This window comes from Alexandromys fortis, unplaced genomic scaffold (genome assembly GCF_014885135.2).
Source record: "Alexandromys fortis isolate MF-2015 unplaced genomic scaffold, M_Fortis_MF-2015_v1.1 scaffold_65, whole genome shotgun sequence".
NCBI classification, from domain to species: domain Eukaryota; kingdom Metazoa; phylum Chordata; class Mammalia; order Rodentia; family Cricetidae; genus Alexandromys; species Alexandromys fortis.
In genome coordinates, this window is record NW_026067986.1 from 1875172 (window position 1) to 1945799 (window position 70628).

The 70628-nt window shown below is 44.8% G+C and overlaps 3 protein-coding genes across 6 annotated transcripts; 1 reads left to right on the forward strand and 2 right to left on the reverse strand.

Moving 5' to 3' along the window:
• Positions 1–16914: 16914 nt before the first annotated feature.
• Positions 16915–23710, reverse strand: Maip1 (matrix AAA peptidase interacting protein 1). 2 transcript variants are annotated; one of them, XR_007594784.1, is made up of 5 exons: positions 23105–23710; positions 19985–20056; positions 19604–19730; positions 17973–18074; positions 16915–17158 (listed from the first exon to the last, which is right to left on the reverse strand). XR_007594784.1 is itself a non-coding variant. In XM_050159180.1 (5 exons), the coding sequence occupies exons 1-5, from the start codon at positions 23531–23533 to the stop codon at positions 17080–17082; spliced, it is 855 nt and encodes a 284-aa protein (XP_050015137.1). In that variant the 5' UTR covers positions 23534–23710; the 3' UTR covers positions 16915–17079. The 2 variants fall into 2 exon arrangements, 1 of the variants encoding a protein (XP_050015137.1); XM_050159180.1 differs by having other exon boundaries at positions 17973–18120.
• A 6-nt stretch (positions 23711–23716) lies between these two features.
• On the forward strand, positions 23717–39350 carry Tyw5 (tRNA-yW synthesizing protein 5). Of its 3 annotated transcripts, none has more exons than XM_050159176.1 (8): positions 23717–23926; positions 27719–27873; positions 31677–31746; positions 33070–33114; positions 34248–34385; positions 36486–36573; positions 37056–37172; positions 39007–39350. In XM_050159176.1, exons 1-8 carry the CDS (start codon positions 23849–23851, stop codon positions 39261–39263), a joined length of 948 nt encoding a protein of 315 aa, XP_050015133.1. In that variant the 5' UTR covers positions 23717–23848; the 3' UTR covers positions 39264–39350. The 3 variants fall into 3 exon arrangements, with proteins under 3 accessions (XP_050015133.1, XP_050015136.1, XP_050015134.1); XM_050159179.1 differs by having other exon boundaries at positions 27719–27854; positions 31655–31746; XM_050159177.1 differs by having other exon boundaries at positions 23782–23926; positions 27719–27854.
• A 2955-nt stretch (positions 39351–42305) lies between these two features.
• CUNH2orf69 (chromosome unknown C2orf69 homolog) lies at positions 42306–50193 on the reverse strand. Its single transcript, XM_050159181.1, has 2 exons — positions 49718–50193; positions 42306–44882 (listed from the first exon to the last, which is right to left on the reverse strand). The coding sequence occupies exons 1-2, from the start codon at positions 49988–49990 to the stop codon at positions 44058–44060; spliced, it is 1098 nt and encodes a 365-aa protein (XP_050015138.1). The 5' UTR covers positions 49991–50193; the 3' UTR covers positions 42306–44057.
• Positions 50194–70628: the final 20435 nt, after the last annotated feature.

Here is a 70628-nt window from a genome sequence, read left to right on the forward strand (position 1 = left end):
CCTAGTCAGCTCACTCTCCCGAGAAGAGTCCTTTGGAGGCCAAGTCTGAAAAAATGCAGGAAACAGATGAGTTCTTTGTTTTGGAAGGAGGCTGGGCTTGCCCAGTGGGCCTGGCCCCGCCCCTCTGCTGGGGACTGCTGCAGACAGGCTCTCTGAGTGGTTTGGCCGCTACCTCCCTTCTCTTTTTCTTTCCGTCTTGCCTTGGAATGGCTTCCCTGGCTGAGGCTGGTAGACCTCGCTTGGTCGGAGCCGGAGACTAGGTGAAGGACTGCTGCCCCTTCTCTTCCCTGCCTTTGTGCTGTGCCCCCCCAGAGACCCCGGAGTGAGACTGCAGGGCTTCCACGATGACATTTGGACTCAATATGTGATCCCAAGGCTTTCAGTCCCTCCAGCGAAGAGTGATGCAGAGATACAGAACCCGCAAGAGTTTGGTTCCTTCTTAGTCTTAACTCCCTCCAAATTCAATACACAGGCCTCGCCGAGTCGTGCCAGGTCCTCCCTCTACCTACTGACACCAGCTTAGCCCAGTTGTCACAAGGGCCAGTCCACCTCAGTCTTCCTGTTCTCCGAGTTCTCTGCACTAACCGGAAGGGTCTCCAAGGGTTCAGTAAACTGCCGCACTGCTTGGCCCCCACAGGTTTTCTATGGGGTGGAGGTAGGGGCTGTCTATGCCTAAGAGAGGAAACTGTGATTAAGGCAGGAGGGGAAGGGAGATCATATTGGTGATGAAGACTCCAACTTGCTTCGACTAAAACCTGTTTTCATGGCATTAAAAACAACCACATCGCCCTTCCTTTTCTCCACCCTTGGATAATGTCACAGCTTCGCCTCACTAGCTGAGGAATGGCCACGGCAGACCCTTCTAGAAACCGAGCTTCAGGCTTAGGGTCCTTCACTCACTCCAACGCTGTCGTAATATGAAGGTATATAACTTTTAGTTGAGGGGGTCTTCCGTGCCCAAAGAGGAAAATTTAGTGGCAGCTCTGGCTTCTACCTGCTAGATTCCAGGAACACCCAACCTCCAGTTGTGAACAATTAAATGTTGGCCCTGGGAGATGGCTCAGTAGTTAAGAGTATTTGCTGCTCTTACAGAGAACTGGAATTTGCTTCTCAGCACCTGTCCCGGGATTCACAAACACCTGTAACTCTAGTTCCAGGGGGAATCTGACACTCACTTCTGACATCTGTGGGCTCCTACATACATGTGACACACATAAATGCACCCAGACACGTGTACACAAAATTAAAAATAATGTTTTTAAAGAAACGCCATCAAAGATGTCTTCAGAAATTGCCAAAGAGGTCCTGGAGGACAAAGGAACTCTGGTTAGGAACCATAGGTCTAATGGAACGCTAGCATCTTCAGGTGGCTTTCATGATTGGACAGCTTTTAGGAATCTCACGATAAGAAGAAAGTTAGCTTGGTAACAGGGGGCATTTATTTGCTGTAAGGGCCAGCATAGTGTCCCCAAAGGCCCAATATGTCATCAGTCTAGCTTCAACTTCACAAATAGACAAAAGTTCTACGAGATGAAGCCTGGGGATCACCGAAGAGCGCAAAGAGAAGAAGGAGATAAATTAAATATGACCAGATAAAATAATTCGTGCAACACTTGCAGAATTTAAATGCAGGTGACTCCGATCTACAGATGTGAATCAAAAAGCATCAAAGGCTAGCTGAGCAAGGCCGGCTGACATGGTGCTCACCAAGAATGACCGGCTTGTCAGCCAGCCCTGCCAGGAACGTGCGGAAAGAGCTGCACCTCGCAGTGGTCCTAATCGATAAGCAAGGCTGGGTAAGCAGGTGAGAAGCTGTGCACCTGATGGTATCATTGGCCCATGGCGCTGGGCGCGAGCGCTTTATAAATCATCTTGACATCCATCCAAGCTCCAGAAAACCCAAACGGAGGTTTCGGATCTCAGGCCTGGAAGGATGGGACAGGCGCTCAGATAAACAGAGACAGAAGCATGATGCTCCTTTCCCATAAGAAGCAAATGGTGAAAGTGTCCTGCTAATGTAGACCCAGGGGAGGCATCGGAATGGTTAAGCAAATCGGCCCAGGAGAAGTTGGAATGGAAAAATGATTACAGTACAGCGCTCTCCCAAGGAAAACAGGAAGCTGGCTGGAAAGCCTCTCTTGAGCGGACAATCCCATATGGAAGTGGAAACTTGAAAGGACACACAGCGCCGCAAACACTCCGGAGCCACACAACAGCTGCCTGATGCAGAGCAGACTCTGAATGCGCCTTTGAAATTATCAGCGGCAGCAGCTGAACAGGACAGGCGCTGGGAAAGCTCCTACTCCGTAAAAAAAAAAGAAGAGGCTTTCAGAAGAGAGCTGGGAGGCCACGGACTTCATGATTTCAGCAGCAGGGGAACGTGTTTTGAAGCCCTAAACCACAGCTTGAACACAAGAGTCTCTAAGGAAGCTGTGTTTGATTACAAAGGAATCGGCACCATTTTTTTTTTCAGTCGGGGACACCATCCCACAGACCTGTGAGGTTAAACTGCAAAGAAAAACATTAACGGGTGGGAAAGCCAAGCCAAATTATTTAAACACCCTTCTGGAAGGCATTTGACACCGTTCTTCATAAAAGCCCTAATCGGCAAAAATATATTCTGGCATTTACAAGGCGAGCTATTTTAACTACAACAAGAGAAGGAATCCCGCGAACCAGTTCTGAGATAGGCTATGATGCTCCAGTCAATATTCAGGGCATGGCAGGAAGAACAGCTCCGATAAAGGGCATAAATATGGAGACGATGGAGCAGGGAGCAGCCGAGTGATAAAGGGGCCCGGCGGAGATGTATTTTACATTAGCATGGATCTTGCAAAATCAGCAACCGTGCTTGACTTGGTCAGCAAAGAAGGCAGTTTATGAGAGAATTTCATTGAGACGTGAAGAGAGAGAAAAATATTCTAAGAGGATTACCAACGATAATGCAACAGGGCTTGGCTTTGAATGTAAGATCAGGGCCCAGAGATTCCATTCTGGCGAAGAACGAAGGCAACAGAATAGCAAGAAGGTTTTCCATTTGCTGAGGGGGGCTTTGGGGCCCCTGAGGTGGGGCAGGGGGCTGTGGGCAGTACCGAATGAGAAGGGGACAGTGAGCGATGGCCGGCTCTGTGCAGAGAGTAAGCAGAGATCGTCTGTTTTAGAGCATCTTGGACACACATTCAAGAAGCATCGCTCCCCAGGCTGCAGAGAGACACTGTGTTTGATCGCTGTTTGCGCGGGTGCACCCCAGAGGGGGAATTCCTGTAACTGCTCTAAGAAGCAGGAAGCAGCTCATTCCACTGGATCTGGACCTCATAAATTAGGCTTCTTAATGCTCTCTGTGTCTTCTATTTCAAGCCCAAGCCGCTCTTCAAGGCTCAGGACAAATTCCATGGATCTCCTCAGCAGAGTTTTTTTTTCTAGTTTCCCCACGTGGTGTGAACTCTTCCAGAACGTACTGCCTCTCACATTCATTTGGCGCTGTCAACTGTCAGGAAGGGTCCCCAGCTAGATGGTGAACAGTCTCAGAGCAGGGGCAGTGCCCTGTGTATCTTCCTCTGGTTCCTCTCACTGTACATTTCAGTAAGGGACTCAAGACTGAGTGGGGGATTAGCTCATGAAGTTCATGCAAGCATCCTATAATGAACTCATTTTACCGAATTTCCTAGGGGTTGACTTTAAGAGCAAGTCAGGCGACGGGCTATGCTGCCATAACATTGAATGTCTTTTATTGTGCATCTAATATTTATAAGTTATATTAAAAGCCAGGAAAATAAAGAGAGAAGGCGTGGGCCTGGTATCTCGAGGCGTGAAACAGAAATAGATTAAAGAACGAGGGACTATTCTAATAAAGACTTGAAAATGCTTGCAAGTTTTCTTTAAAAATAATAAAAAAGAACATGTAAAGTGTTACTGCCTGGCAACAGACATTACACACACACACATATGTTTTTGTTTGTTTTATGTGCATAAGTGTTTTGCCTGTACATATGTATGTATGTATGTACTATGTATGTGTGCATATGTTACTTGTGTTCTCGGTGCCATTGTAAGTCAGAAGAAGGCACAGACGCCCTGGAACTGGAGTTAAAGATGACTGTGGGTTCCATGTGGGTGCTGGGCTCCAAACCCGAGTCCTCTGCAAAAGCAGCCAATGATCTTCACCTCTGAGTCACCTTGTCAGCCCCAGACACACGTGTGTTAATGTTGTTGCTTAAGTTTCTGAAGGGACCAATACCTAATGTCAGCTCTGATGTGTTGTAGAGAAAGAACTAAGTGACAGGCACAGCAAAAGGGACCTAATGGACACAGGGCGGCATTTGAGAAGGAGGGGCTATCACTGATGGCTTTCAACTTGCCTTGACTTCTGTTATTACATTTCACATAATATATAAGCCATATATAATATAAAAATATAATTTTATATTTGTGTGTATACCAGCCAGGATGCCAGTGAAAAGAGCTAAGCTCGTCCCATTACTTCACCCATGGGAATTTAGTATCAAGAACATTAACTAGGCAATAAAGATTTTTAAAAAGCAAAAGTGGGTCACTGAAGTATCAAGCAGAAACGACAGCAGAAAATAGTGATTGCCTCAGGTCAGGGACAAGGGTGGGCAGGGCTGAACCGAAGGGGCTTGGGAGAGAGTCCGTGTAGTTCTGGTGCACTCCGTCTTTGGGAAGACCCTGCACTCTGGTAGGAGGGGTCTGTGAGCACTGCCAACTGGAATACACTGCCCCTGTGTAGGAACTGGAGGCAGTTTATCCTTCCTCTTCCTTCCCCACCATCTCCTGTGGTACACAGTGCCCCCTGCCACTCCAAGGGAGACAAACAACTGTGTTGCCCTCTCAGTCCCAGACACACAGACATGGTATATTGGTGAACCATCCAGTTAAGCTGTGCTGTAAATGCCACCGATATTGGAGATGACAGAGACAATTCAAGCCAGGTCTGTAGCACACACCAATAATCTCAGCCACCAGGTCACCTGAGGATGGAGAACCACAAGTTCAAGTCTTGCCTGGACTATGTAGTGAGTTTGAAGCTAGCTTGGGCAACTTAGTAAGACTGTCTAGCAAAATAATAACCTAGGGGCTGGGAAAACAGCTCAGTAAAATGTTTTCTTCATAAACATAAAGCCCTGAGTTTAATGCCCAGAACCCCCTTTTTTCAAAATCTGGATGTGGTAACATACTTGAATCTTAGCACTTGTGTGGATCCCTGGGGCTTGCTGGTCAGTCAGCCTCATGTACTACAGGTGTTTCAGGCTGGAAAAAGTGAAAAGGGTGGAGCTTCCTGAGGAAAGATGTAGAGCAAAGAAGGGAACTGGTGTAGTTTTACAGTGAAGGCCCTCAGAGAGATCACCCTCAGGAATGGTGAGGGTGGATTAAAGATGGGTATGAGTGTTATATGTGTTTGAGCATTAGATAGAAACTGGAAAAAATGGAACCAACAGGTTCTTTGGTTTGTTTGCTTTATTTTTTCTCATTTAGGAAAAACCTGCTGCCTCTTGTTTGGGGAAAGTAGCTCTCTGGCTATAGCCACATCCAATTACAACTCTTTGTATTAAATTTGGAGAAAGAAAACACATTTTTCATTGCTCTGCTTTCTCTCATTTTTATTGTATTTTCTGTTTGACTGAAATGTTCAGTCTGGAAGAAGCCTTTAAAATGAACTAATATTATCATGGTAGAAGCTCGGGGACTTGCTAGAGGAAACCCACCTGGTGAGACCTGAGCAGCCATCTGAACTGGCATGAGCTTTATGTAACGCGACAGTATCAGGGATGTCACAATCATCGCTGATCTTGTCTCAGAAATCCTGCTCTTTCCAATGAAAACCCCGCTGTCAGTTTGAAGCAGGTAATGTTTGACAAGCCTGGGATAGGGACATGAGTAGACTGCCAGCCCCTCAGACGTGTGACCTGACATCATTGACTCCATGACACTCTTACCTTAGCAAGTCACAGGCCAGCCATCCAGCACGGGGACATAATTTGAAATTGGCCATAGTGGGGGATCTCTGAGACTCAAACACTAGGGGAGAGGGTGTGTGGTGTGAAAAGGACTGACCTGAGCCACAGGGAGTGGAATAGTTTCATAAGGACAACGTTTTGTTTTTATTAGAAATGTCCCTATGAATAAAGGCAGTTATGCACCAGAACAAAGCAGTATCCTCTGCCCTTCCTGAGCAATGCCTACGTCAGCATGTTGTAGAGCCACTCTGGCTTATGAAAATGTTCCTGATATGCTCCGCTGGGAAAGAGGAGGCTGTCTCTGAAGATGAGACGTCTGCCACTCATTGGCACAGCTGTGGATCCTTGCAGCAGCCTGAATAGGCATGGCAGTGAGGGGAGAAAGGGAGGGCAGTCCCGGCATGTAGTAGGAGATGGGTGAAGCTCCCTTTTTCAATCTTCCCTTCCTCAGGTGAGCAGCAGGTCCATTGGGAATTCCTTACTCCCCTTGACAGCCCAGCTACTGTGGGTTGTGTTGAATGACCCTTCACGCTTGAATATAAATCAGTTTGGTCAGCATACACAGTCGTCAGCTAACCAGATCCAACACCGAGGGGCAGTGGAAGGTATTAGGGTTACTCAAGTCCCAGCACTCTAAGCACTCAGCCCATCTGCTTAGGTTCCTTTGCTCTGGAATAATCCTCTTGTACACTGTAAAGATTTGTCACTTGAATTGGTTTAATAAAACGCTGATTGGCCAGTAGCCAGGCAGGCAGTACAGGCAGGGCAACCAGACTAGAATGATGGAAAGAAGGGCAGAGTCAGGAGTTGCTAGCCAGATGCAGAGGGAGCCGAAGATTAAACATGCCATGCTAATAAATGTGGCAGAGTATAAATAAGGAATATGGGTTAACTTAAAAATGTAAGAGCTAGTTAGTAATAAGCCTGAGCTATTGGCTGAGCATTTATAAATATAAATAATATCAAGTCTCTGTGTGGTGATTTGGGAAGTGGCTGTGAGTATTTGGGAACGGGGGGGGGGTGGGAGAGAATCATCTGATTACATTTCTTCACTTGGCAAGGAATGATGGCCATCTTATTGGCTGTCATTTCCCTGTGTGCATCTCATTGTGTTGGTTTTCCCCCCTAGGCCATGAAAAAGTACCACAGATTAGGGGCTCAAAATATCAGGAACGTTTCCCTCTATGGTTTGGGGGCCTGGGAGTCCGAAATCATCACATAGTAGGCCACGTTTCCTCAGAATCCCCTGCCTCTTCCAGCTTGTGGTGACCCCAAGCCTTCTCAGGACACACAGCCTCACGTCAGGGTCTACCACATCTTCACACGGTAGCCTTCTCGCTGTGTCTTCCCTTCTCAAAAGAACACCAGCCACTGGACTCAGGACTCACCCTAATTCAGATGCTCTCCTTTTTTTATTTTTTAAATATTTATTTATTTATTATGTATACAATATTCTGTCTGTGTGTGTGTCTGCAGACCAGAAGAGGGCACCAGACCTCATCACAGATGGTTGTGAGCCACCATGTAGTTGCTGGGAATTGAACTCAGGACCTTTGGAAGAGCAGGCAATGCTCTTAACCACTGAGCCATCTCTCCAGCCCCTCTCCCTTTTTTTTAAAATGTGATACATATGCAAAGACCCCCAAAAGATCAAATTCTCAGGTTAAAGGTGGATGCAGATTTGGCAGGTGCTCCCATCACACAATGGCTGGTTGAGAGGACACGTGGGAAGGGACAGTTAGAGACACGCCATGCAGGACTTGCTCCTCATCAGTCTTTAATAAATAAGAGAGGATCTTACTGCTTTTGTTTCTTTGCTGGTGTAGGTGCTGCTAGTGTCTTTTTAGGGAATGGGGGTGCAGTGATTTGAATGGGAATGTGCTCCATAATCTCAGGCATTTGAATATTTAATCCCTAGTTGGTGGCACTGTTTGGGGAGGTTTAGGAGGTGTGGCCTTCCTCCAGGAAGTATGCATCACTTTGGGTGGGCTTTGAAAGTCCCCCCCCCCCCCGGGACCAGAGTAGCAGGTGCCACTTTGATGAACAAATATATAACAGAGAGATGGGAAAGACAGAGCTTATGATGATAGAGAGATGAGAGATAGAGAGGGGTGGAACTGGAGATGTGGCCATGAGGAACAAGCTTGTTAAAGGAGCCTGCCCTGCCCCCTGGAGCCATGTTGATGTCAGAGGGCCATACTGATCTGAGTGGCCAGTGTTGACACCTAGGGCCATGCCTGGGTCTGTGGCTCTCCTATGGCCAGGATCTGTGTTGATGACTGTGACCTGCGTTGCTACCAAGGTCAAGTGGTTGTCCATGGTCTGGGCTGTCACCAGAAGCCATGTTTATGTCCACGGGTGTGTTTCGCTTGTTCCGCCCCTCACTGGCCTCGTGGTTTGGACATGGAAGAGTTAGTTCCACCCTGCATCAGCTGCAGCACGGGGGAGGATGGGCCATGCACCTCACCTGAGCAGCACAGTAGAGCTGGGCCAGGTGGCTTGGGCACTGGAAAGCCAGCCCTAAGGGCGCAAGAGTGTGAGAGCTGGCCCTACCTCAGCAGTGTTGGAGAGATGGGGTGTAGGTGCAGGAGAGTTGGTGGTCTGACCAACTCAGCCACTGCCCAGGCCCAAGTCCAGGGCTTCGAGTTGGCCCACCCCAACATGTACCCCATCTGCAAACTGCTGGAGTGTATGAGGGACAGGTCCCCTGCAACCATAGCCACAGGATCTCCATGACACAGGGCACCAACAGGATATTCAGGAAGAGTCCCGCTGTGGACCCCGTATTGATGGTGAAGTGGAAGCCAGAGGCCTTGGTTCAGACCAAATGACTCATTGCAATGAACGTTTGCAAGTAAGGCTGTTCCGGCAAAAGGTGATGCTAAGCGACATAGCAAGACTCATAGCTGCTTCTGTAGCACAAGTTTTTGATTGTTTGTTTTTATTTTCTTTGAGCGGGGGTGGGGGTGAGATGAGTGGAATTAGAGTCATGATAGGAAATTCACAAGGAATCAATAAAAAGAAATTTTTTTTAAAGTTACTCACACAAAGAAAGAAAAAGAGAGAGGGGGCAGAGAGGAAGGGAGGGAGGAAGGAATGGTAAGCTAGCCTCATGCAGATTTCTCATTCCCTCCAAGTGCTTATGGCTGCAGCTCCAGATGCGAGGTCTCAGCTTCCTGCTCCTCTGGCCATGCCTGCGGCTTACTACATGACCCCCCTTTGCCATTTGGGACTCTTAGGCCCCTGGAACTCTGAGCCAAAACAAACTCTTTCCCTTAAGTTGCCTTGGTCGGGTCTTTAGCACAGCAAAAAAGAGTTGGAGCTTTCGTTGAGGGTGGAAGGGTAAGGCTGGGGACCAGCAGGGACAGAGACAGCGGGAAGACCTGGCTGAGAACACGGTTCAGAAAGGGAGAATCACAAAGAGTTGGGGAACATTCCTCCAGCGGACTTGTTTGGTTCCTGCAGTCTCCATGACAACACTCAGGCTAAAGTGTTAGGAAAATGGACCCTGCACCTGGCCCCAGACTGGGTCTGCCCAATTAGTGTGGTTTCCCTTACTCGGGAGAAAGGAAACAGGAAGACAGAGAAAAAAAAGTGTGTTGAAGCTCCTTTTTCTTCCTCTCCTCTTAAACCTAGTCCGGAATTTCTTAAAGGAGGAGGGAAGCCGATTCCAGAAGCAACACTTTCAGTGTGCCCAGGGCTTCTTGCTGGACAGGAAGTTGTTCTCAGCGACTTTAGGAGATTCCTGAGTCGTGGCAATAAATCTAGAACACGAAAATGTGAAAACAGCTGTGAGCGCTGGGCCTCTTCCTTCCCCAGGCCAGGAAGGCCTAGATGCTGGAGCTTTAGTTAGTAATGTGATGTGAATACAGCCAATGCTCGCCCTGAGGTACACTGTGCTCTTCCAGCATCGTGGCTAACAGTGTTGATACAGGGATGACCACATGGGTGGGGAAAGGCAGGATGGGAGCAACCCTCCCAAGGTCCTTTCGCCCGAGACAGTCGGGGCAGCCTTAGGTAGCCGAATGCTCTCGCTCCTGTTCGTAAATTTTGCATCTGTTGACAGTGCGGTGAGGTCCATAGACTTCTACTCATAGAAACGCTTCCAATTAAATACACTGAAAATGAAATAAAACAGTTTGTAACGGTTCAAAGTGAGCCGAGGATCTCAAAAGGTTGTTCTTAAAATGTCGAAACGGAACCAACAGATCTGTGATACGGACCTACACGTCCTTCTTTTACCAGTGCGCTAAACAGCAAGAGCCAGCCGCAGGTTCTGCGGCCACAGCAGTTTTAAAACAACCACAAACACGCGTGGTCTCTCTAGCTGTCCATAGTGGGACCTGCAAGCATCCCGCTTGCCTTGTGACGTGCGACCTTCATAATGAAATCAAACTCTCAATTTCAACTGGTGGGGAATGAAAATCAATACGGGGCTTTCCCCCATTCGAGTACGCAGAATTCTGTCCACGGAGATCTGTGGCCCGCCCCAGTTTCAAAGCTGCCCCGTGGTAAACTTCACAGGCCACCAGGTTTTGGTGGGGTTCTGCCAGGTAGAGGAGCGCCAACCGTTAGGTTAGCCAAGGCTGCCCCCTGCTGGCCAAAATACTCAGGCTGCTCTCTCAATTGGCTGTGTTAGAAAACAATGAATCAGGCTACGAATTCCCACCAAGAAATGGAGCGGGAGGCGTCTTGTCAACCCGGCCCCATGACATCCAATCAGTACAGATTTTAAAGGCCCCTTTGGCTTAACGGGAAAGTGCTGATGGCCGGTACTGTTGGCCATTAGCAAGGTGAGCCAAGATGCCAGCACAGCGGGCTGTTTCTGAGGAGGCCGCCCCCGCCTCGGCTCTGAACCCTAACAGTGAAGTACAGATTGCTTGAAGGTTAGATTTCCCAACGGACCTGTCTGACCAAGGTCTTTAGGATCTGCTTTCAGTGCTCGGGGCTTTGGAGCCACGTGGAGAGGAAGGAAGACGAATTCAAAACGAGCCGCGTGCCAGAAACCAGCTAAGTATTTTCACCTGTGCCGCGGTGTTTAACCCCGATCCAGTCCTGCTTGTTACTGTTATAACGAGGGCCGAGAGCGCTAGCCAAGGCTTAGACAGGAAAGTGGGCGCGATCACTCCGAGTGGCCGCATGGGTTGGGGAGCCTGGCTGTTTCCCGGTCTCTGTACTAGCAAGCAGGCAAATACTCTCCCAGCGGTGCCCCCTCCCGTTAGCACTGTGCCCCACAGCCCGTGGCCTGGTTTGAAGCCCAGACTTTACCAATGGCACAAACCTAGACAAGTTTATAGATCACTTGATGCCCCCCCCCCCATTTTCCCATCTGTAAAACGAAGATAACAAGGACTCCTCGGTAAGGGTTGTTGGAAATACAGAGGGGAAGACCCTAGAGTACTGTAGGCATGGAGGCTATTATAAGACAATGCTGCCTCCTACTGTTGGGAAAAGGGACCTCTTCATGTCGCATGGACACAGCAGAGTAATTCAGCGAAGTACTTTCCTTTCGTAAAAAGGGTGCTAACCAACACGCTCAACCGGAATGGCGTCTGTCTTTGATCCCCAAAGAAGGTCTCATCGCAATGGTGGAAGCTGGACTTCACAGTCATACATAATTGGATAATTGCTACAGAGATGCAGGTGAAGGCTAAGGAAGGTTAAGCCTTGTTTGGGCTGACTATCTTTTTTCTTTGTGTTTTTGTTTTGTTCTGTTTTTCAAGACAGGATTTCACTGTGTCGCCTTGACTGTCCTGGAACGCACTCTGTAAACCAGGCTGGCCTCAAACTCATAGGGATCCACCTGCCTCTGCCTCCCAAGTGCTGGGATTAAAGGCAAGTGTCATCTTCAATGACTTTGGAACCTACCAAATTTAGCGCCAGTGCTAACATTTGGATTCCACACACAGTGAGCTCCACCTTGTGGGTACTTGGAATAAATGACATTTATTGCCCGTCACAGTACAATGTGCATGTCCAATACCCTATCCTCCTTGAGAAAGGACTGTGGATAATTTTAGGAATCCCATCTGGTTTTCTAGGATGCCAAAGCAAGAGGAAGAGGGAAATTATTTATCTTGTGTGAACGAGGACGTTCAAGAAAGCGAGCGTCACAATTTATACGTTCAACTAATATCGACAGATTTCTACTCTGTAGGACCTGGGACTACAGCGGTTTGCAAGTTCCTGCCTCTCAGTTAAATAGACCATGGGAGATAAAATTAGGACCAGAGTACAGGTAACCATGGGGGCAGGGTTATTCTAAACCAAGTTAACAGAAATAGCATCTTTCGTCCCCATTTTGCTATCCCTGTGAGCTTTTCTTCTCTTAGACTTCAAAGACTAAACGGCACTGAGATGTGTTTATCTCTGTTCTGAAATTTTCCCACACTGAAGAGAATCTCAGATTCATTAGAGAAATCCCCTATTCCAAGTCTGTGACAGAAGGAAAAGAATACTGTGGAGCGTGTTTTTATGCCAGAAAACATAGAACCACAAACAAAAAAACCCAGTATCAGATCACATCAACATTTAATGTGTTTACAGAGAGGTTCCAGCCTCCCCCGGAAAACTGGGGAATATGTAAGCATCAATATGAATAATAACTATAATTGATACTACATTTATTTAAAACATTAGGAAGCCTAGGACCCCAGCCCAGGGAATAGTCTCACCTTCACGAATCTACGCTAGAAATTCCCTCACAAATGTTCCCAGAGTCTCGTCATGGTGTGATCCCAGATCTTACCAAGTACCCGGCAATATTAACCACCACAAATGCTTTTTAATCCTGATCAATTTTATAAAGAATTAAACACCTAATGCTGTCCCAATTATTCAAAAAATGTTCTTGTATTTGAAAGAAACAGATGACTGTTGTGTTGTGGTCTGAGACCCCATCTCACGGACGCCCACACTGGCCCATCTTAAGTCGTGTGTCCTTTTCACGTTGGCTTCTTTGTCCTTTGAACGATATTCTAGGTATGCTTGATGGTGTTTTTCTCATACAAAAATATATCTCGGGTAACATTTTCTGCACAGTAGGAATTTACTGATCCTAAAGAATTCCTTATTTCGTTGAAATTACAAAGACCACGATTTAGGCACCAGCCATTCCCCTGCCCCCGGCTTTATGAAGTATAATTGACATCTGTCAGTTGTCGGAATCCGTGGCTGAAACTCGCTGTCCTCATCCATTTTGAAACCTTTGGGGATGCACCTCAAAGCTTGACAGGGAGTGATGGCGGGCTGAGATTCTCAGTCCTGCCCACTTTAGCTTAGCTTAGCTGTTACCACCTCCATTTCATCGAGTTCGTCTGTGATGTAGTAAGTGCAATCGCATGAAGACCAGTTCTGAGTTTAGAGGGAATACGGATTAGGTTTTTAATACTTTACAAAAATAGGATCTTTTCACCTTAGTTTGTATAAAACGCTTTCTATAAACATATATATATAAAGTTATAATTTGCACAAACACAAACAACATAGCACAATTCTCCCATTTTAGGCTGACTTTGACGAGCCACGTAACCACCACTAGCTGATATACACCCTTTTTATTGCACCCCCAAACCTGCTTTGGATACATTAAAATCACAGCTCCACACTTGCCCCTGCACCCCTTCTCTGGTTTCACAGTCCCAAGCACCCACTGGGTTGCCATTACAATCAAACAGTTAAAATGAGCAGATATTGGATTCGCATTTGCTGTATACTTCAGGCCTTCCCAGTTTGGAGGCAATAAGAAAAACAAAACAAACCGAACAAACAAAAACCCTGTACGAATAATTATGAAGAAGAGAGTTGGTTTTCACTTTTCTTGGGTAAACATCTGAGGATAGAACTGAGGGACCCTGCACTGTTTCTCATTGTTGTCGTGAAACACTCTGGCCAAGAAACTTACACGGGAGTTTATTCTGGCTCACAGTTCCAGAGGGAGAGTTCATAATGGCAAGGGCAGGGGACATGGCAGCCGGTAGCCAGAGTGGGAAGCTGAACAACCATTTTCAAACATTTGTTCCATAGCTTTACAGTTATCACCAACCAGAGATCGAATGCTTAGTAGACGAATCCACAGGAAGACTTCTCTACTGCAGACCATACGGTAAGTCTGTATTTAATTTATAAGAAGCTGCCAAACTCTCTTCCAAAGTGCCTGCACTAATTTTTTTGTAATAATAATAAATTTATTTATTTATTATGTATACAATATTCTTTCTGAGTGTATGCCTGCAGACCAGAAGAGGGCACCAGACATCATACAGATGTAAGTCACCATGTGGTTGCTGGGAATTGAACTCAGGGCCTTTGGAAGAGCAGGCAATGCTCTTAACCGCTGAACCATCTCTCCAGCCCCCTTTTTTTGTCTATTTATTAGCAATGTACAAGAACTCCAATTACTCCAGGTCTTCAACGGTTAGTATCAGCGGTCTTGTTGTTTGGCATGTGGTCTGAGCATTCATTGTACAGAAACCTGATCCCTATTGTAGTTTAAGAGATTTGACCTGTAGTGTTTGGTGTTTGGAGGGAGGGCCTTGAATAAGGTCATTGGGTGGACCCCGCGTGACTGCCTGGTGGTTTGTCAAGGAAGCACATTCACCTGGTTGCTTCTGTCCCTCTAGACAGAAAGGTCCTCTAAGAAGGCCATCACTGGGTGTTGTTGGGAGCTGTGAACCCCCAGATCCTGAATTTCTTGTAAACAACTTGTTTTCCACTGATCTGAGTGCCTACAGCTGCTCTGAGCACGAGACCTTCAGGAGTTCCTGATGGCAGGAGAGTGGTTTCTGGTGGGTTTGGCTGGGGCGTGGCTATCTCTATATAAACTGCCCCTGGACAGCTTTTAAGTCTATCATCATCCATTTTTTTTTTAATCTGAACTTTGCCCCAAAATTGTGAACCAAGAGTTTAATCTCCTTTCCTGTAGGAACATCAATTGTTCCATTTGTTGAAAAAAATTCTTTTCCTTACTGAATGACGTTGATACCGTTGTAAAATCAGTCGGCTAAAGTGTGTTTGGTTCAATTTCTGAACTCATTTTGTCCAGTGGTCCACAGCAGTTCTTAGGAAACGTGTCTGTTAGTAACACATTTGTTCTTAGTTTCCCTCCGAAAGCCTTCGGTCAGCTCCACTATTTATAAAGGTAGCACTGTGTGCCAGTGTTTAAAGGTGTCACCCCTTATCCCCCCTGCAGCAGGAGAGAAGCTGGTATTCACTTCCAGCTTGGGGTGTGTATGGAATATCCGCTCCCCAACCCTTAGCTCCTGCATTCCGGATGTTTCTGCAGTATTGCCTGGTTTCTGATGGTGTCATTGATAAACCAGATGAGATTGCTTTTTAAAATGTACAAGCAGCTGAGAAACGCTGAACGGGAGAAACAGCCTTCCCCAAGGAAAAGCCTCTCAATCCATTGCCCAGTGCCTAGTGGTCAGTCCTGGAAACATACATACAAGTAACATTATACAGACTGCAAAAATCAATGAAAAACAGGCTGTGAATTTGAGCAAGGAGGGGCAAATGGGAAAAGTTCAAAAGGGACAGAGGGGAGGAAGAAACAATGACATCATAACCTAAGAAATAATAGAAAAAGAATTAACAACGTGTTACCGTGCTTGCTGAAGTTCCTAGCTCTGTTGGTTTATGGTTTTCATCGATTAGGAAAACCCGTAGCTATTTTTCTTTTTTTTGTCTCCCTACCCCAGCCTTTAGCCTTTAGTTCAAAGCCAAGCATGTAAGACTGTCTCCGTGCACTGGCTGGAACACTGCTCCACCCAGGACTCTGCGCTCCTAGGTTTCAAGTTCCCTAGGGGATGTTTGGTTCATTGTTGTAAATTAATGTTATACCATACCAAGTACTGAGTTACACACATGCACATACATAGACACACACACACCACACACACACACATACATGCAGATACACACGTATACACATGCGTGCGTGCACACACACAATTCACTCTATCCATACTCATCTCTGCCCCTACCCTCCTGTACCCTCTCCAGCCCTCTTCTTTCACCATCTTAAACCTCCCTTTCAGTTTGATATCCTGTATCGTGTGTGTTCTACTATTAAGTGTGTATCACGTGTGTTCTATTATCCTCCTCCCCCCTTTTACTACCCTTTCTACTTCCATGGTCTACCAACACACACAGATTTAAACCTTGACTCCGCATATAAAAGATGCGTTTTTAATCTGAGTCTTATTTCACGAGACGACGTCCAGTTCCATTCATTTTCTCTCAAGTGCCGTGAATTCATTCTTCGTTACAGCCGAATAAAATCCCACGGTATGTTCTTCACATACTCGTGTGTAGGTACCGCGTTCTCTTCATGTACTCGTGTGGGTGGACATCTGGGCTGGCTCCATTTCGTCACCGTGGTGAACAGTGAACGAACACGGATGTTCTGCGGAGGTCAATCTGGATAGGGATTAGACCTAAAATCTTACAGAAGCCTGGATTGTTAATTTAGAGACATGTAAGTAGTTCCAATAATTCATGTCTACAAAATTGGTCTGTGACAAATGTACATATAAAACATTAGAACACCACCAATGTGGTGCTGCAGTTATGTTTACATGTGCACATATGTGACATTAGCACGACAATGAACACAACAATGTGGTGCTGCAGCTATGTTTACATGTGTACATATGTGACATTAGCACGACAATGAACACAACAATGTGGCGCTGCAGTTATGTTTACATGTGTACATATGTGACATTAGCATGACAATGAACACGACGATGTGGTGCTGCAGTTGTGTTTACATGTGCACATGTGACATTAGCATGACAACGAACATGACACCAATGTGGAGCTGCAGTTATGTTTACATGTGCACATATGTGACATTAGCATGACAATGAACATGACACCAATGTGGAGCTGCAGTTCTGTGTTTTACTTTGACCCCCTTTAAAGAACGCTACCAATCTGTGGAAAATGATTTATTGTCTCATGTCTATATACTGCAAGAAATATTTCCAAATACAAAATCCACAGACTTAATTAAGTGAAACTCAAATGATCCAGAAACATCTCTTCTTTAGTTTCCACAGCAATCATTAAGAGTTCACACCCTGATTTTTTTCCAGAAAGATTATTCCAGCAGCTTCGAGTGTTCGATCCGTGCAATCGTCCAGTCGGGCTTTACTCCCTGTGTGAATTCTCTCTGAAATCTAGGAAAAACAGAACAAATACTGCCATCTTCCATCAACTCAAACGTTTAAAAACAACTCGCAAGCATGGATTAAAAGCAGTATTTAAGAAGAAGCTAATGTAATGGTTAATGATAAGTCACAATTAAAATGTTCACTCTTAATTTAGTCAGAACAATCCCACAGTACTCAAGTGCAGTCTTAATTCCGCATTCCTAATGGTCTGTTCTATATTCAACATGCACCAGCCCTGACAAGCCTGGATCTTGTTATTAAATACTCACTAAAGTACATGCTAAAGTGAGCAGAAGCAAACTGGGCTCTGGGTATGCAAAGTCACTTTAAATATCAGCATATAGGAAAAGACTGTTTAACCCATACTGTTTTCAATTTAGTGGAAAATAGTGGAATTTGGTTCAGTTCCTATACATTAAAACAATCTTTCAAGCATCAGGTTTAAAAAGATTTATTTTATTCTGAAGTATGTGTGTATGTGTCTGTGTGTGAGTGTGTGCATGTGGATGAGGGTGCTCACGGAGGCCAGAGACATCAGCTCCCCTGAGTGGACCACACGCGGTTGTGAGGCCAGGACCTGCACCTGGGTCCTCTGCACGAGCAGTGTGTGCCCTAACCACAGTCTCTCCAGGCCCCAGTCTTAGCATTTTTGAGCAACGTTGGTCTTAGAAGGAATATTACAAGAGACAAAATTTAGTACTGATGACACAGATCTTAACTATAAACAGGCATTTTAAAGGAGGTGATTAATAGATTTAAATTAAACAAGTATTTAATGTCCATTTTCTGCAGTGGGAACGACGTGCACGGCCGTACTTACTCATAGCTGGCGCTAAGCAGCTGTTTAGTCTCCACGTTCTGATCCCCCAGCTTCACCTGGAACACACTGGCTCCACTTAAAGACTCACTGGGGATGTCGGCACTAGTCAGATACCAAAAGCACATCAGGATGTTAACGAACTTCCTTCCTTAGAGAGAAAACACACACACACACAAGCACACATACAAATCAGAATAATCTATCAACTTCGTAGCCATAACAAAATCAGAAACAGGCAGATCAGCCTTTGTGCGTCCTCCAGATAACTCCAGATGTGTGAGTAAATGCCATTTTCTTTTTCTTGTGTCCTCTCTGCATTTCAATAACCAATCTACTGTCTGCTAATTACGTGCTTGACTGAGTGAAGCAGACGGATCATTCTCAACTCACACCACTTCCTAAAATAAAGGAATCTTAAGGCAAATGCCTGCCCCACCCAACACCTACAGTGCTATCCCGACTTCAACTGTTCCAAAGGCCTCTGTTCTTTGACTAAGTCTCACAGCGTCTGTGTAACTCGGTTAACAAGGGTGCTAACATGGAGTCTGAAATGTCAGGAAGGATAAAATATCACCCCAGATACCTTTCCACGTATTTCCAATCAATCTGCATGCGAGTTTATCTATGAAAGGTCCGTGCTGTCACTGCCTGAAAGGGTATGAGCAGAGGTTATCCCTCCGTGTGCCTGCCTTGGGATGCATACATAGGAAATCTGTAATTGGACCGATGAGTCAATGAACTTTTGGGTGTGCTATTGGAAAATTCATGTACTGGAAAAGGAAGAGAACCAGATAAGCACCAGAGTTCTTCCAGCTTTGCCACTGTTGCCTAATTCAATCTGGGAGTTTTATAATCTTACCCGTCTTTATCTTCTGATGCTGTTTTGGTTTTGTTTTATACTTTATTCCTTCCTTATAACACACAGCTAGAAATGTAAAATACTCAAGTGTTTTCTACACTTTAGGAAATCCAATATATAAATATTTTTATTTGAAACATGGAGCAACCTGTTTTTTTTTTTGTTTTTGAGACAGGGTTTCTTTTGTGCATGTCCTGGAACTAGTTCTTATAGACTAGGCTGGCCTTGAACTCACAGAGATCCACCTGCCTCTGTCTCCTGGGTGCTAGGATTAAAGGTGTGTGTCGCTGCCTGGCTGGGAGCAGCCTATTCTAAACAAACTATTTTCATCAACATATGTGAGAATTCTCTTTTTTTTTGTTTTTGAGATAGGGTCTATGTAATCCTGCCTGGCTTTCAACTCAGAGATCCTCCCACCACCTCTGCTGGGATTAAAGGTGTGAGCCATCACACCTGGCCCTGGGCTTTCCTACTGTATAGTAAACACTAGTAACCAGGCAGAGATCTAGCCAGAACCTGCTACCAGGGACTAACTCTTTCCAGAGTTAGGTATTTAAACAGCAAATATGGTATAGTTTTTCTTTCTTTTAAAACGCCTATTTCTTCATTTATTATGTATACATGGTTGGTTCTACAAACTAGAAAAGTGATACAGACTTTGAAGGGCTACAAGCGTCTGCTCACACAGACCTAACTCCCCTGTCCTGTGGCACCCACTGTTTCGGTTTACTTGAACAATTGATGGTCATAAAGTTGTCTCGGCCAGCGTTACCTTTCTCGTCATAGTAGATAGAGATGTCTCCTGCTGACGTGTAGACAATATCATCGACATCGGCAGCAAGGGCACTTTTACGGTTATCAGACAGCGAGGTGACCTTTTCTTTTAATACCTGAAGCACCTGAGTGGGAAAAAAAAAACCAGAAGTTTATCCATTTAAGTTTTTAGAGCATTTTAAAAAGTGGTATTTATCAAAAAAAAAAAAAAGTGGTATTTATCATGGAATTCTCCAAAACCTATTTTAAAATGTTCTGCCTTATCTACTCATCCTCAAGAATAAAAGCTATTCAACTCAATAATTACTGATAGAATGTGAGACTATGTATCATTCTATTGCGAGAATCATACACTTTTTAAATTAAAAGGTAACTTTACCTCTTTGGTTACAAGTTCTTCCAATAGATCAAATTTACACTGTGACAGCAACTTAGATACATGAGCAAAAGCCTTGAAAAAAAAACAGAAGGGTAAAGATGACAATTATTTCAAAAAATCATATAAAATACCATACAACATACATACTTAAGTGATTACTGTAACAAAGATTTGCTCTCTGGTAACTATTGCAGTAACGTTGGGTCTGGCTGCTATTGTAAGGTGACTATTTTCCAGATGGCATGGCCACAGACATAGTTGCAAATGAGCTCACTACTGCTGTGGGACGAGGGTCTGTACCCTGTCACTTGTGTTTTAAATAAATGCTGACTGGCCAGTAGCCAGGCAGGAAGCAGAGGCAGGGCAACGAGAATTCTGGGAAGATTCATTCTGCAGACGCAGAGAAAGATGTGACTGCCTCGCCAAATAAGGTGCCAAACCACGTGGCTAACTCAGACAAGAATTATGGGCTAATATAAGTTATAAGAATTAATTAAGAAGAAGCCTGAGCTACTGGGCCAATCAGTTTATAACTAATGTAGACCTCTGTGTGATTCTTTGGGACTTAACAGCTGCAGGAATGGGCAGGACAGAAAACCTCAAGTCAACAAACTACTAATTATGAACCCATTTTTTACGTCCTGGGAAATGACAGTGTGTGGCGCATACACACACACACACACACACACACACACACACATATACATATATATAGCAGATATCTCAATTAAAAATTACTGTGTTTTTAAAATGATGATGTAAGTAACTATGATCTACCTCTTAATCATTTATAGACAATGATGAGAAAGTAGGGCACTCTATAGTCTAGGCTGGAAGTGCAGAGAGCTGAACAATAGACAGAACCCCTGGACAAGAGATATAACATAGGTTAGGGGAAGGGGGGGAGAAGAACCAGTCTCTCATCTCTGCCAGGGAACCTCAGCATCAACTGTGAGGTCTTGATTTAAGGCAGGAAGAGAAAGCACACTCTGTACACTCCCGGCAATGAGGGAAGTTGGCGCATTCTGATTCTGCTTGTATTTCAGGAGCCCTCAGTATGCCGAGAGGACAATATCAGGAATTACCAGAGGGCAAGAAGAGTGGGCATTAGAAGCACCGTATAGTATTACTGGTTCAGCTGTCCTCTCTGTCACGCTTATGCTGAAGCACAAAATTATCCCTGGGATTGTGACTCCATCTGGTGACAACCCCTTAAAGACATGACTGGATAAAAAATGAGGGGGCTCACGCTCAGTAGGTCCTAATCCTGGACCACTGGTATCCATGACAGGAGGAAATGTGTAGAGGTGCTAGGACAAAAACACACGTAGGGGCTCGGGAGCAGGCAAAGCTTCTGCTGAGATACTGAAACACTTCTGCTTAAGCTATGCAGTCTGTGGTCCTCCACTGTAACACTTAGTAAACAACTACAATCAATGCAGATGATGCCCAGAAAATGCACGTGTACAAATGGACTCAGGGTCTCCCTGAACACTAAAGGTCCTCAGGGCCAGGGGTCTTACAATGCTTGCTAAGTTCTCACTTGTAATATGACTGGAACTATGGACAAAAGGGACCATCATCACTATGCAAACCTCATCTCTAATTTGTGTGCAATATGACTGGAACTATGGATGAAGGGACTATCACTATGCAAATTTCATCTCTAATGTGTGTGCAATATGGTTGGAACTATGGACAAAAGGGACTATCCTCACTACACAAAACCCTCATCTCTAGTCTGTGTGCTCAAAATCATACCTAAGAAACTGCCCTAAACATTAATAATCATGAGGCTACCCTGCAAGATCTCAGACATGGGAATGTCTACCTCAAGGTATTTCTGGAAACAGCCTTCTTTTTCACTGAAAGCACTCAATAACTGTACAAGCAAGCTCTAAGAAACAGTGCATGGCTCAAAGGTAGTTAGGAAGACAAAGTTATTTTACTGTAAGAACAACTAATGGGTTCATTAGAATATGTATTCCCCTATCTCATGATAAACACTTGCCTAGATTATATGTTACCCATTAAAACGCTGATGTATGTGAATACTTTGCCTGCATGTACGTCTGTGTACCATGTGAGCACAGTGTATCTTCTGAGGCTGGAGGATAGGGTGAGATTCCCTGGAGCTAGAGTTACAGACAGTTGTGAGCTGCCACGTGGGTGCTGGGAATGGAACCTGGGATCTCTGGAAAAGTGGTCTGCGTTCTTTAACCAGTGAGCTCTTTCAGTGTGGTGACAAGCACACTAAATTTAAAAACCTGATTTCATCGTGTCTAAAAGAGGATTAGACGAGAGGGTCTTTCAATTTCACATTATATGAGGATTTCCATCCCTGACACACGCATGCACTAGTGCAGTTGTGCCCAGACGATCAGGTAGACTCACACGTGGGCACTGCAGAGTGTAGGGTCACACCGATGTACCTCTACGCGCACAATGGACACAGCACACTGACTAGCAAATGTATCCTTCATCCGAATGTTGGAGTGGGCAATATTACTTAAGCTGGCTCCTTTTTATTTTTTGTGTAAACACACGTACTAGCCAAGAGTTGATTCAAGGACACTAAAGTTAACGCTGACACTGATTACAGGAAGTTGAAAACACTAATTTCTAACTAATGTATCACATGGGAGTTCGTTATCTATGGCTACGAGATGAAAGAAACTCTGAAATAGGTCAGGAGTAAAAGTATAAATACCATCATATAGTTAATTATGGTCAGTGCTATTAAATTATGCTTAATGATTTTTGGTCTTTGGCAATATGAACTGGGGGATAAACTATGACTTTTCCCTTTGTTGTCCGTCAATCGTTCTCTGAAATGCCAGGAACTGACCAAGAAAGCTGAAGGGAAAATTAAAATAGCCTTCCGTCCTTTAAAGAGGCACGCACACACAGTCTGGTGTGTTAACCGAGCCACTCCTTCTTGACGACCACGCAAACACACCTAGCTGCTTATTAACGTCAAGAAGAGGCTGAAACCTTCGGTGTCTGGGTCCCTACCATCGTTTGGTAACTCGGGCTGCAACGAAGTCGTTCACAGCTAAAATCTTGAGCATGTCAGGGCGGAAACGCATGAGGTGCCCAGGTCAGGGGAAGCCAACCAACCTGCTTCGCCCCCTCCGAGAACTCAGCGATGCTGAAGTCCTTGTCGAAATAGGCCCAGATAAAGAAGGCGTAAATTCGAGTCCGGACCCAGTTGATGGGGTTGGAGAAGCCCAGAATAATCATCCTGGTTTTCTGGCGCTGCTGGGGCTGCTCCTCGGTGCTGTAGCTGCGGCTGGGAGCAGCGGGTAAGGAAGCGAGGGACGGAGGGAGCTCTGCCCGGAGGAGCAGAAGCCTCCGGGGACCCCAGGAGCACAGCGCAGAGCTCGACAGGACCCAAGTACAGAGAGGGATCGCGGCCGCGCTTGAGCCCAGGCGGCGGCGGCACAAGCAGCAAAACTCAGCCAGCGACAGCCTCACCTCGGCGGCACCGAGAGTCCGGAGTCGGGTGGCCCGGCCGGGCAGAGGCAGGAGACGGGCGGCCAGCGCCATGTCTGTGACCTTTCACCTCTGAACGCCTGTGCAGCCCCGAAAGGAGGCCGTAGGGAAACCAACTCCGCAGTCCCGGGGAAAGGGAGCCAAGGACGCCTGCTGCCGCCGCCTCTGTGTCACATCGCGGCTGTGTCACAAGCCACACAAACAGCAGCCAACCCAGGCAGCCGGCCTCGGACTCCCCCGCCCCGCGTTGCGAACCAGCCGCCCTCTGGCTTCCGTCCCCTTGGCGGCCCTTTTCTCCCGGGGTTGTGTTTCCGGGAGGATCACTCGCGCACGGACGCGTCCTCCTGGGGAAACCAGCCCGGGCCCAGCATGGCGGAGCAGCGCCTTCCGGTACCCCGGCTTCGGGGCGTCTCTCGGGAGCAGTTTCTGGAGCATCTCTACCCACAGGTGAGGAGCCCGCGGCGGGAAGATCTACCGGGGCTCCCGTCAGCTCTCCTGCGACCCGAGTGTGGAGGGCGGGGACGTCCACGGCAAGCCGAGTGTGAGACTTTTCTGGCCTCGCTTGCTCCTCTTCTATGGGGTTTCCTAAAGTTTAGCATAGGATCCTCTCCCCGCACCCCCGGTCCTTGCAGTCTCTATTTCAAGATAATAAATTTTTTGAAGCGCAACATTTCAATCCAATGAGAGACGGGAAGCAGGGAAACCAATGGGAGTTTCCCCGGACGTTTCCTCTGGCACAGGTCTTTGATTTTAACTTGGATCGTGATTAAGGCTTAATAAACCCTTTAGCCTTTAAAGAAAAAAGAAAAACTAGCATTAGCTTTCAAAGAAGGAAAAAAAAACTAGCAGAAAGTAGTTTTTAAAATGAAAAGAAAAGGTTTGCTTTCAGGACGTTGCAAGATAGACCAAGTTTCATGAAAAGCAGTAAGGATTCTGGCGAATATTCGAAGGGGAAAGGTCACTAAGGTTGTTAGTGGCAGTGTCGTGGGATCTGCTGCGTGCGGCTGGACCAGCCCGCAGTATGTGCACCTTTGAGAGCTCTCTGCTCAGAACACAGAATTCCTGACGACACTCTAGTGAAGGGTTTCTGATCGAGTCCATATGAGGTAGAGTTTAAGTTTGCTTCAACAGAGAGATGCTTTGGATGATATAGTCTTATCGGGTAAAACCGTGGGTCGCTAAGGTTGCACACAGAGGTTAAGACCCGCCTTTTACTATCCTAGAAAATAGCTGGTTTGGGAGCGGAGAAAAGCCATACCTGGTTATATATGCATGCATTGGCCTTAGACATGATTTTTGCTATAATGTTTTTATTTGAAGTATTTCCTTATAAAAAGGAATACTGTCTTCATGTAGGCAACCTCCCAGCGAATTTTGTTAATTTTTGTGCTGGAATTTTTTTGGTGGGAGGTTTCTCTGTTAGCCCAGGCTGTCCTGCAGCTAACTCTGTAGACCAGGCTGGCCTCGAACTCAGAGAAAATCCACCTGCCTCTACCTCCCCAGTGCTGGGATTAAAGGTGTGTACCGCAGTGCCAGTCTAGCTGTGCTGAATTCTTCACTCTCAGCTGGTGGGAGATTTCAGACTGCAGGGCGAAGGTCCCCATTGTTTTCCCCGTCTTTCTGCCTAGCCTCAGTTACAGTGTGTTTGAGGCAGAACCAAACGAACCGACAGAAAAACACAGAAGTTTTTAAATCAACGTTTATGTCTGTGAACCAGGCAGGGTTCTCATTTCCGCATTGAGATACTAATTCTTACCACCTACATTGCCTAAGATTAAAGACATAATTTCCCCTTGGTGGGGGTGTATTGAACTAGCAGCCAAGTGATTTAGACCAAGTGATTGAACTGTTGTTACAGCTCACACGCTACGTGTTTACTTTATAACCCAGCAATTCTTAAAATTTATTTATCTGTATTCCTTGACAAAGAGGGAAATTAGATACATTTTGCTCATTTAGTCTTTGATACACGAAGCAATAAAAAAGAATAATGTGGGAACTGATAGCAATAATTTTCAAAGTATATGTTTTTAAACTTTTAAAAGGAAATGTAGTCTTTCGAGAGATGGGGAGGACAAAACAAATGTGTGTTTGGGCCACTTCAAAAATAAAAAAAAGTACAAGGCAGTGGTTGTACAAGTCTTTACACCCTTGGGAGGCAGAGGCAGGCAGATCTCTGAGTTTGGGACCAGCCTGGTCTACAGGGTGAGTTCTGGGACAACCAGTGCTACAGAGAGAAACCTTGTCTTGAAACACTGAAAAGAAAAAAGAAGAAAGGAAGGAAGAAAGTAGTTAATCGGCTGTCTTTAGAGGATGAGTGAGGATAGAGCTGGAAGAATTTGGTGATAGAGCTGGCTTTGAGGGGAATCAGATTAATATTTTACATTCTAAAGTAATAATTAAAAAAAAAAAAACCCAACAAGCTGTGACCGGGCTGGGAAGAGACAAATGGATCTCTGTGAGTTCATGGTCAGCTTGGTTTACATAGTGAGTTCTAGGTTAGCCGTGCCTACTTAGTGAGACTCTGTCTCAAAACAAAACAAAAAAAAAATCCAACAGAAGTGAGAAATGATTTAAAAACAAAATAACCCTAAAGTAGAAATAGCTGCATGGTTGGCAGCATGTGCCTTTAGAGGCAGGCTTATCTGAGTTTGAGGCCAGCCTGGTCTACAGAGTGAGTTCCAGTGGCCACCAAGGCTACACAGAAACTCTGTCTCAGGAAGAAAAAAAGGGGGGGAAGAAAGGAAATAAGTAACAAGTGAGCCTGTTTGGTGGCTTTATGGGGTAAGTTACTTATAGCCCTGCAAAATAGCAGTTCTGAAACTGTTTTCTGGAAAAAAAAAAAGCCTGGAGTTTTGCAGATGATTAAATATCGATGATGGGAAATAAGTTTTTCATTGTTGAACAAAAAATACAAACAATAAAGGCTAGACTTAACCTTGATGCTTATATTATCCATAATATCTTAAGTTTATGCATGTGTACATGTACATAGATGATGAGAGAAAAAGATATATGATTGCGTGTCTAGATTTGTGTATTTGGAGGGTATACACATGCCCTTACATGTTTCTCAGCTCTTACTGTTGAGAAGACAGAAGGTATGATACAACACGAAAAGAGCCCCCGTAGGGTAGATACGTGTAATAAAAATACACACGGCGCATAATTAAAATGTCAGAAGAAGAGTTCTCACTTCAGAGAAGCCGGAGTTTCTCAAAGAAATGATGGGTTGCAGGGCTGGACAGACTCAATGAAAAAGATACCTGGATTGTTTTATTTTGTTATAAAATAAGGAGGTTTTTAAAAGTCACAGGAACCAATCCAAAGAGACCTACTGGTAACATCTGTGATGATTTAAGCATTAGAATTATACCAGTAAACTTGGAGGCAAGAGAGACTGAGTAAATGTTAGGCAGAATGTCATGTGCCCCCTTGTGCCCTGGGGGACTACTCCATTCCTCTCTGGGACAGTCCTTGCTCAGATTGCATAACCTAAAATCTAACCATGAAGAAACTAGATGAACCCAAATCCAGGGGACTCCAACAAAATTATTGGCCCATGTGCTCATAAATATTCTGGGAAAAGAAGACAAAGAAAGCTGATGAGCCAGATGAGAAGAGCTGTGATTCCTGAATCCGAGTGCTTCTCAGCCTGGATTCTGGGTCAGGGAAAGGAAGGAGATGATTAGTGAGACCTAAACGTGTGTGGTGGTTACATAATAGCGTCAGCGTGAGATGCATCTTGGGTAATTGCTCTGAAAAAGAATAGCCCGTTTTCAGAAAACATGCTTCAGTTTCAGACTGAGGACGTGATATTAACAATTTCACTTTGAAGTGGTTCAGGAGAACCGTGAGTCAGCTGATAGCACAGGTGGGCTGCACACTGCAGAGTCAGGTAGACCAGATGGACGTTCTCATGTTCGTGCGTTGTTGTCAAAAGTGCTAAGTGATAGCAAAATTAAAAGCTACAAAAACGAAGTAAAATTTAAGTATATTTTGCCATAAATAACATGAAAATATTTAAGATTTGAATTTATCTGCTGACAAGGCTGTTTGTTTTCCTGACCTTAGGTTTGGTCTGGGTGTGTGATCAGGTGATCTGCCTGTCTGAGTCAGAGCACAAACTGTTAGATGCTTTCAGTTGGAGCTCCTGCTCAGCTCAGAGCCAACCTCTGACTCCAAGGCAGCCCCCGTGGAGTGTTTGTTTTCACAGTTGTGTTTTTCCCTTCCTTATAGAGGAAGCCCCTTGTGTTGGAAGGACTCGACTTGGGGCCCTGTACAAGCAAATGGACAGTGGACTACCTGAGCCGAGCTGGGGGGGCGAAAGAGGTGAAGATCCACGTCTCTGCTGTCGCACAGATGGACTTCATCAGTAAGAACTTTGTGTATAGGTATTTTCTTCTGAGGGTACTCCGGGGACACAAATAACTTTCTTAAACCTTTGAAAATATTTTTACGACATTATGTAAGACCATTCCGCGTCTCATCTTTAATCCAGTTTATGTAATCAGGGAATAGCTTCCTGCTTTTTCATGAGTGGCTTAAAAGACAAGAATTACGAGTTTATATAACTGTACAGAGACATCTCCACAGTCTTATTCTTCTAATATAGGGCGCGCCCTGTAGCCTGTGGAGTCATGGAACAGAGAATTTCTATTCTTGGAGTTAGGTGGCCCCTCAAGTTGTGTGAGGTGTTCGTCCAGTCTTTACTGCCCAGTGCAGGACGCTGTCTCAGGCTGGCATCTCTTTCTGTCTCTGCACACCGTCTTCCATTCAGTAGCGTTTAAACCCATGCTGAGCTTCGAGTGCCGGTAGCTCCATGTTGGTTGTGTGCTGTGCACTCTAGCAGGTGAATCGGCCACTGAACATCTACGTTTGGAAGCTGAAAATGTCATCCTGCAGATGTCATGTGCTGTTTATTCCCACGAGAGTCATTAAAAATGGTAGATTAAAAAACAAACAACTTTCACATTCTGAGCTTGTGCAGTTCCCAGCAAATTAAATCTACTGAAAGACCCCATTGTTCACAGATTCAGTTAGAGATGAGCTGAACGGGGGTTTCTGGTGGCGGGGCCATTCCTCTTTCACCAGTGCGGTCCAAGCCTGTGTAGTAACCGCCAAAGCATTTCTCCGTTTCCAGCCAAGCGCTCACCATTGTAGTTTCTGATTACTGAACAGGCCACAGACTGAACTTAATTGCTGTAAGTTTTTCCGAGTGTAAGAACTTTGCACTTTTTATTCAGTCAAAAAAGTGGAGGAAAGTACTGGAGGGCTGAGTGTTTCTCGACCTGCGGTCAGGATTATTTACAATCCAGACAAAGGCCATAGCAAGTGGGTGTTGAAACTTCATCTCGAATGGTTCGGATGTTTTTTCATGTTCTCTAAACTTTTCAAAACTTGCTTTTAAAACACATATATTATGTAATAATTTCTATCGCAGCTTCTGCAAAGCCTTTAATTAGAGCTACTAAAAACGGGAAAATATTTTTGCACAAGGATAAAAGTAAATTTAATTTGTTTTGTTTTAGCATTTACTAAGTACAGAAGGAATTTAATCTAGAGATATTGAAACATCAGGGATCGTGTAGATAACATGTCCATAACATGTATTGATATGTAATCACGTCGGTTCTGGTTGTTCTTATCCTTTCTCGGCTGTCCAGAGGTCGCGCTTGAACTCACTAGCGTTAGCATCTCCTTGTCGCTTGTGTGCTGCCCCTGCCCCTTCCCCGGCCAGGATGCTCAGAAGGAGCACCGTGTGAGCTACGCTGGAGACTCCACTCACTGCAGCACCTGATTCTGTCCGCACCCTCTTCTCACTGTCTCTCTCCAGGAAGCAGCCATTCCAGAAACAGACCCCTGGGCGCTAAATTCAGGGCTGGTGATGGTGTTTTAACGTGTGTTGTAAAGGTGCATTGTCACTGTCACAGCATCTTAGATATTGTGCTAACACTAAGTTATATTCCCCACTTAAACTATAAGATGTCTAATGTAGATATTGCTTATAGTGATTTTACAGATGAGAAATGAAGGTTTTTAAAAACGTCCCTTGGGCCTCATAAGATGGCTCAGAGGATAAAGTGCATATTGTCACTTTAGTGTGACCTGAGTCCAATGCCCTGGACACGTGGTAGAAATTCCGGCTCCTGCAAGTTGTCCTGTGACCTCTACACACGCGCCATGGTGTGAATACACCCACCCACACATCCAGGCCCCCCCACACAAAGAAATGTATGTAATAATATTTAATTAAATTTAAAATATTAAACAATTTGTCTGAGATTGTGCGGTTTAAAATGATAAAACCCAGGATGTATATTCAGATTTGCTCATCCCAGAATCCATGAGAAGCCTTCTCTGATACTGTCTTTTTGTTTTATGGGCTGGTCCTGAGAAGAGGCTCTGTAATAGAAGACCTTCTGCTTAGAACAGGCGGGACAGAGAAAGCCTCAGGCTTAGGAGTTCCCAGCTGCTCTGTAGGGCTGGTTGTGGGCAGATAGACAGCTCGGAGCTGCTTTATCTTGCTCTTTCAGGGTCACTGGTCTGTGCTGCTTTGGGGAAGAAGTTCCAAGCATTCATTGTTCTTCCTAGAAGCTACTGTGGGCAGTGCAGCAGTTACACAGGTAGCTGGGCACAGCAGCCTCCAGGTCTGAATGGTGAGTGTATGGTGAACCTTTGGTAGGAGCCTTGAATAGGAGAGTGACGAGAAGTTTGCTGAACGCTAGACCAGAGGCTGGAGTAGAGACAGGGTCCTGCGTGGGTCTCAGTACGTGGTGGACTGGTTCCTTCCTGCGTTCTCTGCAGCCTCTGCTCAGGTTGACGTCACACCCACAGGAGCCGCTCTCCGGGGTGACAGAACACGAGGCAGGAAGCAGCATATTGGGAGAATGTTATCAGTGAATTGTGTGGTTCCAGAGGCATTTTTGTCAACCAGTGGCAGCTTAGTTAGAACAAGACCGTGGAGGTGTACTGAAACACAACCCCAGCTTAGGCCAGTGTCCCCCAAAGCTAGTGACTTGAAATAGGCCATGGGGGCATATTCACACATTGTACCCAGGAAAACCACTTTCTAGTCCAGTAAACTGTGATGCCTGGTATTTTAGCTAAGATTAAACCTTCATCCGTACTCCGTGTGTTTCTAGGGAAAGAGCAGTACTAGGGGACGTTAGCTAGCCCAAGGTCAGCTCCTCATGGAGGAGAATTCACATTCTCCCTCCTCCTCCCCCGCATATCCTTGGTGAAGAGATGGACAAATTCCCAGTTAGGGACTGGAGGACAAGCTTGGGAGGATTTCCTTGTTGGCTACTGATACAGTAGCATCATCATGACTGGAGAATGGAACTAGGAAGCCTTCTGCCCCTGAGCTCCATGTAGGAAGTGCTTTTAGTTACTCGGATGAGTAGAGCAAGGATAACTCTCTGACTTGAAGAGTGTGGTAATGGAAGCACACATTGTTTCTAGAATGTCCAGCCATTTTCTCCAGAAGCCATAAGACGGCAGGGAAAGCAGGAGCTGAGAGAGCACTGCCCCTCCTGTGCTGAGGAGGTGACAGGCACCAGCGGGGCTGGAGTGTCCTCACCAGTAATCTCACTACTCCTCAATACTAGTGAGAGGCTATGGTTGTCCCATTGACCAGATTAATTTGGCCCTGGCACATAAAGACAGGTGGCAATCAGAACCTCAAAGTTCGTGTATTTTAGTTTATGACTTTACTTGGATTGTATGTGGATGAGTTGCCTGCATCTGTGTCAGGTGCCCATGGAGGCCAGAGGAGGGCCACAGATCCTCTGAAACCGGAGTTATGGACGGTTTGAGCCACACATGTGGGCACTGGGAGCTGAGTGCACGTTGTCCTCAGGAGGACCAAGTGCTCTTATGCTGATCCCGCTCTTCAGCCCAGTCTGTTACAGTGGCAGCATCCCTCAGTGACTTGTGAAGAAGGATGTTGACCTTTGAAGAGCCATCTGAACCATAAATTTTAAATTTTTAAGACTAAATTTTCAGGTAACAGGTCAAATTTATATACCTCTAAATGAATTTTGAATATTCAGAATTCTGTTGACATGGATTATACTAAAAACTGGGTATTTCAAAGCTCATGGCGCCCAACTGCGCCAAGCCTGTGTGCATCATGATGGTATTGCTAGTTGGTATGCTATTTTTATGTCTCAGGTTTCTGTTGTGTTTATTTCAGAACTTTACCGTTTAACAAGTTGGTCCAGAGAGCAGCCGAAGAAACGCATAAAGAATTCTTTATTTCAGAGGTAATTTTTTAGAAACCTTTAATAGACATATACTAAATGGATTGTGTGTGTGTGTTTTGTGTGTGCACGTGTGCATGTGCACGGGCCCATGTGTCCATTAGACACAACTATACATACCTGATGGTCTGCCATTTCGCGGAACCCTGAGCAAACATTGTCTGTTAGAGGGGTCCTGCATAGATGGCAGCTTCCAGACCACTTTCCATCTTCTTTGGTTGTTGCTTGGCTCTGTCCTGTGTGCAGAGTGTGACCCTGCGTCAGGTGCTAAGGTGAACCTGACGAAATCGGCAGCTGCAGCCCCAAATTAGATGCATTCTTTGCAGATAAGCAAAGAGCCCTTTCTTGATGAAGCGGCTAGCCGTGCCTCTTTGCTGAGTGACAGTTCAGATTTTGAAGAACATGCTTTGAAGTCTAGCTAAAGGATCATTTCAGTGTGGCACCAAAAATGTGAGAACAGCAAAGCTGTTATTTGTGAGTTAAATATCAAATTCACGCACCTGCATTGGTTTCTGGAAGGCAGCGCTCTGGAGTGTGTCGTGCCTTACTTGACCTGCTAGGTCTCAGTTTTCAGTCTGGGAAATGCACACAGCGCTGGGTGTTACAGCCCCAGCCCTGCAGTGACCGATCTATAATCCGTTCTCTGTAGCTAATCAGTCGTCACAAGTGTAAATGCTGACTTTAAAACTTCGTATGTAATTCCACTCTTCTAAGTCATGCATGAGTTGACCCTAAGGTTGCGGTGGGAGAATGCCGGTTGCTGGGCTAGGGATGGTCTGGTGTAATACAGTCTCCCTGGTTTTTTGTTATTTTTAATGTGCTAAAGGATAAGGGTTTTTTGTTTTGTTTTGTTTTTTTGATTTTTCGAGACAGGGTTTCTCTGTAGTTTTTTTTGGTTCCTGTCCTGGAACTAGCTCTTGTAGACCAGGCTGGCCTCGAACTCACAGAGATCCACCTGCCTCTGCCTCCCGAGTGCTGGGATTAAAGGCGTGCGCCACCACCGCCCAGCATAAGGTTTTTATCTCGTTTCTTAGTTGTATTAAGAAGTTGTTTGTTGGATTCACATTTGGTTTACCAAATGTTAAAGCAGTGTACATTGAAGTACCAGTTAATCGGTGGCTTCACGCGTGCTTCTGCTGCCTTTAGATCCAGTCCTGAGCAGCATATAAAAACGTTCCTTTATGTGGCCACCAGGGGGCATCAGTAGGAAGGGTAAGATAATTGAATTTTTACATGACTTGACTCTGTCCTATTTTAAGATTTACTCCATTTCTTATCTCTCACTGTTTTTTAATCAATACTGATGCTATTCTTTGGGATGTTTAGGATGAGAAATACTACTTGCGGTCACTTGGAGAAGACCCGAGGAAGGTAAGAATTGTGGTTTAAAGCAGTTACTTAAAATGTCCGTGAGCATCTTCACACTGTAACCCGTTTCATCTTTTTTGGTTTCTTTAATAATTTGTGTCCCTGATTGAGGAATCTTTAAAGATGATATTTAGTCATTCAGGACTGTAAAATCTGTCATCTAATTTCTATGCAATAAGAGTCCCTACTGCTATATAGCTTACAGATGGCCGTTTAGCTAATACAGTACTTACCTAAGAGTCCCGAAGATTCATTACATGAGCCTTTATGTATTCAGAGTCAAACTATAAGGCTAGACTAGACATGCATTCTGTGACTCTTGCTGAAAGTGCTAGTGAGTCTGTGTTAGTGAGGGTATTTATAGCACAGATTCTAGTTGTGTTAGTAATGAAAGCCTGAAGTCAGATACGAGGGTCAGAGATGCGGTGCAGCCTGCCACCAGGGAGTTCTTTCTGGTACCAGTGCTCAGACTGAGGGGCGTCCTGTCCTTGTAATCCTCAGACTGCATCCCAGCTCCTGTCCCCTCCCGCTTCACATTCCTCTCCGCCCAGCCATGTCACTTCCCGTCTCCCCCTCCCTGGTGCTGGGATTAAAGCTGTGGGCCCCCACCTTCCGGCTGTTTCTCTTTGAGACTGGAGCAATCCCAAGTAGTCCAGGATGACCTTGAACTCACAGAGGTCTCCTGAGTCCTGGGATTAAAGGTGTGAGCCACCACTGCCTGGCCTCTAGTGGCTTAGCTCTGCACTCTGATCCTCAGACAAGGTTTATTAAAACACAAAAGAATCTCACTACCTATATTGAAGCTGACAGCAGTGATGCTTAAGTCAGTTTCTCCTTCACTAGAAAGGTTAGAGCAGCGGCTCTCAACCTTCCTGATGCTGTGCTGGCCCCAACCATAAAATGATTTTAGTTGCAACTTCGTGACTGTAACTTTGCTACTGTTAGGAACATCACGTGCTGTGACTTCTGATGTGACAGCACAGGAGTGCTGAGACACAGGCTGAACAGCCCTGGGGGAGGGGGAGGGCGTCACTGCCTCTTTCGTCCTTCCAGGAACCATCACACCAACAGTGCTGTTGTTGAAATCCTTCCCAGATACTGTTTGTAATCTAAATGTTGTGTGTCTGTTGATGCAGGATGTTGCAGATGTCCGACAGCAGTTTCCCTCCCTAGGAGGAGATATTAAGTTCCCAGCGTTCTTCAAAGAGGAGCAGTTCTTCTCCAGTGTTTTTCGAATCAGTTCACCTGGCCTGCAGCTCTGGACTCATTACGATGTGCGTAAATTACAGAATAAGAAATGGAAAGGTTCAGACACCTGCTGCTCTTGCGGGTCTGACATTCACAGATTGAGCTTTACCGGCCCCGTTAGAGACCTGAGCATTGCCGCTGAGGGAACATGGAGCTGAGAGTCAGCAGTCTGCGGGACAGTAGTGCCGTGGTGTCGGCTGGAGCAAAGCCTAGTCCTACATCTTCCTCTGTGGTCAGGTTCTTACTGTAGCTATGAGATGGGTCGTGGTTTAGCGGGGGAAGATGTGGGAACACGGCGTCTCAGTGAATCCCCTGACTGCCATCCAAATCCTTACTTAGGTGAAAGGAAGAAACTGTGGGGAATGGTTTGCAAGAGTAAGAATTTGGGGTCCCTCAAGGCCTTAGGATATGTACCTCTAGAGAACACGAACTGTTTGCTCGTCTGTACATGAGCAGGGTGTACAGACTTTGATCTTGCTTCTGTCTTCTCGTTGGCTATCTGCTGACTGTATTTGTAAGTACAGTAGGCAGATTTTAAGTGCTGTTGTGTGTCGTTCGGTGTTGGCGGCTGGAGAAACGGGAAACTGTAACACCTGTTGCGTTTCCGTAGACTTTTGCTGTGTTGAAACGGGAGCTACATTTTGAAGCACTGACTGGAATGACCTCAGAGCTTTCTTTCTCTGCCTCCCAGCTGGCAGGAATTCAAGCATGTGGCAGCATGCCAGACTGTTAGGGCATGTGCATACTTCGTCTAGGACATTTAGAACTTACAGGGGATTTCAGGATAGTAACTCTATAATTAGATGAGACAAACATGGAATCTCAGCATATTTTAAAAGTTCTGCTTGAATGATTGGTGAGAAAATAATGTGCTTCATGTATTTTTAACGTTATTGATCGTGCTTTAAATTTTAAGTAGTTTCCTTTGACCTTGAGTCACAATAGACTACATAATGCTTGTCTTAAAAATAAATCAGAGGAGGAGCCATGCGGTCGTGGCACACACCTTTAATCCCAGCATTTGAGAGGCAGAGGCAAGCAGAAGCGAGTTCCTGGACAGCCAGGACTGTTACACAGGGAAACCCTGTCTTGAAAAACTTAAAAAAAAAGAAAAAAAGTCAGAGGAATAGTAATTATTTTACAGAATTAGTTTGCTAAGTAAAGGTTTCGTGCTGAAAGAAGAAATGTTCAGTTGATAATTAATATATGATGACCAGACACACGTCTTGCACCAAGAGAGGGCACCGTCTGTATGCTCAGGGAGAGTCAGCCTCGGTTCATTGGAAAGTACAATGTGGGAATTTGCCTCATGGGAGGCCTGTACAATAGTCTCACAATCGCGGTGTTGATGACCACGTTGTGTGTGGACACGTCTGCAGAGGTCAGCAGCAGCTGCAGGAATGATTTCTGCTTGGCCCAGGGCACAGCTCGATAACCTAAAAGACAAACCTTAATCCAGGGCAGCGCAGGTACATGGACGTTCTTATTCTACTTCCTGTTTTCCTAATGCTGGTCTTTCCCATGTTCAGAAACATGGGGAAGTGTCCTCAATAAAGACATAGTGCATGGAACACAAGCTTTTCATTACTAGGATTCAGTTATGACTGTAAGGGTTTTATGTGGGCTGAATTTCACAGAAGGGATAGGGTTTTACATGCAGTGACACATGCCTGTGATCCCAGCTACTCAGAAGCTGAGGCAGGAGCATCAGAAGTCCAGTTTGAGCAACATAGTGAGACCCTGTGGACCCCCTCCCAATAAAAAAAGAGAAAAGGAAAGAATGAGGTTTGAAGTTAACTCTTTAGATTGTCATTGCCTCCGTTGACTTGAATTGTAGATACTGAAGTTAACTCTTTAGAGCGCCGTTGTGTCCGTTGACTAATTGTAGATACTGATGTTAACTCTTTAGAGCGCCGTTGTGTCCGTTGACTTGAATTGTAGACGCTGAAGTTAACTCTTTAGAGTGCCATTGGCCCTGTTGATTAATTGTAGACACTGAAGTTAACTCTAGAGTGCCGTTGTCTCCATTGACTAATTGTAGATGCTGAAGTTAACTCTTTAGAGCGCTGTTGTCTCCGTTGACTAATTGTAGATACTGCTCACATGTAAATCTCATTGATCTTTAGGTAATGGATAACTTTTTAATACAAGTGACAGGGAAGAAGCGAGTCACACTGTTCAGTCCTCGAGATGCACACTACTTATATTTATCAGGTATGGCTTGAGTTTGTTTCTACAGTTTATTCTGTTGTTTTTAATAATGTAGGAAGACCACACTTTAGGGTGTGGTCTCCATTGTGTGTGTGAGTGACAACAGGCAGTATAAAGAATGAGTCTCAAGACAAGGCATGGTGGTGCTCACCTTTAATCCCAGCACTCGAGCGCAGAGGCAGGTGGATCTCTGTGAGTTCTAGCCCAGCCTAGTCTATAGAGTGAGTTCCAGGACAGCCAGGGCTGAGAAACCCTGTCTCAGAAAACCACAGAAAGGTTTCAGATTATTTCACTGGATTGCATGGATGATGGATGTTGGTTGTCTTGTATAAAGAATGGTCACTGAAAATTATCTTAGGCTTCAGAAGAATAGTTAGTTCTCACGATGTAAATACAATAATTAAAGAGTTTCAAGTTTATATCTGTGATTACTTTTTAAACAGTGCGGACTTGGTTCAATCTGTGTCATCTCTCTTGGGAACTAGGTTCTAAGTCAGAAGTGCTGAATATTGACAGCCCAGACCTAGATAAATACCCACTCTTCCCGAAGGCGCGGAGGTACGAGTGCTCCCTGGAAGCCGGTGATGTTCTCTTCATTCCTGGTAAGGCCTCTAGAGCACACCAGTGTGTTTGCTGTGTTTGTCTAGATGTACAGGTGCTTATCATGGGATCACAGCTGCCTCCCGTCTTCAGGACAGTGAACTGCTGCTGCACAAGGCTGTACCATCTTGTCTAGGGATGTAGTAGGCTGTTCCGTGTGTGTTAATATACCTTATATCTGGGAAAAGGTTGTACCTGGTTGTTTTTTAAAAATTATTTTATTTCTTGGGAGGCAGAGGCAGGCGGATCTCTGCGAGTTCGAGGCCAGCCTGGTCTACAGAGCTAGTTCCAGGACAGGAACCAAAAGCTACAAAGAAACCCTATCTCGAAAATCCAAAAAAAAAGAAATAATAATAATAATTTTATTTCTAAAATATATAGGTATTTTAGAAATGGCAAATATTTTCTAAGATTATAAAATTTTTATTAATATCAAAATATAATATCAACATCTGAAAACTTTTCTGTATACAGTTTCAATAAACATTAATTTGGATGCTCATAAAATTTCCATGTTAGTAGCTATGGTGATAGTTATTATCTGTAATTAATATTTACGTGCATACCTTAAAATTTATAAAGACCCTAAGTAATGGGGTTTATTGACCAAGGTTCCTTGTGGAATTCTATTTGCTGTAATTCATAAGTTTGTAGTTCATAAACTATATATTCAGTGATAGTATTAACTTTTGAAACATCTATAACCAGTGAAAGTCAGGTGACATACTTGAGAGTAGATTGTAGGTCCCGTGAACGTCAGGAACCACGTCCTTGCTAGTCTTTGTACTCCTCCAAGACAGCACCCTTCACACGTCTGGTCGGGGCCGTGATGCACTGACTTAGCACCGTACTTTTTTCAGCAGCTACTCCTTTATCTAAAGTCTATTGCCATTTAATAAGTTAAATTTGTTTTTTGTGTATTTAGAACATGATTAGAGCTATGTAGTTTTCTCTTACTCTATATTCATTTTATCTAGAAATTAAGTATTTGCATATATTTTAATGTAAAACAAGATTTCCATCTTTAGATTTACCTATCAGAATGGTTAGATTTTTCTGGTATATTAACAAGTGAATATTCTGAAAGACCTTATAATTAAAACCAAATGTTGAAGACGACTTTTATAAATTACTGTTTTTCCATGAACACTCCTAGAACAAGTGTCTCTAAGATTTAAACCCTCCTTCATAAGACTGAACACTTTGGCATGGTTAGCGCCCCATCTGCTACATGGAGGTGTTCTTTAATGCTCTTAGAGCGTGTACATTGTGAAGATGTTAGTGGAAAACAGTAAACTTGCTAGTGTGGTCAGGTTTCTTCTTCACCACCAAAGGGCCGACTGTGGTTTCCATAGTTATGGTAAAGGACTGGATCTACGTGGCTTAGAATCTAAAACCTGAAGCCACGGTGTGTGCTACCTCAAGTCAGGGGACTAGACTGCCTCTGGAACAGGAAGATTTTGAAAACAAGTACGGAACTGAATCACCAAGGACCAGGCATGGTCTTCAAATAACTAACATGCTCTGTGTACAAAACACTCCATGTTCTGATGTGATTGTATGCGTCAGGAAGTGTAAACATGTAACCCAGAAGCCTGCCCCAGTCAGAGAATGCAAAGCAAATACACTTTATTGTGTCTTTCAAGCTAGGTGGGGAGAATGAAAATCCCTGAGGGGTTTAGAACAGGGCTGTGCTCGTGACTCTGACTGAAAGCAGGATCTGTGAGCCCCAGGAGCCTCTCTGTGCAGTCGTGATATTTCACTGACATTTGTTGTTTTGTTCTTTAACTGTAAGTTTTATTTTTAACTTGTTTTTTTAAAAAACCCATTGTACAGCTTTATGGTTCCATAATGTGACTTCTGAGGCGTTTGGAGTCGGAGTGAATGTCTTTTGGAAGCACCTTCCATCAGAATGCTATGACAGAACAGACACCTATGGCAACAAAGACCCTGTGGCCGCGTCCAGAGCTGTGCAAATCTTGGACAGAGCTTTGAAAACACTGGCTGAACTACCAGAGGAGTACAGGGACTTCTATGCACGCCAAATGGTCCTACGTATTCAAGACAAAGCCTACAGCAAGAACTTGGAGTAAAAGAAAAATGAACTAATTGTAGTAAAAATTTAAAAATAAATAAAAATCAGCTCAAGAACTATAATATATAAACATTTAAAGATGCTTTTTTTAAAAACTGGATAAATCAGTCTCAGATCTGTGGTATGAAAGGAGATGCATATCTGATTTCTACTTGGTACAGGCTGACAGTGCTTAGTGGAACCATTCTTCAGTTCTAAGACGTAAAGAAGTAAATTCCTACTTAATAAAAAATGTATTGAATCACTACATGAAGTCTGCTGGTGGAATGACCCCTGGTTTCGCAGTGATTATTAGTCCACCAGAAACCTTTGTTCGCCCCGCCCCCACCCCCTCTTTCAGCCGCAGGATTGGCATCATCCTAGGTCTAGCTGCCCTCGTGGTCCTGGATGGTTGCCAGTAGCAGCTGGGGCCTTGTGTGTCTTCATTTGTATGCAGTGAAGTCGCCTGGCCGGAATCCACAGGCTTCTTCCACGCAGCCGCTTTCCAGCATTCCCTACCAAGCCCATGGCCTTAATGCTCTGAGTGGCTTAGCCTGTCCGTCAGTGAGCCTGTCGTCACACGCTGTAAATTAAACAGAGGCACAGGAAGTGTATGAGAGAACAGAACGGGTTAGATACTTAGTAAAGCTTACAGGGTGCTAACGGTGAACACATTTGATGGTGTGGTAGATCATGAGTTCTGGGATTTGTCCAAAACAAGTATCTCGTCTGACCCTGGCCTCTTTTTAGTTAATATTTAGTTGTCTGTCTCTTTTTAGTTAATATTTACATCTAAACTTCAATAGCTGGACGGGTGAGGAAGCCCACAGATGTAATCTCTGGAGATAATGACCCATTTGTGTGCGTGCTATTCTTTATGGCCATTACTCAGTGCCACTGAAGAACAATGGTCTTTAATGTACACGTGTCCATCTAAAGTAATCCGAGCCCATCAATTAAACACATTTTAATTACAGAGGAAACCGTTACTGTTGAAGGTAGCTCATCCACCGGTGCCCTGTTTAGAGCTGGAGTAACTTCAGGCATTGAACAAAGAAAGGAAAAGTATGAAAGAATCATGACTTTTCCTAGTCATCTTTGGAAGTAAAGCTGAAATTACTGAGATGAGCAAAGGTGAAATGTGTACTGGAAAAAATGTTTTAGTACGCTGTACACTAGCCACATCTAATTATCAGATTCTTTTTTCATCTTCTTAGCCTGAGCAAAGTACTGACTTATTCTCTCAGAAAGGGAAAGATGTGAGCCCTGACTTGTCACAGTATTTAGTTAGCTCTGAGTTAACTAACCAGTAATAGAGGGTTGGGAACACGCGGTGGTAGAGCACGCACATAGCACAGGTACCTGGGTTCAGACCCAGCACTTAGAAAAGCTGTCACCAGAACCAAACCGACCTACACAGAACCTTGTTAGGAGCCGAGGGAACTGGAGGATCTGTTCTTCACCTTGAAAGTGCAGCAATTATAACACAGTCTACAAAGTCAGGTAAGGACCAGCACCTGACTGAGGCTAGTCATCCGTCTTCCCCTAAGACTTGCTAGCTCCTCCTGAAGTCTACAGCACTACAATGAATCCTTTTTTGAGTTTTCAGTCAATTCTCCTCATATTTTTAAATAAAGATGTTTTCATCTTTTGGTTTAGGACCAAGTGAATAACATATACATTAACTAATTCAGTGGATTCAAAATACTTAACTGTTGAGTGGATGTGCGTTAGAAATCACAGAATCACCCTGGAGTGCAGAGACAATTCTGGTTAACTGAGTGGCTACAGAAACAGATTACAGTGGTGGTGGTGGCCATGAGTCACACCCCATCCTTCCAGCTGGTCCAGGGCTGAACGAGTTCATTGTCTCCCAACCAAGCAAATATACAGCTTACTAGACGCAGATATGAACATAAATGAAAGCAACAGTCAATTGGAGGATGGCAGAATATATACAAAATATGCCACCAAGGAGTCCGGATACGAGTTGGCATCGAATTCGTCCAGTTTAATTACACAAAAACCTTTAGACCGCCGCCGTTTGTACAGCGTGTGCTCTGTAAACGTTTACATAGACAGGATTAGCTCTGCTGGGTACACAGCCAACCTAGTGACAGCAGCTGCTGAGATGAGGCCGAGTGGCCGTGGGAGACACACCTGTGACTTTGTACGTCGTGTTAAAAAACATTTCAACACTGTTAGCTTTGCATGATTCAGTATTTGTCTTGGCCCAGGTCATGAAGAGCAGGTACTCCATGATTTCAAAGTATACGAAATACCAAGAGACAGTCAGCAAGGCTAGGTTTCTTTTATCCTTTTGAAGCAGTTATGTGAACATCTACACAGAACCAATAACAAGACACATCTACTTACCTACAAAAAGCTGACGTTAACTCTTAGGAGGTGTGCAGTAGGGTAGGTCGTTCGGGGAGGTGAAAGGCGGGCTGTGGTGACTCCTTCCTCCAGTGCTGGTTGGCAGGTGGGTCAAGAGGAACTACAGGCTGGCACTCTGGTGTTAACCTTGCTTCAACTGCGGAAGTCATCACTGGGTTTCTTAAACATGCCAGGAGACGCTGTCTCCATCACTGAGAACTGCAAAGTCCACTTCAGTTACAGCAGTGAGTCACACGTGAGATCATTACCTTGTTTCTTAATCCACCTTCCTCTAAGAGGACTTGGAATGGGATACTTTGTATAAGATGTTCCTTCCTAAATTCTGGTCTGTTCTGTTGTCTCACCGCTAACAAGTTGTTGCTGGGACTTGTTAGATCCTTGTGGCTTAGATTCTCCTTAGACTAAGCGGGTGCTTGGGCACTGCAGAAATGAAATGAAGTGAACCACACTATACTCTAACAGTCGTTTATGGGGATAAAGGGTATAGATAGCTAAGGTGAGCAGCAAAGAAAAGGGAGAGGTTTTAGGAGTTCCTCTAGTGTCCTACGGACAGTTACGGAGCAGCTGACGGGTGTACTCAGTGGAAGGACAGCTCTTCGCCTGGAAAAGACAGGGAAGTCGAAGCAGACACAGTAGCAAGGTGGACAAACACATCCAAACGACCTTTCCGTGGGTTACTATTTTTAATACAGGTTTACATCCATGCTGTGGTGGGAACAAAGTTCACATTTCTAGGACCGCTTCTCTCGGTGACTTTACAAAGGCACAGTCAAGTAGGACCCACATTTACAGTAACAGATTTAACGCATACAGAGTTAAAACCGATGTGGAAGAGGACGAATCTGTAGTTTTACACAGAAATGCCCGTGTGGGGACAAACAACCATTTCCACTGCGAAGCATGCGTACTACTCAACACTGTCTCCAGAGGCCATGGCAGTTTTAGGTGTCCCTCGGATCAATGTCCACTTCACCGCAACAATGGAACACTCCCACGAGTGGAGACTGAAGGACCGAGACAAGCCTTCCCTCCATATGACCCGTTCGAATTCAGCTGTTCTACATTGAGTGGTACCTTTGACGATGCTTAAACAAGTTGAATGTAGTCATCCGATCGCAGGGCTCTAAGTTAAGGAAATGCGCGAGACGGTAGAACCAGGTGACTTAGTCAACTGTGGGAAGAGCTAGTCTCAAAAGACATTCACAGTGAAACAAAAGACAACTACTGAGAAAGCGTAGACACTCATCTGCCGTCGACAGAACTACATTCATCCCAAACATCTGGCCTGAGTGAATACTGGGAAGAGAGAGTGATTTAAATGTAATTCTGGAAGAGATCGAGAAATTAACATGTTGCAGACTAACACTGCGCTTTAGGATACATTTTCTTGTCGATCCCAAAGCAGCATGTTATTTCCCTATTTGTTAACACTTTAGAGGTCATGGAATAACCAAATTTATTCATAAATAAAAAGTGCCACTTTCAATAGCCACACAGCTTTGTTCCAGTACTGCTTGAAATTCGTTAGATTTTTTTTTTCCAAAATGCATTTATCTAGTAAAGAAAAATGGGCAGAAGGAAACTTCACCCAAATTATGTAGCAGTGTTAAGCAAATTCAGTTTCTGGGCCAAAATTTAAATTATTTGTGTCTTCAAACTTTCCTTTGTAACCTTTCTTATCTCAATGTAATTTTACATTTGGCCAAAGAAAGCTATTTTCTCTTGGCAGACAAAACCATGCTTCTGAAGAAACACTGATTTAGGTCTGTAGAATCTGTCTCCTTGTGACAGCAAACTAACATAATTAAAATCTGTCAATTAAGAATTAAGTTACAGTGCTTAGTCTGTTATGTTTTAAAAACCAACTGTACAACTCTATGATCTGGGATATGCGGGAATAAATATATTTTAACTTTAAAAAACAAAAACAAAAAACCCGAACACTTGGGAGAACTGAGAATGAGTTCAGGGGCTCACAAAACTTTCCTGGGAGGAAGGATGTAGGGTGCAAGTCTTCCCCAGGACCCTTGGAAAGAGAAAGAATGAAACATCTGATCAACGGCTGAACTGCTGTTATTACCAACGTTAGTAGAGAAGAGGTCTCAAAAGATTGGCTGTTCTCAACGTAAACACTGTTGCCTTTTAAAAAGACTAACACCAAGTTTCTTCCGTTTTCAAAGGACATAGAATTATCACACACGACCCTTCTGGATTTCAAATTAATTCTGATCCAATCCAAAGTTAAAGCTGCCCACATGTACAAGCAAGGAGTCCTTACCGTGTAAGACACTCAAGAGTTCTGGAATGTTCATCTTCTTAGCCCACACGCTGACAATGCATCTAACTACCCTGACATTGTGTCACCTGTAATCATGACAAAGGACGCAGTTTTCCCGCTGAGGAAGCACGCTAGGTCTCAGAACACTTCATGAACCCTGAAGTGATTCTCTATGGAGGGAGTTTCCTTTGCGAAATGAATTTGGCTAGTCACCTGCACGCCCAGATCCCCAAGGATCTGAACAAATTTCCTGTGCTCCTTGCCAATCCAGGATCTCATTGGATCCTGTACCTGATAAGGTGTCACATGGGTGTGGACAGTAATCCCGGTTTGAGCAAGTTCCTTCAAGACTTCGGGATATGTGACCCAAGTGTCACTCCCCCCAGAATGGCCACCATCCAGCCAATACATTGTTCTTATACTTCTGATGAAAGTGTCTATGTTCTTGTCTTTCTTGGCCTCCTTCAACTCAAACAGCAACTGATTCAAAACTACGCAGCCTTTACTGAATCCAACCAAAGTGAAGGAGGCGCCATTCAGCGACAGCGGAGCAAAACTCACAGCGGCCTCGTCAGCATTCCCACGGGTCCTCTCGTTCTCCTCCTGGCCACCATTACGAGAGGTAGAAGGATTAGACTCACAGTTAGCTGCTTTACAGTCCTTATTCCAAATACTCCTCGTCTTGGACAGCGAGCCATTCCGAGTTAAGCTGAAAGCGTTAACTAATAACATATACAGGTGCTTAAAGGCTCCGAAGTCCGGGTCGTGCTCAGGTGCGCCAAACATGTTGCTTTTCACGAAGTTGTCATAGCAACTGAATTTGTGCAGGTGCATCCGCGAGCACTTGACCACCCAGATGAAGCTGTTGGGAAAACGGCGGGCCAGGATGGCGGCGGTATTTTCTAGACTCCAATTTTCCCACTGATAATTCTCCGGATGACGAGTCATGACCTCATGGTAATTCTGAAAAGAAAGATGAACACACATTAAAAGTGTATTTACCTATAAAGCTTTGCATTATTTTCGAAGGTTTGTTGACCTATAGTTAATGTACTCAAAATAAAACCTAAAACCTTTTAGTGCTTTCTGGCTCTAGGATTTTGAATGAAACACTTCACTTGGCCTTAATTTCATTAAGAGACAGGGTAATAAAATATACTTGCACTAAGTATTAAGAATTTCTGAATAAAACAATCTAGAAAGATAAATTTTAGCTTTACAAATCATTTATAACTTTTATTTAGTGCATATGTAATGAAGTTCCCTAGTTCAACTGAAAATACAAATTTGATTACAGATCTTTTGATCAAAACATAATTTAGGAATATTTTCTTCCCAGTGAGCTGTGGTCCTGCTCTCTGGGATGAAGCCTGTCCCAGGCATGGAGACGCTCCCAGTGTCCTGACTGCTATGCTTGACGCCAGTATTTCTCTTGCAAAGTTGCAGGATGGCACAGAAAATCTTAACGCGAATCCGTAACTACATCTAAAACTCCCATGGGGGGACACCAGGTTTTAAATAATCACAAGGTAAAGTTGGTGATCAAGACTACAAAATTGCCTTCCGTGGTTTTCTTTTGAACTTGTTCAGTTTCACGGGCATGGGACTGCTCAAATTTAGATGTATTAAAAATTATTACTATATAGATCTTTGCTCTTGTCTGTGCATTTGCCTTTTGTACAGATTTTGTTTGTTTAGATGCAGTCTGTATAAAGTAATGCTATGTTTTTGTTCTGACCATACAGAGATACATAATCACGCATGTACACGTGTACTAGAGAACACTGACCTGCTAGCCATGTACATTTTAATCATTTCTAACACTGCTGAACTTAGAATTTTTTCTTTATATATTTGGAGGTAGAGTTAATTTTGGTAGTAGTCTATTTGTAATAGGAAAAATGTACAGAACACTTAATATTCAAACCGTGAACGGCTTTAAAGTGAAAAAGCCTTACCTCAGGTCTCTACTAAGCAACCATAAACTTAGATATAATTTTCTCTTAAAATATTCTAAAAGGCATGACTCTATAGCAATACAGACTTGTATAACAGTATTTGAATGTCAGTAAAACACCCCTGGAACTAACAGTGAAGTCTGTACTGGCCATGCACAAGAACACACTGGTTTCCACAGTCACTGGCAATGCATGAGAACACACTGATTTCCACACCCTCTGGCAAAGCACAAGAACACACTGATTTCCACACCCTCTGGCAAAGCACAAGAACACACTGATTTCCACAGTCTCTGGCAATGCACAAGAACACACTGATTTCCACAGTCTCTGGCAATGCACAAGAACACACTGGTTTCCACAGTCTCTGGCAATGCACAAGAACACACTGGTTTCCACAGTCTTACTTCGCTTCAATGCTAATGGTTCATTTTTAAAATCCTGATAGGATAACATTATGCAATGTTCTAGATTTAATTTTCATACTGGATTTCAAGTTAGGTTAAACATTTTTCTGTCTGCTGGCTATTTTATTTATTTTGTTAACAATGTTCATGCCCTTTGATGACTCCCTCCCTGTAGTGTTCATCTCCTAATACTTTACCTCATTAATCGTTGGTCACGTGTCCATTAGTAGCTGTGTGTGTTTGAAATATATTCCAAGCGGCTCTTAAGTTGACTTTTTATGGATTTTGCCATTACCTTCTTCACATCCAGGCTTATTATACAAAAAAAAAGTCATAAAATAAGCCGCTTAGATCTGGAAGGGCTTATCTGTTACTTTCTGTTATTGTTTTTAAACATTATTTTTGTGTGTACCGGTGTGTGTGGAAGCCACAGGACTTCTGCAGGAAAGCTTCTCTCCTTGCACCCTGTGAGTCTTGGGAACTGAACTCAGATGTCCAGCATGACAACAAGCATCTTTACCTACTGAGCCATCATGTCTTTGAGACAAGGTCTCAGGTAGTCTAGGCTGGCCTTGAACTCCTTACGTAGCTGAGAAAGACAATGAGCCGTTTTTTCCTGCCGATACTTAGTTCACTTCATAAGCTTGGTGTGGTAGCATATGCCTGTAATCTCAGCACTCAGGAGGCTGAGCCCGAGAGGATCCAGAAGTCAAGAGCAGCCTGGGCTACACACAGTGAAACCATCAAGAAATAATAAATAAATAAATAAGCAAGCTTATTATAATTGAGAACTCCAATGTCCCACACCTATACAATCACTTGCATTACTATTTAATGAGCCAAGTGAAACAGATTTGCTGACTCAGTTCAGGCTGTGCCTCATAGCAGGTGCTGTAAATCTAAACATCAGCCCCCACCAGCTCCAGTTACATGATCAAAATGGGGGAAAGTGTTAATACTGACGACCTGAGCAACAAAATGAACACTGGGATCCTTACGGTTACATCAAATCCAGACCCAAGAACCATGGGCAGGTGCTTCCCCACCCTGAGATGCGGCCCAGACACCCCATAGTCAAACTCTCTCCGCTCCCAGGTTGTTAACTACAGTTAACTGGCTGAAAGGGGTTTCTTTCAAATCTTTGTTTTACCAGGAAAAGCTGCATTCACTATGCTTGCAGGAAGTAGGTAAAGGCTACATCTCTGCTCATGCACAGTGAGGCGGACCTAGGAGGGCTCAGCCCAGTCAGACGCTTGCTGACCTGCAGGTACTGCAGAGGTCCAGCCCACATTACACTGAGGTGGGCCAAAGAATCTTTTCAGAAAACCTCATGGTTCCCAGAGTTTAGAAACAGTCATCCGAGGACTTAGAGTTGATGAGCTACCCTCTGAACCACCTGAGAAGGAAGAGGAGAGCTACAGAGCTACACCAGGAGAAGCTGCACATCTCTAAAAATGCACCAGCAGAATAAAGTACACAGCCCAACTAAGCAGGGACTAGGATCCAGCCAAAGGGAATGGCTTAAGAAAGGGCTGGATGACCCCAGAGAATAAAGTCAAGACATACTCTCACGGTCATTCACCCTTCGGGAAAGCCAGGTCTGATGACACTGGCGATCCTGGTACTCGGGGACGCTGGCTCTCTCTACGGAGGAAGATACACATGGAGGGTTTCGAAAGGGGCGGTATAAGGAGTATAAGGAGACCTCCACTGTTTCAGACGCACTAAGAGGCAGGGTGGAGGCACTGCAGTTAGGGCTGGGTTAGAGATAAGGTAGGAAATCCACCTAGGAGGACTTCAAATTTCTGAGCTGAGCCACTTAAGTCGGTATTTTCATTAACTTGGACGAGGAAGACTGCTGAGGAGTGAACAGATTTTCGGTTCTAGACGGCTACTAAATATCCAAAGGAAGCAACTGGCAAGCAATTGGTGAATCCATAAACATCCAGCTTATGTCTAGACTACATAAATAGTCAAGAAACAATAGGCAGAGCCACAAGAGTGAAGGCTAGAGAAGTCCACCCTGGGAGCACTCCAGTGCCTAAAGGGGAGGAGGGGTGGCACTCGCTGGGCTCTTCCAGTATTTAACCTTGACTGACGCCCACAGAGGGGAGGGTTGACTTCTGTACAGGCTTTAGGCTAAAGCGCAGGGAAGGGAGTGTTACCTCTAGGCAGTTTGGCCTTGGAGCCCCCTTCCTTTCATTTCTTTCCCTCTATAAAACACCACACTTCGCACAATGACCACTCTGTCACAATGACCACTCTGTCGTAGTTGTCCAGGAAGCTAACGGGATGGATGAAGGCGCAACAGAAGCCGCCACTCAGACCATATCTGCAGCACTTTGGGCCCCATTCAAAGACAGGGGGATGTTCTGTCTGGCACACTAACGCCAGAAAGTACGAAGCCGCCATGACAACCACCTCCACCACCTCTGGGATGCATTTAGTAGCTGGTCGCAAATTTCTGCAAGTTAATGTCAGAGGCAACAAATCTGTTGCATTCAGAGTACAAAGGCACCAACTGAGTAGATTTCCTTAAATCTAAATCCGAGTTTTGTTTTGTTCTTTTTCCAGGTCCCATTATAGCAGTCAACCAGTCAAGTCAATGGATTAGTTTGAGAGCAAGAGAAGATACTAAGTACCACTATGATCGTTAGGTTTATCATCCTCAAGTACCAAGTTTAAAACAATGATAGTTTTGAACAAATCCTAGTACGGGGAAAGCATCTGGCTGGTTGTTCTATTCTAACTTGCATGTCTACCCTAGCGCTAACAGAACTTTCTGGGCTAGATGATGCTCGACGGAAAGGCTCTCTGGATCTGCGATCTGCGCTGTCCAACACAGTACACACAAGTCACCTGGGGTGACTGACACCTGGCACACAACTAAAGAGACAGAGAGCCCTGCCTCTTCCTGTTAACCAATTCAGATACTCTCACGTGGTTGGTTAATGTATTCCTCACACAACGCTGTTTTAGACGAAAACCCGGCTTCCAGGACAGCTCCAGCGTGGACGTTGCTCTGCAGCTGTGAACCCAGCAACACCAAGTACGCACACCGCACCGCGCTGCATTCAAATGGGCCTCAGCATCCCTAGCACGGTTGGCCATTCCATTTCTTCCACCCCGTGTTTGAGGGTTATGGAAGAGGTCACACTTCAGTAACGGATCAACGGCTGTATTTTAGTGAGAAGGCGTTTTCCAAACAGTGCCCCGTGCCCAGCACGCACACCGTCGTCCCAGACAGGCTGGAGCTGAGCGAGCGTGTCCCACTCCCTGCAACGCCTCTCCTTCCCCCGACCCCAGCGGCGCCGGGACCGACAGACAGACCGCGGCCTCCATAGGTCCCTTCCCCCCCCCCCCAACACACCCCGCCCGCCTCCCGTGTGACAACCCGCGTGGGCGTGTCGGGGAGGCCCGGCCCGCGCGTTACCTGCACATCCCCCGGGAAGTAGAGGACGTGGTGCCGCGGCTCCAGGGCCGCCTCGTCCCCGGCCGCCAGCAGCAGCAGCTCGTTGCAGCGCTGCGGGTCGGAGCCCGGCACGGTGGAGCGCTGCAAGCGGGGGCAGTAGCCCCGCGCGCCGCCGCCCGCGTTCATGGCTCGGGGCTGCGAGCCGGGCACCGAGGCTCCGGAGGAAGCGAGCAGCGGCCGCAGGAGCAGCAGCACCAGCGCCGGGGACCGCGGCCGCCGCCTGAAAAACCTCATCGGGGGCGGAGGGGGAGGGAGGTCGAGCCGCCGGGGCCGCGCACCGGGCGGCCAGGGCGGGGCCTTCGCTGCCCAACGGCCCGGCTCGCCGCTGGCGTCAGCGCGCCGCGTGCGTCGGGGGGGCGGGGCGGGAGAGGGCGGGGCTTGCGGAAGGACGCTTGTGATTGGTGGACGAGGCTCCCGCCGGGAAGTTCGGAGTGAAGTTTAAGGAGCCCGGAGCCTGGAGTCTGCTGCGGTTCGGGCTCCTGTGAGGTAGCGGCTGCTCGGGGTCGCTGCGCGATCGAGTCGGGTGTAGGAGTTCACGGTGAGGTCTATCTGGTCAGGGACAGAGCAGGGTAATTCTGGAAGTCTTGCTTGTGCCCCCGAGCGGAAGCGATCTCCTTTATCCTGCAAAAAGGGTGTGTGCATTTCCCGTTGGCAGAGGGAGCAGGGCACCGGGGAGACTGAGGATCGCCCTGCTTGTTCACGCATTTACTTTACTGTAGCGGGTGTGTACAGCCAGTAGGACTTTCCATGTAGGGTTTTGTAACCAGTTTGAAAACGATATGAAAACCATGAGAACGGCAGCTTCTGATGTCTAATTTTGTCGGACTAGAACTGGGCCAGTTTATGCATTTTTCTTTTTAAATTAAGAAGTGTTATTTTTAACCCTGTGTGTGCGCACATATTGCAGATGTGAACGTGGGTTTGTTTACCGGTACAGGCCTGAGGTGGACTTTGGGTGTGAGGAGTGAGATTTCTGGAAAGGAGTCGAAACTTAAATTGAAGTTTCTGCAAGAGTGAAAAACTGCTTAGAACTTGAGCGACTGGGGACAAGTTATACTGTCGCAATCCGGAGCCTCATTATAATCTATCTTGAGCTGCCTTTAGCCTTTTCTAGCACCCCAGTGTCCTTGAATGGCCAGCTTCCTGGTGAATATAAGGTGAGACCTTTGGAATGTGTTAGCTTCTTAGCAGGGTACCAGCTTCCACCAGCCCAGAAGCTAAGAAAGTTCACAGATTACATAGGGGCCAGAAAAGAGATTTTTCCACCTGACATTTCCACCGATGTATTGGAAAGACTTGATTTATGCAAGATGTTCTATGTTGATACTGTAAAACTTCAGCTCACTCAGTTTGCCTTTGAGGTGAGAGCAGTGTCTCGTGTCCTCCCTCTCCATCTTTTTAACTTTTTTATTTATTGACTTCTTGTTTGACAGCAGCTTGCTGAGCTGGAACTCATGGAGTGGGCTACACTGGGCTAGCCAAGGAGCCCCAATGGTTTGCCTGTTTCTGCCCTCCCAGCTCTGGAATTATGTATGTGGGTCGCTGGGCTCTCCGTATTTTGTGGACGATGGAGGATCCAATTCAGGTCCTCACACACTTTGGAGAAAGAAGCGGGGCACTGTACCAACTAAGTCACCTCCCAGCCATAGTCTGCCTTTTAAAAGTTCTTGTATTTATAGCAGGAACAACTTAGCAAATAATAAAATAAAATAAAATTCCTTTAGTGAATTTCACTAGCCACCATTTTCTTAGTGGCATCAGAGAAGTGTAATTTGTCAATCGACTTGGATATAAACTATTGGCTTCAATCTGACATAATAAATATAACAGGTGTTTAGAGTGAGAATGACCCCCCCCCCATAGACTCACTCATATTTGACCACTTAGTCTCTATCTGGTGGAACCGTTGGAGAAGGATTACGATGTGTGCTCATGGAGGTGGCGCATCACTGGGCATGGTTTTGAGGTTTCAAAAGCCCACGCTGTTTTCAGTTTGCTCTCAGCCCCGTGCTTCTGGGTCAAGACATGAGCTCTCACCAACTACACTAGCCCTAGCCCCATACCTGCCTGCTGCCACGCTCCCTGCCACGATGGCCATGGATTCTAACCCTCTGGAACCGTGAGCTCCAAATTAAATGCTTTCTTTTGTAAGTTGCCTTGGTCATGTTTTTGTTTGTTTGTTTATTTGTTTAATCACAGCAATAGAAAAGTAAGACAAACTAAAAAAACGTTCAATTCCTGTTACAAAGCATTATAAAATAGCTAGTTAAGAAGAAATGGAGGTTAATTATACAATGATTATTGTAATCCCACCAAGGAAGCCAGTCTGGACTTCAGTTCTGCAAGTCACGTGTCACTTTCACTAGGCAGAGGACTGTTGTGCTCCAGGCTCCAAGCTCAAGTAGGACTTGTATTGCTAATGTAGCTTTTGAGTCCTATGGTTTGGTTCTCCAGGTTAACTGACTACAGAAACAGTCCTACGTTGAAGGGAACAGGTCGCACTTGTGTTTAGAAAGAACATTAATTGTAGCAAAAACTAAACATTTTAAAGTTGTCTCAGTATCTCTGAGATAATTGAGGCCTTGGAGAAACACAGAAGAAGAGCTGAAGAACAAAGAAGCAAACTGAAGTGAGCCAAACTCCCTGTGGCATGGTCACACGTGCACAGCCCTCCTCGGTCACACGTGCACAACCCTGCACGGTCACACGTGCACAGCCCTGCTCGGTCACATGAGCACAGCCCTGCATATAATGGTTAACAGTATTTAAATACATTATCCATGACTCACTGTCAAGAAAATATAATCAACTAAAAACAAGTTAATTGTCAACAAAATATTATCAGGTGAAATCCAACAATGTGTAAGGAGAATTGTGCATCATAACTGAGTGGGGTGTATAGTGTGCACCTATAACCCCAGTGCCCACGAGACTGAGGAAGGAAGATTACGAGTTCAAGTCTGGCTACACAGTAAGACCCTGTCTCAAAAGGACACAACAAAGAGATCGCTCCCTTGAATAAATCTTGAGATTTATTCTAGGAATCAAAGATCGCTTTTACATCGGAAAATCAATATTATATGCCATATGAATATCATAAAACTAAAAATACCATAGACATCTTAATAGACATACACAAAAAATATTGGCAAAACCTAGCATACTCTCATGATGTAAACCATTCAGCGAACCAGGAATAAAAGAGAATTTTCTCGACCTAATAAAAGCCATTATGAAAACCTACAATAATGTAACACTTAATGGTTAAAAGATTGAATATTTTCACTCTAAAAATAGAACAAGATAGAATGCTTATTCTTGCAGCCTCTAATCAGTATCACCCTGTAAGTTTAAGCAGAGTAATTAGAAAAGGAAAAAGAATCCAGACATAAATGGATTTATGAAGACATAAATCTGTGCCGATGCCTTGATACTGTCTATGGAAAAATCTTAAGGAACCTACTGAAAGTAATAAATGAGTTGAGCAATGTTACAAAATCAATATGTAACAATCAAGTGTTTTTCAGCTGTTGGTAATGGAAAATCTAAAAATAAAGTAATAAAAATTTCATTTACTCTAGTAAAAATATACTGATGAGTACATTTAATGAAAGAAATGTAGAACGTGCATGCTAAAAGCCACGGAGCTGTTTAAAAATTAAAGAAAACGTAAATAGGTAGAAACAAAGCTAATGTCCATGGGTCAGAAGATGTTAGATTGTTAAAGCTGCTTCTTCTTTCAAAATCGATCTGATAATTCAGTGCCACCCACATTAAAAATCCCGTCTTATTTTGCTGGTTCTGGGATGCACAGAGCCAGGGATTCAAAATACAATCTACATCCTTCTTGGGAAAGATGAAAAAAGTTGGAAGACTCACAATTTTCCATTTCAAAACAGCAATGCTGTATTGATTAAAGTGGTGTCTACAGTCATCATGGAGAGGGTTAGGATAGCAGGTCTTCTCAGAGCCTGGTGACTCTTCATAGCCCAAGTTACCACAAGGAGGAGATGCCCGCTGTGAAGATCCAGGATGGCAGGATGCCATTCCAGCCTGGAGAGTCCCAGTCCTGCAGAGACAGCCAAAAGATGGAAGAGTTAGAGGCCAGCCCACCCTCTCAGGATTCCCAGCTCAAGAAAATTCAGCAAAAGAGAGTGCCAGATAGGTTTCTGGAGAAGTGGCTTTGGTTTTCTGTTTTCTAATACCAGTGTCCTTGACTGAGAGGACAAGCCATGGCATTGGTTCCAGAAGTTTCTAGAAGCTACCAGACTTTCTAGCCTAACGGTCACCATAGGAAAGTGAAAGTTACTGGGCTCAGCCAGCCAATGCTTTGTAAACAATACGAAATAAAAAGAGTCAAAAGGGAAAATAGACAAGCTGAATTTTAGCTATATAAAACAACTTGTTATTTCAAATGATAATAGTCAAATGTGAAAAAGACATCCCAAAACATGGACATTTCTGGTACTCAGTAATGAAGATAGGGCAGGTTTAAAAATAAACAAAAGTTCTACATAGACATTTAACAAAAAACATACAAATGGACAATAATCCTGTTAGCAGGCACTCAACGTTAGTCACTAGGGAAATGCAAATCCAAACCATTACTGGTTTTGCTTCATGTTTACTAGTAGGGTTACACCATCTACTAACCAGTGTTGACAATGGTGTGGAAAAGGTAGGAGGCCCATGCGTTGCTAATAAAAATGATGGAACTGCTTTTGATGAACATTTGATAGTTTTAAAAGACACTGGACAGATTTTCCATATGTAGTAATGGCAGAACACCATAAAAGCACTTAAAAACAGAAAGGCTTATTGTGGCTCACCATTTTAGGAGATACAACTCCTAAAGACAGAGAGGAAGAGGAGGATCCAGCTGGTTGCATTGTGACAATTCAGCTGGTTACATTGTGACAGTCCAGCACGCTATATTGTGACTATCCAGCCAGTTACATTGTTACAATCCAGCCGGCTACATTGTTACAGTCCAGCCGGTTACATTGTTACAATCCAGCCGGCTACATTGTTACAGTCCAGCCGGTTACCCTGTGTCCCCAGTCAAGAAGAAATGCACAGGAGGAGGGACCAGGATATAAAATCCCAGGGCCCTCCTGGAATGGCCCAATTCTTCCGCCAGGGCTCTACCTCCTAAAGCTTCCACACCTTTCAAAACAGCACCACAAGTTGGAAACCCAGTGTTCTAACAATGGAGCGAATGCAAATGTTTCACATTCAAATGGCAACATGGTAGCCCTGGTCCCAAGTAGTGCACAACTATCTGATAATATAAAACGCATCCATTACAACTTCAAAAGTCTGCATGGTCTAACAAGCTTAGCTCTGTTTAAAAACCATCTCCTTTGAGACTCATGGCAATCTCAGTGCTTCTTGTTTTAAAGATGACATACCCCAATATACATTGGCACAATATAAACATTCCTATTCCAAGAGGGAGCCATAGAGGAATAGCAAAGAAATACCAAGTCAAAGTAAGACCGATACCTAACAGGGCAAGTACCACCCTCTTCAGTTCCTTTTCTAACGTCTGGGGCTTGTAACGGAATCATCTGGGCCCCAGCAGCCTTGCGAAATCCGCGCCTCCAGCTCTGCCACCCTCAAGTTAAGAAATCTCTCTTAGTCTAGCTCTGACCATGTGTGCAGCTTTCCTCAAGAGACATTTACGCTCCTGGCTGTAAATAAAGACTGCTCTTTCGTTTCCAGCCTCCCAGATCTGAATAATTACACAGAAACTATATTAATTACAACACTGTTTGGCCTATTAGCTCAGGCTTCTTATTAACTAATTCTTACATCTTAAACTAACCCATTTCTGTTATTTTATGTATTGCCATGAGGCTCGTGGTTTGTTACCTTTTGCTTCTTGGGCAGCTCCATGGCATCTGCCTCCTTTGACAGTTACATGCTTCTCTCTGACTCCACCTACTCTCTCTCTGTCTCTCTGTCTCTCTCTGTGTCTCTCTCTCTGTGTCTCTCTGTGTCTCTCTCTGTCTCTCTCTCTCTGTCTCTCTGTCTCTCTCTCTCTCTCTCTCTCTCTCTCTCTCTCAATATATCGATATATTGATCCCATGGAGTCTGTGATCGTAAAACTTGCCATACTCCTTTATTTACCAAACTGAGTTTTGTGTCTGTTCTCATTGCAAACCCGAGTAAGAGCTGTGATTGGTAACCACGCCACCACCTGGATGCTGTCCTGTCCCAAAACTTTCTCTACCAAAACATTTGCTTGTTACTTTAAAAAACTGGGTGTGCAGACCAGGCAGTGGTGGAGCACGCCTTTAATCCCAGCACTTGGGAAACAGGGACAGGTGGATCTCTGTGAGTTTGGGGCCAGTCTGGTCTAAAAGAGCTAGTTCCAGGACAGGCTCCAAAGCTACAGAGAAACTCTGTCTTGAAAAACTAAAAACAAACAAACACACAAAGAAAAAAAGATTGTGTGAGCACACACAAGCATGAGTGTGATTTAGGTGTATAGGCACAGATGCGCATGTGCCATGGTGATACGTGACAGCTTCTAGGAGTCGCTTTCCTCTTCCTCCGTACATCGCAGGGATTGCCCTGGTGTTGTGACTTTTACTCACTGAGCCATTTGTATCCCTCATCCATCGCTTTTGAGTTAAGTGAGCGTCACTCAAGTTCTAGGGACACAGGTGCAAGGTAACTCTCCATGGCCAAAATGTGACACAAATAGGTTGTGGCCCACTTCCTAGTACAGTTTTTGGGTACATTTTGCCCGTTTTTAATTGGCTTATCTGATAGCTTGTTTCAGTGTAAGAGTTCTTCATTCTTTTGGATACCAGTCCTTCACTGGAGAAGTATCCTGCAAACACTGTCTCAAAAAAAAAAAAAAAAAAAAAAAGTTGCAGCTACATTAATGTCTTTCACTGGGTGGAAGACTTTAACTAGACTACCAGGGGTTTCTTCTTTCTTCTACGCATCATCTCGATACCAAAAGGGTATCGCCAAGCCAAAGGTTTTGTAGGGTTCCCCCCGCCATAATCTTCCAAGAATTTTAGAATTTTGCATTTTAGATGCATTTTAGCCCCTGATAAATTCTGAGTTACCATTTCTGAAGTTTGTATGTCCCGTGTTGACATTTACTCAAGTGAATTCACAGCTAGCTCTTCTAGATGCTCAACCATCTTTGGAAAAAAATGGATTTTGTTCCCTTGCATTGTCCTGCTCCTTTATCAGAGATCAATCACTACCTTGGTAGGAGCCTACATCTCTGTTTTGCTCCATTGACCTAGTCAGTAGTCTTGTAACAGTTTATGTATTTATGCTAATTTGGGCTGGATGTTTGTTCTTTGCAGCTGAAATAAATCAGTCATTTATCTGAACACTGAACATCTCATTATATAAATTTAATAAGCAAGGAACTGTAGACTTAGCCAGGTTACATAACACGTTCAAGGGCATCTCAGTAATAACTAACGGAGCCAGCATTTGAACCGCCGTCTGCTTACTGAATGTGGCTGATGGTGAACGACAACAAATGACCTTGTTCTTTTCTCACCTGGACCAGCGCTGTTGTTGAAGTACTCTTCTGCTAATCGTGGCCTGCCGCCTCCTGCAGTTCCTAAGAAATGCAATGATGTCTCCTTAGCCAGCGTTTAATACCTAGCTTGCATCGTCAGCTTTTTCCAGGGCTCTATTACATGCTCAGTGGGACCACTTGCTAGGCTTATATTACACTCCATTTTATGTGATCAGGGTTGGAGCCCAAACCGTTCCTCCAACTTGGGGGAATCTTGAAGTATTGAAATTCCTCTTGTTAATCTTCTCAATTGCCATGTTTTTTTTCTTTAACTTTTCACAATTGTGTGCCCCCATTATATCCTAAAACTGGAATTCTTTTCTTAAAATAGGAACAAAAGAAGGAGCCCTGGAGTTCTCTGGGCTTGTATCCTATGCTATGCCTTCTGTTTGGGTTATATGTATTTGGTTTATCTAGACTGTCCTCTCCTCAATTGATACAGCACATGGGACCTGGCTTTTAATCACCTAATATTCACACCCAACATATTGCTCAGTGTTGCAGTTCCAAAGGTAAAAGACAAAGCCGCTGCCTTAATAATAGCTTATGAGCCAGCGAGCCAGACAAGAGAACGAGCGTTTTCCCGTAGTTTCTCTTGTGCTGTGGGACAGAACAGAGAGCCCAGCATACTTAACGTTGTTTGGATGTTGGAAAGGGAACCAGTGCATGCTACCTAGCTCAGTTAGCAGCCTGTGCACTCGCAGGAAGGGCTAAGAGAACTCTACTGGCGAGACTTCCAAAGTTTTCAGTACTTGTGTTGGGATCTGAGAACATTTTTTAGGGATGCAACTAAAGAACTAAGATGTAGCTGCATTTTTGGGAAAGTTTTGCTAGCAGAGGAGTTTGTAGATCTCAAGTAAATTTCACAATGTCCATAATAATCTCATAATTGCTAGAAATTCTGATAGGGCTGAATTGCAGATGCAGCAGCGGCCTTGCTGAGCCATGGGAATAGCCTCGAGCAGACTCGGTGTTGGTGACAGCCACTCTGACTTGGCCAGGTCGAGGGAGGCTTCCAAGCATGAAAATGATTGACTTATCACATCACTGCTCTTTGGCTTCCTAGTGACTCTCTGAGTTTCTGGCCTTCTTTCGATTAACTTATTTTCTGTATACCCAGTCAGAAGAGTTTTCATTGTACATCTGAAGCAAGTAAATTTCATAACGTCCTTCTTAAACGACCCCAATAGCTCAAGGACGATGAATCCGAGTGAACCGAGGTTGCCGGCTGAAAGGGAGACCAGCCAGCCGCACGTCAAGGTGGTTTAGGTGAGTGGTTTAGGGTCGGAATAGGCCATAAAGGAAAAACAACATTCTTGAAAGAAGTTCAGGAGATAAAATGTCTATGACACGGTGTTTTCTTCGTTATGAAGAAGATGACTCCTGAGACGTGCACAGGGCTGTGGTAGTGCCAAAGTCAGGGCTTCTAGTAAAGAAACCAGGAGAGGTAGAGTGATCACAAGTCAGTTATTTCTTTTGGGGAATTTCAAATAAAGTGGTTGAACACGAAGGCAGAGGAGTGCTGTTTGTGGGGGTACAGTGAGGAATCGGCTGTTGTTGGGGGAGGGTTTGTGGTGTGTGTGAGAGAGAAGTTCCAGAGGCACCTGGAAGAGTGCAGAGCTGGGAGGAAAGAAAGCAGATTGGGCATGGCCGATTTTTTTTACTCTATTTTTGATTTTTTGAGACAGGGCTTCTCTGTGTAAAAACCCTAGCTGTCCTAGAACTAGCTCTTGTAGACCAGGCTGGCTTCGAACTCACAGAGATCCGCCTGCTGAGGAGTCATTCTTAACTGACTTATCTGGAGTCTGTCATGGTATTCTCACACCTTCTATCCTTCATGTACTGGAATTAGAAGCGAGGCTTTGTGTTTTTAGGCAAGTCACCAGTGAGTTACATACATCCACAGCCTATAAACTTCCCACATTTTTTTGAGGATTGAATTGAGGACTTCTTACATGACCCAAGGCACCAACCAATGCTGCAGGTCACCATCACAGAGGACCCTTTACTGCTGACCCTGGTTAGTGTTGACTGTAACCATACTTACCGGATCACTCTTCTCTGGTGTCCCAGGGACTCTCTGCGTTTCCTGGTACTTTTTAAATACCCCTCTTTTCTGTACACATAGACAGAATAGGTTCTATTGTGTGTAACAGGCTAAGAAATTATAATTTGAAACCAAGGTGTATAGTGAAAGAAAACAAACTCTGGTGGAAATGATATGTAATATTAAAATGGTTTCCCAAGTTTCTTTTTTTTTTCTCTAGTGGTATTAGACGCAGGAGACGTGAGCTTTAATGTTCTCTATGAATCTAAAAATGTCAAAAATAAACTTTTTAAAAACTGTCTAAAACTAAAAAAAAATTAATCCCTGGGTATTGATTCTGCACAAAGGTCCCAGGCGAGTTTATCAAGTCGAGTCAAAGCCAGAATAAAAATAAATCAGGCATTATATAGCGTATTAAATTTCCGGAGCTCAGCTCGGCTCCCTTAAGCGCTCAGGGCAGCGGCGGGCCCCCCACTCGCCATGGCGGGGAGACAACAAACCAGGAGTAAATTGCCGCTGCGAAATGAAGCGCATCACGCATTCCCATCGACTGCTTTATACCTCCCTAGTCTCCGAGGAGCCAGAAAAACACAGCGAGCGTGCTAAAAGTGGATCCAGATGTCGGCCATCAACACAGCCGTACTTTAATTATCAGAAAACAAAGGAATCGCTCCTTAGGTGCGTTCCAGGCAGGTGTTCCTTCCCAGAAAACAGAAGAGCTGAAGAAACAGCCGAGCCATTGTATCTACTTCGCGTCTAAGTAAGGAAACAATAACCTGAATGAGAGACTACCCCACGGGGCCTGGAAGTTCGCAACTATTAGAATGTTACAAATGCTGTTCCGAGCTGCAGAGTGTGTGGTTAATATTAATTACTCCATTTTGCAGATGGGAAAAGCGAGTGCCTTGTGTCGTCATAATTTCTAACCCAGAGGTGTCGGTTTTTGACAAGTCTACTGTACAATGAATCTATTTAACAATATCCTTTAAGCTGTATGCAGAATAGGATTGGTTTTTGAACAATTATAAATTTTAACATTGTCTATTTTCATTAAGGAAATTAGAACTATAAATAGGGGAAACTTTATACTACCAAATCCTGATTTTTTTTTTCCCATTGGGCCCATTGTTGGGCTTCATAGTGTCTGTGAGCCTCAGAAGCCGAGCTAAAAATGGCTGCATTTTTAGTGTGAGAGTCCATTTACAGGTTGGCATATTCTCATGGGTCTACCATTAAACATATAAGTCGTTTAGATTCCACATTCGTGACTGGAAGATTAACTTTTATTATTGCCTACAAGTCACAACCTGAGAAGGGAGCCTTTGCCGGATGTGATAAATTGGTCCGAACAAGTAGTAATTCCAGAATTTGTGCTGGCGTTTGTACACCCTTGCAAAATTAGAGACTGTTAGGAAGTTCTTTTCTTTTCCCTCAAGCGCTTGCTGCTTGCTTTCTGTTTAGATTGTGCTGTGCGTTTCTGTGAAGAGCGGAGGTGGCAGACAAGAAGATTGGAGGTGCTTTGTCTCTCGTGTTGCTGGAGATGGAACAGAGCTCATGAAGCATCTTCCAGAAGCCACAAGATTGGGGCAGAGGTGTGCGGACTGAAATTAAAACCCGGATTCACTTGGCAGCAAAGGGGCAAACAAGAAGGAGGCAGTGAGGAACTGAAGAGGGAAGCCAGGGACCCGGAAGGAAGAATGCAGGGGAGAGGGAATTTCTGGGTTCACTTCCTTAGAGAGTGGAAGAAGGCAAGCGGCAAGACAGGAAGAAAACGAGGAGACATCTTTATGGTGAAAAATAGGTGTACGTTGTTTGATGCTACACATTCATCCAACAGACAGAATTTTCTGATACAAAGCATTGTGGGCAGATGCATCCTGCACAAGAGCTAGCTTTTGGCCCAGAGAATCCAGAGCGTTTCCATGCGAGCATGCGCAGTTGCAGGAATGGAGCTAGGAAGTGTGTGAGAGCAAACTAGCGGAGGTGGGCGGGGAGACAATCTGAAGCCGGTTAAGCGGGCTTCGGTACAGAGTACCGTTGGTTGTTACTCTGAGAACCTAGAAAGAAGGGACGGTGCAGAAGAGGGAGCGGACACAAGGACATGCGAGGTGGGATGGGAAAGATGGGCGTGGGTAGAAAATGTCAGGCGAACTGCCACGCTGGGGGAATGAGCTGAGGTGAGGACATGCTAAAGATGATGACCTTGGCTTCTGCAGACCCGGGAACAAGCCAGGCCTGCTGGCCTACAGCAATAGGCGTGGGAAGGGGCACAACTCACTAGAGAGAACCTTAAGACTTAACACGCTTGCTTTTCCAGTGCTGGAGGCTGGACGCAGCTTTGAGCACGCCAGGAATACTGAGGAGCACAATTAGCCCCAAGACTCAGATCACTTGAAAGAGCTGAAAGCTTATGTTTAAAGTCATGGCCACCTTGCTCTAAGGGACAAGAAGTACCATGCCTCACAGGCCTTTTCACCCACACAAGCTTCCAGAAATGCGGATTCTCGGGCTGTTTCGTGACGGCCTGTGGGACCTCGCGTGAAGGACCCTCGCGTGGAAGACCCTCGCTTGAAGGACCCTGGACGAGCCCTCTGCTCGCCTTCTCCCGGCCTCTTGGTCTTTGCATCAGCGGCCCCAGCCCCGCGTGCCTCGCTCTCTGCCGCCACACTGCCCTGTGACCTCAACCTGTTTCTTGACTTTGTCTGAGCTCTGGAAGCCTTGAGTTTTCCTGACCCTTCCCTGGGGACACTGCTTGCTGTTTTCTCTCTTACACCCAGAATACCTCAGGGTTAAAAGTTGAGTTCTCACGCCAAGGGTTGCCTTCAAATCATGTTGCTCTCTTCTGGGTCTTTAAATCTCATGCTCCTTCCATTACTGATATTTAATGTCCCTCCTTCCCTCTGTACACTGAAGGTCAGCTTTGAATCAAACTTTGCCCCCCTTCTCAGCTGGTAATATTATCTTATCCTGGGAACTGGGTTCTTTGGTAGGAACGCCCTGGTATTACCACTCACTTGTAAACATGACCACATGTACTGTACCGGTTTTCTCTCTTGCCAGACGGCGAGGAGATGGTCTTTGCCCTCTCTTGTGTTCTGCCTGTCTCTGTTCCCCATAAAGATTCCATCTTAATAGTAATCATCCATCTTTTCTGTCTTATGTTGTTATTTCCCCGTATCCCCAACCGTGTATTTTCTAGCCATTTCCTCGAATCTCTTTAATCCTCACGGATTCACTGACTCAGTCTGGTCTTGTTCCGGTGCCCACTTCTCCCTGGTTACTGTGCGTGTCGGTCACCATTGCTACCCCCTCTGCCTTCCTCTAGTGCGATCTGTTGGCGCTGTATGAAGCAGGCAAGCACACACCCATTCGTGGTTTGGGGAGGGTGCTGGTGATTGAACCCAAGGCCTTGTGTGTCCTGGGTGGGTGTTCTTCAGCTAACAGGATCATCAACCCACTTTCCTTCCTGATCCATCCCCAAGTGTCTCCCTCAGCACTGTGCTCCCTGGGCTCCTCAGCTACCCAGCTAACCATGCAAACAGCTTAGCTGGCCTGCCGTCTTTCCTCACCTTTAAACCCTGGATCATGATTCACCTCTAGGCTCCCTGTCTCTTAGACATATTCCCAAAGTCTCCTAGCTCATTACCAGATTCTTGTTCACGGCTAATGAGTCTCAGGTTGTGCTTTGAGCTGTGGACTCTCCAAATATATTTCACTCTCTAAAGGGACTTTTCCCTAATGTATAAGTTTAACTTCACCTAATATACCCACCGAAGCACCCCCCCCCCCCCATAGACTAAATGACATTGTTTTTATTAGGGTCTGGGGCTTTTGTTTGTTTTGCTGAGATAGGCTCTCACGCAGCCCTGATTAGACTCCAAGCCCTGATGCTCCCGGGAGCCTCTGTCTCACATCAGTATGTCAGAAATGAATGTCTTATTCCTTAGCCTCGGTCTGCTACTCTCTCCTTTCCCCAGTTTCTTTCCACCTATAGATCTCACTGTGATGTACAGTTTGAAGTTAAACCTACACTTTTCACCTAAAGGATAACGCTAGGACCCGTAGGCTTGTTTGTATTTCAGTATCGACTTCCCGTTTCCACGCCGGCCATAGGTGCCTTAAATATTTAAAAGACACCACATCTATCCCAATTTCAGGGACTTTTGCCTTTCTCTGCCTAATGCACTCTTTCTTCTGCTCGCTCTTTGGCTAGTCCCTTACTTTCTCCGGGTCCTAATTTGCACATCTCTCAAGAAGTATCCCTTCAAGTTTTCTCCCTAAAAGGTGGCTGCTTCATGCACCCCCCCCCCCCCAAGGAGAGGCCAGAACGTGGCTCTTCTCTGCGGTCGGGTTGGCTTCCTCAAGTTATTCTTAGTTTAGTTCCTTCTGGAGTTTAACTCGAGCGCAAGTATTGCTCCAGAGCTAAAAAGAGACAGCAACGCGCAATGTGCTAATGAGGAAGCGCACACACGAGCGCAGGGAGCTTTGGGGAGCAGGTGGACAGGAAATTGAGGGTGTCTGTGCAGAAGGAAGCTGGGTCAGCGGCTGAGAAAGACGGGGGGCCTTTGATAACAGCAGCACTTTGGAAGTTTGCAGTGCTTGTGACAGTCTGCAGGGTGGAAGACTTTTTGCCAAAGACTAGTAAGAAAGTAACAAAATATTACTAAGGCTGCAGCTGAGTACAGTGGGCTCCCATCTGTAAATAATAGCACACTGGTTTTTGTTGTCGGGGTTTTAAGTCCATTTAAAGAGGGAGTTTTCCCTCACTCCTGGGTGGGGCATCAAATCTTCCCTCCTGTGATTGTCCTTAAGTCATAGTTTTGGGCATTCCCCTGCAGACGCCCACATTAAGCTACCAGGTCGTGCGCCTGCTGCTGAAATAGCCTTTGCCCCACCCCTTACAGGTAATGGCTGGTTGCTCGGGACGTGGGAGCACTTTGCTAGTTGACAGCTCTTTTGTTCTGCATACGCTCTGATTTCTGACCTCAATCTCAGCGCTGGCACTTTGGGACTTGGTGACCTCTGGACATTTCCTGGTTAGCACCGCAGCGCTGTAAATATGAAATTGGGACTAGAGAGGGAAGCAGGAAGCAAAACGTAATCCTCGTTTGAAGCCAGTTGGAAGTTGTGGCAGGGCACAGAAGCAAACTAGCTCAAATAATTAGCCAGACATTAGCTTCACCATGGATGGGAGCGTTGCTTCCTTGTTTGAATTAGACCATTCAGTTTTGAAAAAATCTACAGCAGAAACTTGGAAAATGTGAAATTTGGAAGCTGTTAGCAATGTCTGATTTCTGGGGGGAAAGTAGATCATAGCAGGCCAGTGTGAACATGCAACAAAGCAAGAGCCCTCTGTGCTGAATAAAAGATGGCTACACACCTCTTGGGGTCCTCTCGTTGAGAGCTGAGGGCCACATCCTCAGTCCTGGAGTCTAAACTGGACTTAACTGGTTTGTCCAGCAGCAGAGAGAGGAGAGAATGTTCTGGAATTTTGGAGTCATTTCTAGTCTTCTGTCTAGCTTCTAAACTCGCTCCCTTTTGGGACGCTGACTGACAGTCACTTAAGGAGTTTGAATGTCTCATAGGAGAGAGCACAAGGAACAGGGTCCTGCCTAAGCCTGGTCTTCTGAGCTGGCACACGAAGACCTAGGGACCAGGGTTCCACTGCCACAGACCAGGCCAGGCCCAGATGCCAGCTGAGTACACCACCACATTAGTTTAAGCTACAGAAGATTAGGAGCACCTAGTCAGTCAGTCTCTGCTTGGCTTGGAGAATCATAATTCACCATCAAATGATACTTAGTTCAGCCATGCGGTGGTGGTGCATGCCTTTAATTCCAGCACTCGGGAAGCAGAGGCAGGTGGATCTCTGTGAGTTCGAGGCCAGCCTGGTCTACAAGAGCTGGTTCCAGGACAGGCTCCAAAGCTACAGAGAAACCCTGTCTTGAAGAAAACAAAACAAAACAAATTATACTTATTTCAGAAAGTAGGTTTCAGGGAAGCTTGCTATGCAGCATTAAATTGAAGCAATGCAGCCAGGCAGAGGTGGCACAGACCTTAATCCCAGCGCCCAGGAGGTAGAGGCAGGAGAATCTAGAGTTTGAGGCCAGGGTGATCTATAGAGTGTTGTGGAATTCTTAACTATGGAAAGATGTGTTATATTTATTTATGCTGTAGAGTATTACTTTAACTGTGCATAGATGTGTTACATTTGTTTATGCTTCATTTGTTGAATTATGTAAAGATGTGTTGCTGTTTCACCTTGCCTGCCTAAGGCACCTGATTGGCTAATTGATCTAATTAAAAGCTGAATAGCCAATAGCTAGGCAGAGGAGGGATAGGCAAGGCTGGCAGGCAGAGACAATACAGAGGAGGAGAAAGAAGGCTAAGAGGAAGAGGAGAGGAGAGAACTAAGGAAGAAGAGAGGGAGCCGCTGAGCCAGTCAGACAGCTGCAAGCCAGCAGACACAGAGAAGGACGTACAGAAAGCAAGACAGAAAGCCCTGAGGCAAAACATAAATGAAGAGAAACAGAGCTAAAATAAGAGCTAAGATAAGGCCAATCATAACTAATAAGTCTCTATGTCATGATTTGGGAGCTGGTTGGTGCCCCCTCCCCCAAAAAAGTGCCTGGTACAACAGAGTGAGTTCCAGGACAACCAGGGCTACACAGAGAAACCTTGTCTCAAAACAACAGCAACCACAAACAAAGCAAAATCTCAATTGTGCATACAGAAGTTCAAGGACACTATGGATTAGTTTATGAGTTTGGCAGAATGAACATGGAAGTAGCAATTCATCTCCAACCAATAATATTGCTATTGAGGATATCTGACTTCGCCTGACTAAAATTGGTCTCTCTCTCTCTCTCTCTCTCTCTCTCTCTCTCTCTCTCTCTCTCTCTATCTCTATCTCTATCTCTCTCTCTGTAGTGAAGTAGTAGAGTAAATCCAGCTTATATCCTAATGTGGATAGGTTAGGTTTGGGGCTAAAACTGTAATTGCTTCTATTTTAATATTTTTTTTAACAATTAGAGGGCCTGTTGTCTCTGATTGTGATTTACATTAGAAAACGAAAATAATTTGATGTTAGATTTAAGATTTAAATGTGAAATGTATAAGGAAAGTGCTTAAGTATTTAAATTGTGCTTGAATGTGTAAGAGAACGTTGATTTAACATGCCTGAGTTTGTCATTAGACTGAGAACAGCTGTAAATCCTAGACTTTGCTTGTTGGAATGTGAATCTACTTCGTCAGTTTTTAAAAGTGGTTTAGATATCCATATATATTAGATTTGTTACTATAGTTTATACTGCTTGGGATTTTTTTTGTAATCAAAGGTTAACTCATGTATTTCGATATGTTGAACTTACAAATTTATTGAAGGTTTATCAAAGAACAAATCAAAGTGACGTATGAAGGGCTTATCAAAGTGTCGTATGAAGAACTGTGGTAGCCTAGAATAGCACTGAAGAATTCACAGTGATGAAAGTCTGGCTATGCCAAGTCCTAGGGGCCCCGAGGAAGTTGCCAGAGGAAGCGTTAAAATCACAGAAATGTTTTCATATCATAATTTAATACACCATTCAACTCAGCAATTTGAATACTAGTACTTCCTGTTAATTTTATAAATATGTGTGTTTTAAAGCCCCTCATCCTGTTCGTTAGCATAACTAGTCAGGAGATCTTCTCTCACGCATGTGTGTGGAGTTTAAACCTGGTGTTTTTCTGAACATCACTCTTTCATCCTAAGCCTGTGTGATTGCTAAGCCGTAACAGCATTCCCCCATGCCTCTGTGATTGAATTTCCTTTAACAAAATCCTCGTGTTGGTATTTGCTGCCCTAAAAGAGAAACCTCCAACTACAAATTGCCGTTAGGTTCTGGATTCTGTGCTCTTCCCCTCAGAAACTGTGCTTTGTTCTTGCCCTTCAGCAGACTTTTTCCCCCCACACGGATTTTAACGGGATAATTAGGCAAGATACAAATTCCAGAAGCCTTCTTAATTTCTTCTCCTGCTTTTGTCAACCAGTTCTCTCATTCTGTGGTCTGTTCTCTGTGTGACCTTTGCTACTTTTGCCTTCTAGCTCTTTTCCTGGCTTACATAGCACACCTGGTTTACCTAGCACAGCTGGTCAGAGAGTATAGACTGTCAGTCAGAGTATAGAATGTCAGTCAAAGTACAGGCTGTCAGTCAGCGTGTAGGCTGTCAGTCAGAGTATAGGCTGTCAGTCAGAGTATAGACTGTCAGTCAGAGTATAAGCTGTCAGTCAAAGTATAGAATGTCAGTCAAAGTGCAGGCTGTCAGTCAGAGTATAGGCTGTCAGAAAGAGAAAAGAAAGTCAGAGTATAGACTGTCAGTCAGAGTATAAGCTGTCAGTCAAAGTATAGAATGTCAGTCAAAGTGCAGGCTGTCAGTCAGAGTATAGGCTGTCAGTCAGAGTACAGGCCATCAGTCAGAGTATAGGCTGTCAGTCAGAGTATAGGCTGTTAGAGTTTCACTTATTTTTAAACTTGTAACTCAGTTCCATCTTTAATTTGAACCAAGCATTTTCTGGGCCAATGTTTTACAAGTGTAGTCTTGTAAAAATCTCTCATAAATAAACAGACACACACACACCCAAATTTCATATCCCTTAGCCACAGACTTTCACTAATATCTTTCAGATAGGCAGCTTTACATCCTTATACATCCTGGTCATATTCTTCATATGTGGATATATTCATGGTATATTATATAATTGGATAATCATTCTTGTGTCATAGTTTTCTTTGTAAGAATTTATGCTTATTGGCCCTGCCTGCTCTGCGGGAGTCAACTGACCAAGTCAGCTGCTACCACCCAGGCCTGGATCCAGGGCCTTGAGTTGGCTCAACCCCAACATCTACCCCATCTGTGAGCTTCTGGAGCATGTGAAGGGGCTGGTCCTGTAACACCATAGCCTCAAGGTCTCCCCAATTCTGGGCAACAGCAGGGTAGCAGAGATATCAGGTGAGCATCCTGTATTGATGGTGTGTGTACCAGAAGCCTTGAACCTGACCAACAACTCATTGAAATGAACATAAGTAAAGTTGTTTGGACAAAAGGGTCTCCTGTGTGACACACCGCAGCTCCCAAGGCTGCTAAGACGTGGATGTGTGATGGAGAGGCAGGAAAGACAGCGGGGCAAAGTGGAACAGTTACGGCGGAACTTGAGACCGACAGCGGTGGCTGGCATGAGAAGGTTTGACTGACAGAGGAGCAGGTTGTTGCCCTCTATAAATTATTAGAAGAGAGGGATGGGGCGAGGGAGATGGCTTAGCAAGTAATGTATAAGCATGAGTGTATAAGCCTGTGAACCCCCAGAACCCACATAGAAACGGCTTTGGGGATCTGTCGTGCTGAAGCCCCTGTGGTGAGGCTGGAGCCTGGGACAGGAGAACCCTGGGAGCTCACGGGCAGCTGGTGCGGTCCACACAAGGGTAAGCAACAAGCAGACACTGTTTCAGACGAGAAGGAAGAAGGGACCGATGCCCAGGGTTGTTCTCTGATCGGCATGCTCACTCTGTAGCTTGTGTATCCCCATCCACACACATCTGCACACTACATACAAGCATCATACACACACACACACACACACATATTTGAGAGGAAGGGAGAGAGAAGAGGAATTCACTCAAATGAGTAATGTAGAAATTTAATGGCTAAGGCTGGAGAAGTCATGGGGAAATCTAATGGCTCAGAGGTTAAGAGCACTGGCTGCACTTCCAGAGGTGCTGAGTTCAATTCCCAGCACCCACATGGTGGCTCACAGCCATCTGTAATGAGATCTGGTATCCAAAATACTGTATACATAATAAATAAATAAATAAATAAAACTTTTTTTTAAAAAAAGAAAGAAATCTAATGGCTAACTTCTACAGGAGTCTTGGTCTTGAAAAGTGTCTGAAAAAAGTGAGGCACTCACACAAACGCACACACACACACACTCATGAGTGTGTGCACAAAGACATATAGAAACCCAACAAATCTTCCCTACACTTACGGACATTATTGAACCAAATACAATGGGATGGATCTAGCTTTGAGATCAAGGATGTTTCTCGAGACTGCTGTTTGCCAAGAAGGCGAAGACGGTAGAGAAAATGTGACTCAGCGAAAAAACTGCGCTTGTGTTGCACACGCTTGGGTTGCACACGCTTGTGAGCTCAGATTCCAGGTCTCTTCCCAGCCCCGGAGCGACCTCACCCGTCAGTGCTAGGAGCTGCTGCATGTGTCAGTTTTACCTTGCCCTGTCTAACAAAGCTGTTCCGTTTTATTTGTAATTTGCCTCAGCATCTCTCTGCTCTCAAACACCGGCTGTTTGGCTGCTCCTTTGAACTGGTAAAAACATCCGCCCGAGTCCTTTCCGCGATCAGGAAAATCAACTCTTTAACAGCTGTTCATTTTTATATCACCATGGAAGTTCCAACTTCATCTTTCCCCAAACTTGTAATTTTGCGGTAGGAAACGTAAAATCAAAACCAATGACAAAAGAATTAAAGATTATGAACACGTTAACTGTGTAACAGGCAACGATCACGCACTGGTCATAAAACTGCAGTTCCGCGTTCCCGTCGCACGCGTCCCCGCCCCTCCTTTACCTGATTATGAATACAAAGTTGTATGGTAGCAATCACTCAACTCAGGGGCTGGAAGGAAAACACTGAGTGTGATACAGTGAGCTGTAGTCTAAACGGGTACCACCATCCCTAGACCGCTTTCTGAACTGGCTTTGGGACAGGGTCTGGCCATGCAGCCCGCTCCTGCCCTGAACTTGCCGTCCTCCTGCTTTTACCGCCACCATGCTGGCCTTGGTATGGTATTGTCCCCAGCTAGTCGCTGCTCTCTGTATTTTATAACTTCCACAACCTATTCAAGCTCTGTAATTCGAGGCTTTATATCCCTCACTGTGGATCTAATCCTAAACGGTAATGATTTTCACTAAAATGGTGTTAATATTTAATATTAAGGGTTATGAGAGTTCATAAGGCTGTGTGTGGCGCCATTTTAAAGCTTATGTCGACGAGCAAATATTTTAATGGCAATTAGTAGGTATATTACCATTTTTGTAGGTTCTCGGTTAATGTTTTTTTGTGATTAACAGTGTAGCATAAGAACTATTTAAAGTTCAAAACTATAACTGAGCCTGGTGTGGTGCACGCCTTTAATCCCAACATTTGGGTGGCAGAGGCAGGCGGATCTCTGTGAGTTCAAGGGCAACCTGGTCTATAGAGTGAGTTCCAGGACAG

What these genes read in the sequence shown, in the direction of transcription:
- Maip1 (XM_050159180.1), bottom strand. Translation starts at nt 23,533, where the DNA reads ATGGCGCTGGCCGCCCGTCTCCTGCCTCTGCCCGGCCGGGCCACCCGA. An exon ending in TCTCGGAGGGGGCGAAGCAG is followed by an intron (nt 20,057 to 23,104) that starts GTTGGTTGGCTT and finishes TTTTTTTTCAAG; the next exon opens with GCTTTTGCTCATGTATCTAA. An exon ending in TATCTACTATGACGAGAAAG is followed by an intron (nt 18,121 to 19,603) that starts GTAACGCTGGCC and finishes TTTCTCTCTAAG; the next exon opens with GAAGGAAGTTCGTTAACATC.
- Tyw5 (XM_050159179.1), top strand. Translation starts at nt 23,849, where the DNA reads ATGGCGGAGCAGCGCCTTCCGGTACCCCGGCTTCGGGGCGTCTCTCGG. An exon ending in TTGGAGAAGACCCGAGGAAG is followed by an intron (nt 33,115 to 34,247) that starts GTAAGAATTGTG and finishes CTGTTGATGCAG; the next exon opens with GATGTTGCAGATGTCCGACA. An exon ending in TGATGTTCTCTTCATTCCTG is followed by an intron (nt 37,173 to 39,006) that starts GTAAGGCCTCTA and finishes CCCATTGTACAG; the next exon opens with CTTTATGGTTCCATAATGTG.
- CUNH2orf69 (XM_050159181.1), bottom strand. Translation starts at nt 49,990, where the DNA reads ATGAGGTTTTTCAGGCGGCGGCCGCGGTCCCCGGCGCTGGTGCTGCTG. An exon ending in ACTTCCCGGGGGATGTGCAG is followed by an intron (nt 44,883 to 49,717) that starts GTAACGCGCGGG and finishes CTTTCTTTTCAG; the next exon opens with AATTACCATGAGGTCATGAC.